The sequence below is a fragment of the Thunnus thynnus genome, chromosome 17, assembly GCF_963924715.1.
Source record: "Thunnus thynnus chromosome 17, fThuThy2.1, whole genome shotgun sequence".
NCBI lineage: Eukaryota > Metazoa > Chordata > Actinopteri > Scombriformes > Scombridae > Thunnus > Thunnus thynnus.
In genome coordinates, this window is record NC_089533.1 from 14032326 (window position 1) to 14104414 (window position 72089).

The 72089-nt window shown below is 40.1% G+C and overlaps 4 protein-coding genes across 6 annotated transcripts; 2 read left to right on the forward strand and 2 right to left on the reverse strand.

Moving 5' to 3' along the window:
- The first annotated feature begins 12287 nt into the window (after positions 1-12287).
- LOC137200898 (somatostatin receptor type 2-like) lies at positions 12288-16755 on the forward strand. The gene is made up of 2 exons (XM_067615597.1): positions 12288-12737; positions 14632-16755. The coding sequence occupies exon 2, from the start codon at positions 14677-14679 to the stop codon at positions 15787-15789; it is 1113 nt and encodes a 370-aa protein (XP_067471698.1). The 5' UTR covers positions 12288-12737; positions 14632-14676; the 3' UTR covers positions 15790-16755.
- Positions 16756-19318: 2563 nt separating this feature from the next.
- Positions 19319-46151, reverse strand: LOC137200897 (ubiquitin carboxyl-terminal hydrolase 22-like). Of its 3 annotated transcripts, none has more exons than XM_067615594.1 (14): positions 45658-46151; positions 44722-44754; positions 31890-32022; positions 30115-30228; positions 29908-30009; positions 28768-28934; positions 26878-27037; positions 26285-26390; positions 24912-25070; positions 23718-23844; positions 22864-22955; positions 22298-22360; positions 21716-21865; positions 19319-21325 (listed from the first exon to the last, which is right to left on the reverse strand). In XM_067615594.1, exons 1-14 carry the CDS (start codon positions 45775-45777, stop codon positions 21283-21285), a joined length of 1569 nt encoding a protein of 522 aa, XP_067471695.1. In that variant the 5' UTR covers positions 45778-46151; the 3' UTR covers positions 19319-21282. The 3 variants fall into 3 exon arrangements, with proteins under 3 accessions (XP_067471695.1, XP_067471697.1, XP_067471696.1); XM_067615596.1 differs by lacking the exon at positions 45658-46151 and adding an exon at positions 44846-45381; XM_067615595.1 differs by lacking the exon at positions 44722-44754 and having other exon boundaries at positions 45658-46149.
- Positions 46152-54608: 8457 nt separating this feature from the next.
- med9 (mediator complex subunit 9) lies at positions 54609-55481 on the forward strand. Its single transcript, XM_067570526.1, has 2 exons — positions 54609-54741; positions 54968-55481. Exons 1-2 carry the CDS (start codon positions 54662-54664, stop codon positions 55185-55187), a joined length of 300 nt encoding a protein of 99 aa, XP_067426627.1. The 5' UTR covers positions 54609-54661; the 3' UTR covers positions 55188-55481.
- Positions 55482-56430: 949 nt separating this feature from the next.
- On the reverse strand, positions 56431-57890 carry LOC137168078 (dexamethasone-induced Ras-related protein 1-like). The gene is made up of 2 exons (XM_067570525.1): positions 57511-57890; positions 56431-57391 (listed from the first exon to the last, which is right to left on the reverse strand). Exons 1-2 carry the CDS (start codon positions 57779-57781, stop codon positions 56868-56870), a joined length of 795 nt encoding a protein of 264 aa, XP_067426626.1. The 5' UTR covers positions 57782-57890; the 3' UTR covers positions 56431-56867.
- Between the last annotated feature and the right edge of the window lie 14199 nt (positions 57891-72089).

The window sequence follows — 72089 nt, forward strand, 5'->3', positions numbered from 1 at the left end:
ACAAAACCTCTAAAGTACCTGCTGTTATTGGCTGCTAAAAAGTAATGTTTACATGTGTATAAATAAACAGAATAGCATAAAGAGCAAAAAATGTGCCTGAAATCAAACATGCAGGTTCAGCCGCAGAAATAATGCTCTTCTTCTGTATACTGTATAAAGACTATGGCAGCAAAATACAACACAGCAACAACTTTTTTTTTTCTTTTTTTGCGCCAAAATTGCAGGAATTGGCAAAAATTGCAAGCTAAGGAAAAAATTGCTTTTTTTTTTTTGGCGGCCTAATTCTCATGATAAGACCACATTTCCCTGTCACTTCTTGTTTTGCTGTTTTTTCCTGTCCCATTTTTTCTGGCATGAGGTTTGTTTTGATGATGAGAGGAGAGGTTGAAGAGCCTTGCTATAAAGTTATTTTTGTTGATATAGCATGTTTTGTCTGGAAAGGCTTAATTTGTGCTGTAATGCCTTCAGCAGAACTCCTGTCATTGCAAGGTATGGACATTAAATTTACAATGATATATTGATGTCAAAATCTTCCTGCTAGCATCTTTAATGCTAAGAAATCATGGGAATTTTGCAAAATTGCAAGCCCCCACAAATATTGCAGAGAATCGTTGAATTTGCATTAATTATTGTGATCACAAGATCATGATTTCCTGGAGGGACTACTTTTAAGATTTCCATCAAATCTTTTCCTTACACAGAAAAATTCTGACCTATAGAAATAAGGTAGAAAGCAACAAGGTTATGACTTATATTGTTTGGCTGTAATGCTGGAGAATTACCATTATTATATACTGTAAGCAGCACTAATGTCTTCTGATTCAGGAAGTGTAATAGCAGCTAACTGTCAATTTAAAGGCGCACATTGGAAGTGTGATTTTATCTGAAAATGTATCATTCATGGAGTCAAACATCATGTTGTGCACAACATTAGCAGTCTGGTGCTTAATCATTTGTAGCTTTAATAATATTTAGCCCTCATGTATCAAGTTTTAATCTATCTCAGAGGCAGAAACAGAACTGAGGCAGTCAGTATTGTGTTATTCACTTCATTAGTTTTCCCATGATCCCAGGGCAATTTATAAATAAAATAATCTCACAATCATACATCTTCATTTTCAGCTGAGCAACAGTCATGTTTTTTTAATGTGGCACGATGCACAAATTTATTAGAGGAGAATCTGCAAAGTACAAACCAATTCATCACATCGCTGAACTTTGTATGGAACCCAGCAGGTATCAGGGGTAAAATCTTTTATAATATCTGAGACAGTAATTAATTTGTGACAGTATGATTGAAGCAGTTCCAGTTATTAGTAAGATTAAAACAAAACTTTAAGGCATTTGAGGTGACAAAGTGCAAGTAACTTTCCAACATTCACTATACGCTAAAATTGCAAAAGAATAGGCAACTAATAGTCTATTTTAGATGTGAAAGGATGGTAAGTGTTGGTATGAAGGTGCAGCGGCAATTTTCCATTCTTTAAGAGAAGCTCAGGATCTATACTGACAAGGGAAATAAAAACAAAAGCAACTGTGTGAAAGAAGAAAGCTTTGTTTATCCATAGTGAGTGTTGAATCAGGAACTCCTGCGAGGGGATGCTGCCAACTTGCTTGGCCATCTGTGACTCGCCAGAGACAGCCAAGCAAGGTGGTCAGTGCCACTGAATGCTTATTAAGGCAGAGCCCACCTGAGAAATCTGAGCCGACGCCTGCCTCCCTCCATGAACTACATTATCTATCATCTCTGGGCTCTGAAAAGAAGAGTGAAAACCAATTCTGGTTTCATGAGATTAGAAAGTCACACACAGTGACTACTATTCAGGTTGTACTTTCATGTGCAGATGTGAAGCAAACAAGTGTGCTGAAATAGATTATCCGAGGTATACCCATTATCAATTTATGATCATAATTGATTGAATAGTTATAACTCAATGTCAATTACTGTTCACAATTTGAAACACATTCACATGTCGTTGCTATGTTGATATCACACTTACAGGTATTCGTGTCATGTGTGTAAAAGGCTCTTGGTGGTGGGAGGCCTGAAATTAAAAAGATTAAATAAATGTGGCGTAAAAACTAACATATTTCTCTATTGCAGAAGTAAAAAGTAGTGTGAAATGGAAATACTCAAGTAGAGTACAAGTACCTAAAATGTGTACTTAAGTAAAGTACTTGCATTAGTTACTTCAGCAAGTCAGTTCCATTACTGCTGTTGTCTTAATGGAAATTTCACCTTGTTGGATGTGGATGTCCAATCAGTGATGATGGTAAATGAGGTCAATTGAAGCAATAAATTCCTCAGTGTGTGCTACATTGACTGAGAAAGGAGAGTTTTCCTGCTCGCAGAGACATGCCGGCAGTGCCTACATGCACCAGGATGCATTGCGCGCAAGCTTCTGACACCCAACCCCCAAACCCACTCTGGCTCGAATAAACACGTCTGAATATCCGAGTCTGCCAAAACACTGTAAAATGATCCTCATAACATCCTCTTAGGACTGGGCAATATATCAATATATAGACGAGATATAGTCTTAGATTTTGGATATCGTAATATTGCGATATGGCATTGGTGTCTTTTTCTGGTTTTAAATGCAGCATTACATGAAAATGATGTAATTTTCTAAACATACCAGACTGTTCTAGCTATTCTATTATTTGCCTTTACCCACTTGGTCATTATATCCACATGATTGATGATTTGTTTATCAAAAATCTCATTGTGTAAATATTTTGTGAATCAAGGTACTTGGTCAAAAATATTGTGATATTTGATTTTGTCCATATCGCCCAGCCCAATATCCTCTGCACTCATATTTTGGGATGTGATTTTCACTGTTAAAAACTTATCTAGATAACAATAGAAGCGAAGAAAACAATGACACATTGGGGTAGCCAGCACATCGCCTGGCTACCCAGAGGTGGAGACTAGAACTCCAAGCTGAAATAGCCTAGTAGTAGTAGTTCTTCCTTGCCTCCAACTACGTCATTGTAAATTAAATGACAGCGCTGGTGCGAGAAGAACAACAGATTTTGCAGCTGCGCCCCAGAGACTAAAAACAGCTTGTTGAAATAATTTTTCTATTTTATCTCAATATCTTTGCCTACACTGACATTTTACCAAAATAAACAAGATAGTTTAATATTTTTTCCATGGAATTCAGATCACAAATGAAAATATTATTGGTAATCTGATTTGTTATCTACTGCCTTTGCCAATATGAAATAAAACCCACTGTATATTCTTATATAAATAAAGACCTACCAGAATAGTGGTCAAGCTTTCGCTGTAGTTCCTCTGAGATCATATTTTTCTCTTTTAAATCATCTAGCAGTGACTTTACAGTTTGTTTCTGCCTTTTTCACAATCCTTGGCTTTTCTCAGCTGCCTCTGCAGCTCCTCAACTCTTTCTTGAGCCTCAGCTATCTTATATTTGACTTGATCATCAATGATGATCTCATGAAATATAACACTTGTTGGGTAATTGCTATACAAAAGTGCTGCGGATAAGAACTGCTTTGTTACACTTACCGAGGTTGATGTGTTCAGCACTTCAGGAGATTCAGACACAGGTATAGGATTAATGCTTACCTCACCAGCTTGTGTTGATGTCCTTGTCAATCTGGCTTTATTGGGCACCTTCAAATTAAGGAAGAAATCAATATTAGAGAAATCGTAAAGAGACGTTTACTTTCAATATCAGGTTTAGTGGTAATTCTAGTTATGCTAGCAAGAGATAATTTGTATGCTCATCATTCCAGTCAATGTCCACTATACTGTATATTAACACCATTTTCCAAAATGAACACCATAACCTTATGACTTGAAAATACACTAACCTTGTTCAGATGGTCACACATTCCTTCACACACACACACTTTGCCCAGTACTGTCAAAATCATCCGCCTTGAAAGTACCATTTGGCTCAAAATCCTTGCGTCTGACAGCTAGAGCCCCAGCTTTCCTTAGTCCAGGATCTTTGGGGAACCTCTGACAAAAACAAGGCCATCACAGATTTACTTCTGGCATGTAGCTGAATGGTGCAGCCAGTGCATTAAGCTAGCAGCATAAATATGGCTTACTAGATCTAGCATGTATGATCTCATGAGCACAAACACATTCCAACTGATAATTTTCTATTAAGTAAATTACACAAAGAATGAGGTCATTGTTAAGTAAATATCATGTTTACCCCTAGTCATGTAGTGCTTTAACAATTATTCAGTAACGTCATGTTTGCTTTAGGTAGCCATCGTCACGAGAGTGTCAGGTCATTTTCAGGATAGTCTGAAGCGATATTGCACGTTCACTAACTTACATAACAGTAAAATACAATAAAATTGCCACTTACTTGTGAAAAGTTATACTGCTATGCCTGTTTTGAATGCTTTGTCTGTTTGTAAAGCCAAATGCAGCACATGCCTGCAGCATTTTTCCAGGCGATCTACCCTCTCTGACTCTTGACTGCCCCAATATGGCAACCATGCAGATGCATGTCAAATTGCAAGAGCGGTTATCTGCGCTTCTATATCTATGGGTACATGCCTTAAACTCAAGATTTTTGGTGAGCACAGAGAAACTTTCCACCTTCGGCAGATTAATTTGACAACAGCCTTCTACTGTCACACGATGCACATAGGGTCCTACATCATTCTGCACAGTGAAGCTCCAACATCACAGTCAGGTGACAAGAAAAACACATTTCTGACTGAAGGGGGCCTTTAAAAACAGGAACACCAAGGCTCAAATGGCTAGTTATTCACTGAACAGAAAAAAAGTGTATGATGAGTTGTTTCAGTGTTACTTCATGATTAAAATCTTAATTCATACTCTATAGCCTAATAATTTTGAAAAATATTTTTTGCTGTTTTAATGATTAATTTCACTGGTTTTAAATTTCTAATGGCTTGTGTGTGTGTTTTCAGGGCTGAATTCACTCCCTAAAAAGCTTACTGTTTACCAGAAATACAAATGGTCTTGTCATGTATTAGCTATAACCAGCCATTAATCCTTGAAAGCAAATGTGAGTTGGACAATGTCACAGCTGTGACTATGAAGTTCATAAAACTCTCTCTGAAGCCTGGCATGAAAAGTGGATGAAAACTATTTAGAGGCCCTTTCAATCTATACCAAGAAGAAAAGTAAATGCTGAGTATTCTGAAAGAAAAAAAAATCTGGTTATGGACTAACGTTCAATACTCTATACTCTCACTCACCCTGAAGACATACTGGAATACAGACGTTCAGATGCCAACCCACATACATCTAAAAGGTTGTGAGCTAGCTGCCAAGCTCAGATACGGCACTGATCATGAAGTCTGAAAATAGTATTGAGCATTCAAAGGCTTCATTTGCATTTTAATTAGTATGTTCAACAGAAAATTACACAAAAATGAAAATTAATTTGACGGGGAGAATTGAAACTAAAAAAGAAAAACACAACATGCCAACCAAAATAGCAATAAGGAGTCCACAAGGAATGATTGCAAGTCACGTCTTTGGATGTTCTCTAATGTCTCATCTTGCTCATAAAGTATATGTTTTCAGTTTGATCTTTAATGCTTTGAGAATGAATGTGATGAAAGAGATTTACTCCCTGCAATTGTTACCAGAAGGGGATTAACAGAGTTTTGGATTGAAACTGAGAGCCCTAAGAAGTCTGGTGGCACAATCTGCAGCAAACACAATCAATCACACTTAACAGCCTTAAAACCAGCAGTCCTTTTTCTCCTCTGCACCATAAACAGCAAAAAAAAAAAAAGTGAGCAGCGGCTGCTTTGCATGCCAGATAATAGGTTGTGACAAGCCTCTGAGCACTCAGCTACAGCCAGGAACTGGCCAGCTGTCAGCTATTATATACAAACAGGTGACAGGACATTGAACAGTGTCTGTGTGGACGTGACACTGTTAAGTGTCTCTGTTGTAACATATTATGTTACTTTACTTCACAGACATAATTGCATTTACAATTTCTATAGTTGCAATACTATATTCAGAAAAATATTAAAACTACTCACTACCTGTCAATGTTTGATTGACAGGTTATTAATATTGCAAATAAGCCGGTCATCAGTTTAAACCACACAGGAAAGAAAGCACTTCCTCCAACACTCCTACTGCAGTATTATCTCAACATGACCCACAAATTCAATCACAAACTCATTTATAATCCAATTTTAGACAAAGCAGTACAACCATACAGATTAATGTGTAATTAATTTGGATTTAGCACGCTGATTTGTCAAATGTCATGGGTATATCTATTGTGGGAAATGTGGAATTAGTTAGTATTTATATTCTCTATCAAGACCTCTGATTTGCAGTCAATCTAAACTTAGAGTATCTCTCATCATCCATTTCTGAGAGGTGTACGTCTTGCCTTTCACACTCTGGAAACACGCCCTGCTACCTTGGACCGAAGCAAACGCTAGCTTACTGGGAACACCGAGTGGTGCACACTTGGGCTAATGTTATTTGGCTAAATTGTGCTAACAAGGCAAGTACTGTTATCAAGTAACATTAAACTTACCAAAATTTACCGAAAAGTCTTCATATCTTATTAGAGAGCCGAGATTTAGCGATTGAGACTATAAAGAGTATTTCTAGAGAGAAGCTGAGGCTTTTTGAATGGGAGTCAGTTGGAGCCAGGGATTTTTTGGAGCCAGCATCTAGTGGTCATCGGTACTTTAGCCTCAAGCCATGGTAGCTACTACACCCAACATTTCTATGTTTATATATATTCAAGCAGATTTCTGGCAACTACCAAATTATAAATATTCAGCAAAACTTTTTCACATGGCAAGAGACCTAGTTTCAAAAGTTACAGTTTGGCAGAAAAAACATAAGTTGAAACTGAACAACTGTCATAGCAGAAGTCAGTATTCACTGACAGATTCAGATGACACTCAACGAAAATAGTCACAGCTAAATCAACACAGGGTTGTCAAAAATTGTATGTCATGGGCCTCAAAAGTCTGTTGTTCATGGAAGTTTCATAAGAAATTAAACAGAGTAATTAATGTGAGAATCTAATACTGGTATAAATATTTATATAACTGTTAATAGCAATCAAGGAAAAGGTGTGGTAGGACAGTGTTTCAAGGGACAGTGGCAAATGTAGAGATGTACAGAACAAATCAATTTAGCATAGAGCTTGGTAAATATAAAGGAGGATATGTTACATTTCTGCCTGTCTTATTACTGGCTTTTTAAACAGAGCAATCAGGAAAACACAAATAGTGGTCAAAACAACATCCTCTAGGATCACCTGGACACCACAATTGTGTCTCCTAGGAGCTAGAGTTAGCCTTAACAGGCTTTATCACAGCAGCCAGACTCATTTTATGTAAATAAACAGCAATGTGTAAAGAGTACACATAGAGCAGACTGTACAGCTTGGCCAAGGTTTGTAACTGAGACTATTTTTCACAATCAAAGTGTAGCAACATGGTGGATTGTTGTTTTTATACTGAGGCCACAGAAAATATATTTCTACGTTTCCAATTTCTAAATCTGTGTGCAAAAACTGCAGATTAACATAGCAACATATGCTTTATATTGATTTATGATTATTAACTCTTAATGGTTACAGGAATCAAACTATGAGTTTTGAAAAATGGTTGAAGATTTTTAGGGTTAAGTGTCCCTATGAGGACGATAATACATTCAAAGGTGTCCTTATGAAGCCCCACTTTATCTCATATTGTCCTTTTGTTCCTACCAGGACACCTTATTGTGTATAATCATTTACATTACTATTGGCTCTATTTGTGCCCATTTCATTTTGGCTTTTACTGACCTTTCTTTATATGAGCACATTTGCAAGCGTAATAATAATAATAAAAACAACAATAATAATAACAATAATAATAATAATAATGATAATACAGCGTAATAGATGAAAAAAGAAAATTGAATTCAGTTCATGACAACAGTTAACTTTCAAAAGAAGTGAAGAGTCACGACGTCAGTAGCTTACTGTCGGTTTACCCTGCCAAGAAAAGATGAGAGATGAATTGAGATAATAACATTGCAGTTGATTGATTTTCCAGTCAATCAACCCCAAAAGTGTCATTACCATAAATTGGACGGACAAAATATATGAAGTGACTCACTCAGCAATCCAAGAAATATTACATGAAATGGACCGAATGAACCCTGACTAACAGACTTTCTGGAAAAGCAAATATAGCATCTTCAAAAGACAGGAGAATTAAGACAGGAAGCTAAGCCTTGTACATGGAAGAATATCACAGTTTAATGCACCTAGCTGACACTACACCTAAGAAGGTAATAAGCAACAATAATACAGGCTTTAGAGCAACTTCATCAGACCAATTATTACCAAATCCAACAATCGTACTCTTCTTTAAATCTGAAAATGAGTAAAGGTTTGCTTAAAGCCACTGCAGAACATACATGCACCTTTGTTCCGTGCTAACATATTGCAATAATACCTTTTAATACACCTAGAGAATGCATTTCTCTCATAGCATAATCATTACAAAAATGCCCAAGCGACAGTGGTATCTGTTGAATATTTTGCAGCTGCCTCAGGCAATTAATTGTTTGACAGTTTCCCCCTACTTCATGAATAATCAATACTTTCAATTCGGGGTCTGAACCAGAGAGGTGCTTGATCATGCCTCAGTAATGAGAAAGCAAATAAAGAAAGGGGCTTCAAGCTCTTTCCTGCTTTATATCACCAATATCAGTGAAGGAAATGCAGATCCTTCCAGGGAGCCATCAAGACAGTAGTGACAGTCAGTCAGTGACAGTATGTATTGGCTTGCTTGTCTCACTCTGGGAAAATACTGATAAACAATGCCACTTGACGGACCCTTTAGGTTTGTGTGTGTACCATTAAACCTTTATTTAAATCTTAAACAGCCCTGACAGTCAAAGACGGTAAATGAAAACACCATAGTAGTTAGAACGTCAAAGCAAAATTATTATATCACTTCAAATTACCCATATTGTATTTCACTAAGTCAAGTTAATGAGTCATTGATTGTTCGGTCTCATGGCAAGGTAACTGATAATAAATTACTGCTTTCCCTACACTTAGGCCCTAATCTGTTTAATTTCCTCCATGACCTTTTTCGCCAGCTCTATGCAAGGTTCATACCGGCATTAAGACTTCAAAAAGACTGAGAGAACCTACCACTGGCTGCCATTGTTTCTTACAATTGAGATGTGCTGGTTTTCAGGGTCTCATTTAATTACTTTTTAGGCAAAGAATAATGTGGAATCACTCAGCAGGCTCAGATAAGTACGCGTAATCATGGACATTGCAAAGTTTGCTTGTTTGACCACAAATCAGAGTGATGGGTTCAATACAACTGTCTTTCTGTGGACCGCCACATCTCCTCCGATACACATACAGTAACGCCAGGTAACACTAAATGCTTTTTTTTTTACTCTGATCTCAACCAAGCACCCACTCTCAACAATGACACAACACAGATAACAAGTTATCTGAGTGACATATGCTATTCCATCACTTTAGTCAAACCATTAAGGAACTATAGGTCAGGAAAAACTGTTTCTGTCAAAACACTGAGGCTGACCCTTCTATCTACAGATCAAGGCTTCACTTCCCAACACTGCATGAATCAACCCACTCCTCACTTGAATGAACTGGAGTGACAAAGGCTCTTTGGAAGGTGCTCAACAACAATTTTATAACTTGTAGTGATAAGCTGTGTGAAGGACCTTTTCACGTTTGAATCTAGCTCAGGAGTTTGCAGTGACAGCTAAGCAGTTGATGAGACTTCTAGCTTGAATGATTTGACATTCAGTCATCAGATAAGAATAGAAATAGGAAGGTCACTGCAACTGGATAAATAAACTGTGAGCAGAAGTGCCCACATACAAGCAGGCCTACAAGCTCAACTTACATGTGTGTATATCACTTATGAAACTACAGATGGCCTATGGCCCAGAAGCCATGATATGATTTTATAGAAGATGATTAGAACACTTCATATTGCAGGTCAAGGACCAGGTAGAGAAATGTCAGGGCAGCAGGACTTGTACATGTACAATGGCCTGCCTAAGCAGCTGTAAGGGAAGTTGAGCAGCGCTCTAATGGTGTGCCGTCATACTGACCAATGCCCCAAACATTTCCCTGTCAGTCTCTTGCTTGAAGGCTATTGTTTGGTTTTCTTATAACCACTTGAACATTGCCACAAGTACCACTTAGTGGACAGATGCTGCCAAGGCCTTAAGAATATTGTTGACAGAGACAAAATGCTGCAGTTTGTTTCTAAAAATGTGAGAAAACATTTATAATCATTTGACATACAATTATTGCTCAAAAACACACACTCACACTGACATTGGGGGATGCCAAATGCAACATAGCATGACAGTCCACACAAAAGGACTCACCACATGAAACTTCTCTTTTTGTCATTGTTGATTAATTCCATCCGTGCAACTTCAGATTTACATAATGAAAACAAAATAACATTGAGATTGAGAGATGATGAAATCTGACTAACCTCCACAGCAGATGTGAACTCACAGGACTGGATCCCTATCACAAGCTGAGGTGTTAGAAAAATATGGGCATCTGTGACATCACTTGCAAGTTTGTCAAGGGATGTTTTCGATTTAGGTTGATTACTCACCATCATAACCAGCTGCTTGCAGAAAATCAGGAAAAGCCAAATCTTGGGTGGAGCTGATGTGGGGAGAGTATACTAACCACCACAACTCAGTGTGATAGAAACGGAGAGCCCGAAGTCGAGGCAAGAATCCTTCCAAACTTTCTGCTTTAACACTTGTTGATTAAATATTAATTTAAAACATCACTTGCTCTGATGATATGAGTGCTTGTCTGCATCTTTGCGCTCCGTGCTGCCCTGTGATGGCTGGAAAGATCTACTAAAAGTGACAGTGGACTAAGGACTTGCAATGCAGCATCTGGCCAACATTAGCATCGGTGGGGCGCCATAAGCTTTGGAATCTAAAGGTGGAGAAAGCACCATTGACTGTATAAAATAATGGACAGAGCTGCCATGTTGTGGACTCGCGTTTCGAAGGCTCGAGTTTGGCATTTAGACCGTCGCCATCTTGGATTTTTGGAGCCAGAAGTGATGAAAAGTGACCATATTGGGACGAGAAGGTGGAGCTGCACTAACGTTAGCTGCTAGCTTGGTTAGCACGGTGCATTTGCAGTCTATGGTTATTTGTGATAATGCTAATGCTAATGCTAATTTTCGCTAGCAAAAAACAGGCCTAAAAGTAAAACCATTTAATCAAAATTAACTTTCTGGAAACACTAAATATCCGACTCCTTAGAAGGTCCTCAAGTACAACCAAACTCTGAACAAGACTCTTTAGGCGACCAAAATGTATAAATGAACTGTCATGACTTGGAAACACACTGAAATAGCGACGGCTACGCCATGTTTACGTTAGTAACCAACATTGTAGCCGGGTGGTGACTTGTCAATCACAACGTAGCCACGCCCTATATCGTCCCCTACTTCATCATCAAATTTAAATTAAATGGCACCATAATTTATAAAATGAACATCATACTGTTTTGCGGAAGACTTGAAACTAGCGATTGAGACCATCAACTCATTAGGAAAGTGTTTACTGAGGTAACAAATCAGGTGAGAATTAGGGTCATTTTCTCATAGACTTCTATACACTTATTTTTTGAGCCAGTGGAGTCGCCCTCTGATGGCCATTAGAAAGAATGCAGATTTAAGGCACTTCCACATTGGTTCATTTTTCAGACCTGGAACTACCCGCTTTGCAGACACACAATTTAATATTTGTTAAGTTGGAATATTAAAATCAGTGTGATAATTGTGTGAGAAATTCTATTCTCACGCTAGTTTTACTCACCAAGAGCTTTTAAATTATAACTGTAATGAATGGAGTGAGCGTGCGTAATGCTTGGCAAAGTGTGATGCCTTTTGACATCTAACATGATTAAAGACAACATAATTCTTAAGACCATTTTCTGGGTTTCACAACACAGTGTCAGTTTTATTCAACCATTACTGACACAGTGAGAAATGTCAGTAAAAATGTTGCCAAAATATGGAAAAGGCATTACGCCTGGATTATAGTTGAGGAAAGTTTTATGATGTGCTTAAAGGACCCACTATGTTTTCATTTTGTTAATGGGTTTCAATTTAAATCTACATATTTTTTAGTCTTGGTGCCCAATGAATTTTCCCCGTATCAAAATGTTGAATTTTACTATACAGCTTCCCCTGAATTTTATCGAGATCCCATTAACGTATATATGCTCTATTTAAATCATCTCCATCTGTATGCAGGACTGGATATCTGTATCACAGGAGGCTGCCTCTCTTTCGCCTAGAGGTGAGCCTCTCCAGCACCTCCTCGTCGGTGATTAATGTGTGTCCTTTAACATCTCCGCGTTCTCCAACTGGAGACGCACAGTGCGCGTCACAGCAGGAGCGCATCGGAGCTTTGTTCGCAGCCAGCAAGTGGCGTTTTTTTATTTTCTGTACGTGCCCGATCTTCATGTCATTTGCTCCTCGTGCGTAATGCAGGCTACATTATGGGATTATCAAAAGTAAAATTCACACCGCAGAGAGATTTTCCACTTCGATACCGCCTAGTCAAACTTGAGGGATATGCATGCATGGAGAAGATGAATCTACCATAAACACTGAAATACTTCCATTCTTACAGAAGTGGCGCATTTTGTCACCAGTGAGATTAAATCCAACTGTAGGTAAGATTTTCACTTTGTTGTTGACTTACATCCAGTGACATTTTGCGAACTGTCACATGAGATGCACATATGCCTGTAGATGAAATAGAATATCACCAGTGATCATTCCAGGTAAATTCAGTGTAACAAAAAAAAATTCAACCTGCTCAAAATGTTTATCACTAATGCAAATGTATTTGCAGTTCCTAATGTGTCAATGTTCTAGCATGCAATTTTGCCTTTGGTAAAATTAATATTTTCTTGCAACAAAGTCATTATTTCATACCACAAAACCAAAAACAGTATTCTCACCTGAGTCTGTCCAGAGTTTTCCAGCATTGTTAATTCAATTTCTGACTTTACATCCCTCTCATTTTCCAAAAGCTGGCTTTTCATGATTGACTATCAGCATGTATTAATTTATTCAGCTGAACGTCCATTTTCTACCTTTTAGCCGCTAAAAGCAAAGGTGAGAAGCAGAATTTGTGGCCTTGAGCAGTGGAGGAGAAAAACGCTACATGAAAAAACTTTGAGGCCACTTTATTAAAATATTATTTTACTAGCCAGTTCTGATGACATATCACTTTCACTTTTTCACTTTCTTTTGACTGTAGGTGCTGGCTCTGTTTTTATAGAGAGAATACTTGTTTTACAGTATTCTCAGAAGCTAAAATACAACAATTTGCTGTAGCAGCTCATAAAATAGTATTCACCATATTATAATAGGTGTGCAAGCACATGATAGAATATGTTTCATACTTGATTTGTGATAGATTCAATTTATCGTTTACCCAAGTGCTTTAGAGGACATAGTATTTTATTTTGGTGGTCGGTTGTGCTGTTTATATAGGAATAATTAATTATCATATGCTTGTTTATATTATGCAAGACAAACAAAACATGTTTCCCCCCAGTGTGTTTCCAACTGTTACATTATGCAATATTCTGTCCGTCCACCTGACTCAGACAGACACATTTACGAACACCCTTTACCAACAATTGGTCACCAAAAAAAATAAGACTCCAGGCAGTGTCCATCCTATCCTGCTGCCGTGGAGAAAATGATAAACTGGCATAATAAAACCTCTTATGTTATTGGCACCAAACTAAGTTGTCAGACCAGCTTTGCCTCCTGTGCATTGGCAGTGACAAGCACTTCAATATGACTGCAGCTAGGCTATTGGCAGTACAGTGATTCCCCTCGTTCAATTACTTAGGCTGGGATTAATTTACATCCCATGCCCACCCCCTAATAAATTGAAAAAAAATGTGTCAGCAAAGAATTCAGTATAACCTGTCACAGCTGATCATTTAGCAGCATGTGAAGGGCAACCCTTCCCCAGGGAGATCTTATGACTGTAAGGTGTGTAGTGATTTCCCTTGGTAGCAGTGCCTGGCCAAACAAACACACAATGAAGGTTTGGTCTCAGGTAGTAAGCACTGCCTATAAGCTTTTGGGGCACTATTCTTCACATATGCTATCAATCAGGTCTGTTCTCAGGGAAGAGGATTTAGACGCAAAATCCATAAAATCCTCCAGGCCATAAGGGTGATTGGAAAAGAACTCATGACGGGCATTATTGCACTTGTTGCTCATGAGAACAATGTTATTGCAAAATGTCATGTGATAGCCACTCGTTATATTCAAATTAATTGGGTCAATACTCTAACATCCGTCCTTAAGTGGTCTGAATAGAGGAAGGAAGAGAGATCACATTCAATATCTGATGAAGATGATGATCATGGTTCTCACTTTTCTTCTTCTAGAAGGCAAAAAATCAATATCAGAATCAATATCAAGGAGAATCGTTATTTTATTCTCTGTAAACTAGACTAATATATCAATATCGTGAAAATGATTTAGGTCATTTTTAAGTATTTTATACTGTTATTGACATGTTGTCTTCATGTGCAGGTGGGATGTCATAATCCATGTGAGACAGAAAGAGACTGAGGCATCATGGACTCCTGGATCTTTCCATCATCCCCTCCGAACCTGTCGGAGCACCTCATGTATGACAGCTTCATGCAGGGCAATGAGTCAGACATCCATGGGAACTACACAGACCATAGCTTCAACAGAACCAGCACGGTGGTCATCACCTGCATGTACTTTCTGGTTTGCACGGTGGGGCTCTGTGGAAACGCCCTCGTCATCTACGTCATCCTGCGCTACGCCAAGATGAAGACAGTCACCAACATCTACATCCTCAACCTGGCAGTGGCTGATGTGCTCTTCATGCTTGGCCTGCCATTCATCGCCATCCAGCTGGCGCTGGTCCATTGGCCATTTGGCCCAGTGCTCTGCAGGGTAGTGATGACCGTCGACTCCCTGAACCAGTTCACCTCCATCTTCTGTCTCATGGTCATGAGCATTGACCGCTACCTGGCTGTGGTGCATCCAATTAAGTCCACAAAGTGGCGCAAGCCTCGCATGGCCAAGACTATCAACCTGACAGTGTGGGGGGTGTCTCTGATGGTGAACCTGCCCATCGTTATCTACAGCGGCGTGATCACAAAGCACGATGGATGCTTCTGCACCATCGTGTGGCCTGAGCCTCAAGAGGCCTACTACACAGCCTTCATGTTCTACACTTTCATCCTGGGCTTCTTCCTGCCCCTCATGGTCATCTGCCTTTGCTACTTGTTCATCATCATCAAGGTGAAGTCCTCAGGCATCCGGGTGAGCTCCTCCAAGAGGAAGCGCTCAGAGAGAAAGGTGACTCGGATGGTATCCATCGTGGTGGCAGTGTTCGTCTTCTGCTGGCTGCCTTTCTACGTCTTCAACGTCACCTCAGTGACGGGCACCATCAGTACCACCCCCATCCTCAGGAGCACCTTCGCTTTTGTGGTGGTTCTAGGATATGCCAACAGCTGTGCCAACCCAATCCTCTATGCCTTCCTGTCAGAGAACTTCAAGAAGAGTTTCCAGAATGTTCTCTGTCTTAAGAAGGTGGGTGGGCTGGATGAGGTGGAGCGCAGTGACAGCCGACAAGATAAGTCTCGTATGATGAACGACCCCACAGAGACCCAAAGTACTCTGCTGAATGGTGACCTGCAGACCAGCATCTGAGGGGAAGGTGATAGTACAGCCATCTCTGTGCAACTGAAAACAGTCAGCCCTTTTCAATCACTAATCAGAAGGTATATTACTAAACATTAAACAAGGAGCTAAAAAAATAGACGTGTCACTTGTTAAGGAGAAAACACAGACAGACATGAAAAACATGTTGAACTGCACTGTCCCTTTATCCACCTCCATTCATTGTTGGGTTTCCCCAACCGTGAACAAATCCATTACAACATAATCAAAAGGTCAAATGTTTGCTCTGTGCTGTAAATGAAATGATAATGAAATCTGGACCTCAGTGTATTGACTCTGACGTGGTAGAACGGACACTAACGTCCACTTACCGGTCCCCTGGGTGACATGAATGTCACCTGGAGACCCAAGATTATATACATAGTTTACAGCAGAGGGCCTGTGCCAAGTTTCCATAGTTCTGTGTGAAAATATCACAACAAACCTGTGTGCTCGTATGCTGTAAAACAGCAACATGCTGTTGATAAAACTGGCATTTCTCTATTTTCTTTCTGGAGAATGTTTTGACTGTAGATATCTGTATAAAAAACGGACATACTGTCAGAGGATTTTATATTTAGAGTTATTCAGTTTGGCTGGCTTGTAAATAAGTAATGATTTTTTTTTCAGTTACATAATGTAATAAGTGTCAGTGCCATTGATTCTGTTGTACAGCAGTATGATTTAATGTGCAAGCAGTATGCAGTTTTACATTTGATACAAATGTATTCAAATGCAAATGTGAATAACAATGTTAAGTCAGCGACCAACCAAAAATGTAGGTCTGTGTTGCTTTTACCCTGCTTCATAATAGTTACATGCATAATTTATATTTTGTTAATGGTAATGGCTAGGTCGATAATCCAAGCCAGCCTCTAACCAACGTGCTGCTATCATGTATAGAATTGATTCTACTACAATTATGTACAGAATTACATAAATGTCACCGTATGCCTGTTTTTATTGCACTGAATTTCTGTTTACCATTATTTAGGTGTGTCATGTAATAATTGTTTGCAGTTAAAGTAACTGCTAATATCAAAAACGCCAGACTGCGTGATTCTAAATTATTCAATATAAAAGTTGAGTAGTGGCTCAGCGACATGTTTTTTATGTCATCTGAGAGTATAACACTTGCTCAGATGATATTTCACAAATTATTATTCTACTCGCCTCCCTAGGGCTGTGGTGTGTCACCTGTTGACTGACCACCATTTCCCTGTATTTGGCTGGGGTTATAAGAAGAGGGTGGGTCTGTTTTTAACTTAAGATGGGTTTAAAAATATAATAGAAAGCAAGTATCCGTGTCTTTTGGTTACTCCAGTATTTCTCTTCTTTCTCTGACTTTGAGAATAAGGGACTGTCTCTTCGTTTGTCCCTGGCAGCCTCTTACTGCGAGCTACTTTCCAAAATTTGTATGCTGACACTGACCCATCCTTCTCTTATAATCCTTGACATTTGGGAGGCCGCGTTTCAAGTGTGGTTTTTGTCTCCGGCTGTATGAGAGACGTGAATTTTGAGAAGGGCTAGAACACTTATCCTCGAGAGGCTCTGGTGTTCCTTTATCATCATCATCGCCACGCTGCTCCGGGAGTCAACAGTTCATCTTGCCATCCCGTGACTCCCTGTCTCATGCTGTTGTCAGATTACTATCTGTATGAGTTATTAAAGCTTTAACCTACATGTGCAGGCTCCCTCACACACACCAGAATCAGTGACAGGTTATGATTAATGTGCAAAGTATCAGCTGGCCAGTCTCTAACAAATTTATGTCACATAGTCAAATAAATATAATTAAATTCAACACACTCAAACAAGTTGATTGAAAACATGTTGTTTTAAATATTTGCATACAACTTCTTCATGTGTGAGTGCATGACGCACAAGAGTGCACACACACACACACACAAACACACACACACACACACACACACACACACTGTGAGCCCCCAGCCATAACTAATCAAATTCCATTTCCACTTTGTCTCCTCAGTGTTGCTGAATTTGTTATCTAAACTCTAACATCTTATTACCACTGAAAGACACAACGCACCTCTAGTGTCCTATATTTCCATAGCAACAGTGACCAAGAGTGTTCACCCCATGAAAGCCTTCATTAGCGTAAAAACAACAGAGAGATGACTCTGGACATGAATTATGAATGTAGGCATTTCACAGATGACTGAAAAAAAAAGGCTTCATTGAGACCACTGTCCACCATCCACCTGCAAAACCAAACATCTCCATTACATATGACCAGTATAAAGTGTATATTTTGTGTGGTATTTGTACCAAATGTGAGCCAGAGCAAAGCTTAATGTTTTATAGTAGCAGATATTACAGAGAATATGACATTGTTTACTGTTAGTTGATGCAGAGCATGCATATGTTGTATAAAACCATCCAGCTAGTGCAGAGTTGTTGCAAATAATTATCATATACTTTTCTTACAACAATGCTTAGAATTTGTTTTCAGCTTTTTTTTAATAGATGCATTTTTATGATTGCATTTCTGATTTTCTACTTGGTATTTGTTGCATTTGTGCTATAGTTTAGTGTCGTGTACTTAATTTTAATTGTTCAAATGCTATGTTTTATGTGCTTTGGGAAATTTTACCACCATTGTTAAGACTTTGACTGTTTCCATAGAAAGTTTGCATTATGTGTACTTGTCCAATTTCTGTTCTGCTCAGTTATACGGCTACACCAAGTTTGATGGCGCAAACAAGAATTGTGTAAAGTTGTGCTGAAACTAAATAAAGAATAAGTGACATGCAGTAAGTTTTATTTTGGTGCAATATTGCAGTGCCCCTCTCTGTGAGACATTTACAATAAGAAGACTAAATACTTGAATAAATAGCAAATTTACTTAATTCAAAATCTTTTTAATTAGTGGTAAAATATGTTCACATTAATTTAATGTTTGTATTTCCCACATCACAATTGTTTCTAAAATAATTACAAGTTATCACAAATCACAAATGAATGTAGAACAAGCTTGTCACATGTAATCTTGCAGGTATGTTTAATGTCTGCTAAACAGTTTACAAATGTGCATTTTATGACAAAATGTTTTCTTTGAGGCTTTTTAATTGGGGATTATAAACTCAGTTTCTTCACATTGATTTCAGTCTGTAAGGCGTTTGCATACCCGCATAGTGCACAATCATGAGTGCAGGCTTGATTTTTTTTTTCCAGACCTCATTGTGCTTCTTGGTTTGGCCACAGAGTGGCAGCATAATCAAATGTAAAACTACAGCTGATCTGTGCTCAGAAATACAAGTGAGTTTTAGTAGAAAATGTAAAGATGAGAGTACGTTTGCACATGTGTTTCACTGTGTTCAGTCCATCAACTCTTGGTAAATAGAAGGTCATGTCTCCTTCACTGTCCTTTTCTTGTTTTGCCATGAGAATACCTTTGACACAGGGACTGTGCAACAGACCCCTTTAAACACAACTTGTGGAATTGGTGCAGAAAAAAGTGTGAAAGGAAAATTAAGTAAAAGACAGCACATACACATTCCAGTTTTGTTCTGAGTTTAATTACTGAAACGGATAATGAAGCTCTCCTCTTCGTTTCAGCTGCGTCCCTGAATGTCCTTGGGTGGCCTTAACTGCTCCATGATACATCAAAACCATAGTGCGACCATTTCACAAGTTTGACTGTTCAGAAACCCACGTTGCCCTCTAGCCGAGGTTCTGCAGCAGACCAAAGGATATGCATGTTTGTTTTCAATTACAGAGCAGCTAAACAACCAGGGGTTGTGGTTTGTATGTGGCATTACTTTGTGATAGGTTAGGGCCCTCATCTTATACATGAGTGGATTTTTTTTTTATTCAGTTTTTTAATACATACACAATCAAGTGATATTCAAACAAAACAGACCACAACACCCTGATGTGTATGTGCATTATCTAAAGTCTGACTTGACAGCATACTGATTGAATAGAGCACTGGGTTTACTGCACTGCAGAGGCAAGACACACCACGAACCACAGCGGTCTACACCAGCCACACAGTTGCCATGGAGAAGATAACACTGATGGATTCAGAGCCAGGCTGTGGTCGCACAGTGCCCATATACGTGCAATGTGTTTTACCCTCTATATATCCCATACGATCACTTTCCCATCCCCAAACTACAGAACAAATATCATGATGGGCGGCAGGCCTTGAGGCATTACTGAGGGCAAATTTTCACATATTATAAAATTATTAGAGCCCAGTTGCATGCAGTGTTGTTAAATTGGGCTTTTTTTTTTTTTTCTTTTTTGCACAGAGCATTCGAGGTGTTCAATGAGCAGAGACCACAGCATTCTCACATAATACAGGACCTCAACTGGAGTTCATGTATTGAGTCTTCTCTTCAGACTGCCATACGAAACCCAAAGCTCACATTCAACATACAATTCATAAACAGCAAAGGTGAGCCAATTTAATTTTCACCATCATTATACCAACAATTCCACAAGAATGAAAGTATAATACGTCCAAAAACATCTCCAGTACCAGGACAGCGAGGGACATAATGACTGTACTGAAATTTTTTTTTTTTTAAAAAAAGACACTGAAAAGAACAGTAAACAAAATCTCAAAATTCAATGAGTTGCTAAAAAAAATAGATATTCCCTGCCCTCAACCAGACTTAAAAATAAAACAACACAGTAAATAATGGAACATGAGCACACTCAGGTCCAAATCTGTTTAGTTTCCATGGCAGCGCTTCCCCAGCAACTGGCAAAGGCAGCGTCTCTACACTCTCCCATGTTTTCTTTGCTCTTAAAAAATAGATGTATACTACTGTAGATTCATACAGTATTTCATAACTAAAATCACAAATGATAAGAATCATAACCATAGCTTTAAAAATGTTCTTGCAAAGTTCATAATACGTTGATTTTATTTTATTTTTTTGCGTTCAGTCCCGTATGCATATGACAACAAACTGTCTTCCATCAAGTTAAATGCTTGGTCAGTTGAAACGAGAGCACCATGGGAGAGAAATGGAGGGTGTGTGTGTGTGTGTGTGTATGTGTTTGTGTTTGTGTGTGCGTGTGGGGTGGGGGTGGGGGGGTCAGAATACTGTAATAAGAATCCAGATGTGCCCAATCGACATGACAGTCAGTCACGCTCAGACTCTGCCCCTGCAGCAGGAAGGGGTGAGAGAGTGAGGGGGTGGGGCCTCTTCCCTCTGCCCAAGCCTGGAACTGACGACGCCTGACTCTTCCTCCTTCTCTCCTCTTCATTCAGTTTTGTCAAGTAGATGCCAAGAAGTAGCTCAGTGCTTGTTTTTTTTTTTTTTTCTTTTGAAAGGTTGCATGATTTCACACGTCTTTTTTTTTTTTTTGTCCTCCAGAGCTGGAGGAGCAGACTGGTAGTCAAAGAGTTTCAGGTAGGTTTGTGTGTTTGTGTTTCATACTGTCCCCAGTCCCTTGACTCTCTCATTAGAAGCAGTGGTTCTTCATGGTCAGTGGTCACAAAGACTACTCATACTCAAGGAACTGTTTATGGTAGAATAAGAGATACCTGAGGGAAAAAAGAAACATTGGATTAGGGCAACTAACGATTATTTTCATTAGTGATTCATCTGTCAATTATTTTCTCGATTAATCTACGAGTTATTTGGTCCATGAAATGTCAGAAAATGGTGAAAAATGTCAACTGTTTCCCAAAGCCCAAGGTGACATCTTAAAATGTCTTGTATTGTCCACAACAGTCCACAATCCAAAGATATCCACTTTACTGTCATAAAAGACCAAAGAAACCAGAAAAGATTCACATTTGAGAAGCTGGAATCAGAGAATTTGGGCATTTTTTTTCCTTAAAAAAATAATTAATCACTGCAGCTCTACACTGGATTCTGGAGCTTGTATACTGTATAATGATTTGGAGTATTGCTACTGTTTCTTTTCTTACCCTTCACTATCAAGTACATCCTTAATGCTGGCCTTGGTGATTATGGCATCATCACATTTGAACCACTGGTCTTTGTGCTGGCGGATGAAGCTGGTGTAGTGGCCACTCTCTAATGTGCCTTGGTGGTTGACCACCGCAAACAAGGAATACCTGAAAATAAAAAGACATTCAAAAAGGTATGATGAGCAGGCCTTTTTTTTTTGCCTTTGTTCTGCTGTCTAACTTCACCTACTCCATTATCCTCACCATACACAGGCGCTTAAATCTCACAATTTTAGAGAGCTCTCTGTATAGTGCCTCTTGTCTTTAGCACAAACAACCTGTCAACCACATTAAGACAGTAAATTCTAAGTAAATGTCCTGGAAAATGAAAGCCATTGTAACTGCCATGGATGAAGAAAAGCAAGCAGCTTTTAATAGGCTTCAAATTGATTTAATTTGGGGAAGTCACAGCCCACTGCTTCAGATCATTAGCATGTGCTGCTGTGCTAGAGTAGAAATTTCTACTGTGATGTCAGTGCTGCTGGCGGTGGAGTGTTAATAAATCAGTTTGCTGTAATACATGTTTCCCAAGATACTCACTTATTGTCGTTGTTTAAAACATCAACCGTCTGTTGATACTGCCCGTTCATTCTGCTCTCTTTACTGTGGGAGACAGGGAAGGAAAAAAAAAAAAAAAGACATTAGCGTTCTTAAATCCTGTGTAAACATGCTGCGGGGTTAGAAATATCCACTAGGTGGCAGGGTTATCCCATCTATGAAAGCAGATATCTTTGTTGCCAGTAACTCTAATGATCTCACTATCTCTCTGAACAGCGCTGAATGGACGCTACAACCAGGGGTGGGGCAAGACCGCTGCTGCATGCTCCACTGACACTAATATATATTTATAGGGAACATTTCATGAAGCTGTTTTAGCATAAATGCAGACATGTGCAACAACTGTGAGTACACAGCGCACACATGTATAATATATCATATGTACATGTGTAAACATTAAAATATATTAAGCTAGTTAGAGAGGCTTACATGGGGTTTTTCTGTCTGGATGTTCACACTGGCAGTACAGCGTTTAAAATATGGGTAGAGAACTTGAGGGGCTGCTAGGTTAAAAAAAAAAAAAAAAAAAACTGCTATGGGAGTCTCACCTGGATGCCATGAAGGGCGTCATGTCCAACTCTAGAGGAAAGGAAACATATGTAGTGATCTTCCTCCGCAGTTTAGCAGAGTGCTCAAACCGCTGGAGATGGCCAGAGAGGGAGGATGAGAGAAGAGAGGGGGGAAGGGGCAGAGAAATGGCAAGAGAGAGAGAGAGGGAGAGAGAGTGTGTGTGGGGGGGGGGAGGGGAGAAGAAACATATTTAGAAATAACAAGCATCACCATTACAACATACAAAATATCACACAGCAAGTGAGAAGTGGAAATGCATGTTTTCTAACCTGGTTGTCACACATTTACACATTCATAGAAAGATAATAACAAGCTTGGATTGATCTAAGACGATCTTCTTGCAGCCTGTTCCTATGAATATCATAAATACATTATAGCCTCCAAATACTGTATGATAAATAAAACATGGACAATGGAGGACTGTACGAGTCATTAAAAATCACAGGTGTCCTGGGACACTGTGTGAGAGGGTTACACAGCAGGATGTAATGCACCAACAACTGAATCGAATTATGAACACACCTACGCACAAGCAATGTACCAGACAGCTAAGTCACTGCAAAATCTGAACTTTGCTTCCATCAGATGTAAGGCTGCATACACACAGGGCAAAATGTATCATATATTACTACATACATATATATTTATATATTGCAATATGGTATGGATGAAAGTACTAAAACACTACTGTATCTTCTAGTTTGTGTTAATGACTGATCTAAATTAGGTGTGTGAGTAAAGCTCATTGTTCCCTTAAATGATTACATTGTCAGACGGTGACAGATATTGTAACAAGTGATAATTGGCAGTATGTTGTCACTGGCTGACTTACTTTGAGATGGAAACATGCTACGATGGGGAGCTTCTTCATTGTCAGCTGTTTGGTGGACTCCTGGTAACTATGGCAACCGCCGCACTTGATTTTGGCACTGCTTCCTAGATGCTCTGGCCGTGTGAACCTGCAAGAGTGAGGAATGAAATAACAGAGAAGGGAGAGAATGTGTAAGAGCGGAGAACACGTGGGCCAAAAAAGAAAGAGGAGGAAAGCTATTATGGTTTCTTTGGTTATGTCACACATGTTCTTTGATTGTTCCTTTTGCACCCAGCCACACTTAGTTTAGTCATATGAGTCCAGGCGCGAGGTTAATGTGAAGATATCTGAAGGCCTGTGCCTGCAGAGTTTTGGTGCAGCCACTCTGTATGTCAGCACACACAACCCAGAGCCCTGCTGGTATTGCCAACGCCTCTGTCACCACGGCAACAGCAGCAACCAGTTCTGTACCTTTAAGAGACTTGCTGCAGCAACTAGGGGTGTGTGAGGAGCTGCAGTAGGAAAAAAAAGTCAGAGGGAAAGGAGGCGAGAGAAAGAGAGGGGGAGGATGAGACAAATGCGAGAGGTAGAGAGTGAGAGGGCACGGGGGAAAAGGAATTAGGTGGAGAGGGGAGGGAATGAAATAAGATAAGGAGAGGAGGAAAAGAAATTGCAAGAATGAAGAGGCAGAAGAGGAGATATGAGAGGTCACACCTGCTCTGCCAACCTGGTGATGGCAGAAGATGAGATCCCGTGATAACAGGGTTGTTGTGCCTGAGCAGACACCATATGTGACCCCTCGTACAAGTGAAGGAATGAATGAAATTTATTTGTCTGAGTGGAGACGTTTGATACCCATGAATTTAGAGAAAGCGAAGGAGGGATAAAGGGGGAAAAAAAAGCCTATTGAAAGAAAATAGTTAGGGAGTGGCAATACCGCCTCTCCTTTCCAAATCTAATGAATATGAATCATTTCAATCCACTAACAAAGCTTTTAGTGCTATTGTGCTTCAGCGCAGATGAGCATAGCTAGAAATAGTATGTCAAATGCATCTGACATGTGAGGGGGACATTTGCAAGGAACTCTTTTGATTAATACTACTACTATCTATTCAACAACCAGGATGACTACAAACTTAGTTTAAACATGTACAAAAAGAGTGACAGGCAATAAAAAGACGACCTGTCTGGTGTCATCTGAGACTGAAGCTGTACCTGCGTAGGCAGTCTGTGAGCGTGGTGGACCCTGTCAGGTGGCTCTCTCCGTTGACTGTGCTGCCATCCCCTCCAGGACTCAGGGGCCAGAAAGGCGTGGATGAGCCAGGCAAATCCAGACTGATATCCCAGAATGGATCTATCGTCGTGGAAACCCCACTGGAGGAAAAGGAGACGAGAGAGGGCATCCTTCAGTCCAAATTTTTTACATTCGATAAATAATGCGTGGTTGTATGTAGGTTTGTGTGTCACACGTTACAAGCCGTGGTGAAAGGATGATGACATAGAGGGCAATACGTAAGCTTGAATTCACACAGCCTCTGTAGATTCTGATCATGTTTTTTGTAAAAGGCTGCTGGGAGATTGAGTGTGTGCATGTGCATAATATCCACACTGTTCTTCCAGCTCCATTTGCAATTCAATGAAGTTACATCAGAGAAAATTGGCTTTACATAAGGAATTTGTATTATTACAACCCAGTGAGTGTAATGGACTGCAGCCCAGGCAAAATGGAGGCTCCACTGTAGAATACATGCATTATAAACAAATATACTGTATATGTACAGTGGATGTGCTCTACATCATCACTGTTGATTAGATGAGTCATGGTGCTGTAATACCCGGAGGTACCAGCAGGTGGCTGTTAAGGCAAGTGGTCACGCATTTATGGCGCTAAGAGGACCAACCCTGCAGTAACATGCTATCAATATGAAACCACTTTTGCTCAAAAAACCCTGGGGAGGGAACACATTTTCTGTTGCTCAAGGCCTTACCCATGGACGATCTGTAGTCAACATGAAAATCGTTTCATGATTGTGGAGTGGTTCAATTTATGGTCAGAATGATACACAACAATCAGCATCACATCAGCTGTGTTTCTTTTAACTGTGGAGGCAGGTAATGTTGCATGGAGCTGGGCCCGGCTTGCCTGCTAGACAGGGCGAGGTGCTTTGCAGTTCAGTGCAGCGTGTTAGTGTTAATGTGACAGGACAGCTCTAGGGGGCAGGCAGGCAACGCTTGAGTTGTGCTGCTGTCTAGACAACCCCCCTTACAGCGGCTCTGCAGGGACCAGGCCTTTAAATAAGAGCAGTGGAGAGGACACAACCAGTGCTTCGCCCACTCTGGGAGGACAGGTGGTGTCCGCAGCGATCAGCCCAGTGGTGAGAGGTGACTACGACGGCATCAGAGAACAACAGGGATAGATGGATGATGTATGAATGGGTAAATGTAGACGGTGAAGGAGGGGCAGCGTAGGAACTGATGCAGTGTTCTATCAGGATGAATCAACAGCAAACATCTCCGGTGGGACTGTGTTTCAGCGAACTCTCCCTTGCTGCTTTACACTTTTTTAAAGTCACACTAGACACACTTACTGGCAAACTTGACAAGTAACATCTGATTGCAGGCCCCCAGTGAAGATTTGGTCAATGATGCAGTTACAGTGGTTTGGATTGTTGGCCTTCTTCCCATTGTCATCTCCTGCAGAGCACAGAGAGCAGAAAGTATAAATACACACCGAGATAACACCGACAACCTCTTTAGCACCTCTGAAGGACTCTGTCTGTCTGTATTTCTCACTTCACCATTCCCCTGCTGCGAACCCTTTTTGGCACTTCAAAACTCTCTGCATTCTCTATAGCCAATCAGAGTGAGCCTTACTGCGGGGTCTGTGGGTGATTGAGCCTGTCATTGTACTGTAGCAGGGCATATTGACATTTCTCACACGGCTTGCTTGCCGTCCCTTTGGTACACACTATTGTGGGTGTCCTTCAGTATGTTTCCAGTGAAGTAAGGCGATGTGCACTGGTCTGACAGAAAATATTCAAGAACGCACATGCAAAAAAACAACATCTAGAGTAAACACGTTAAAGTCACTGTATTTAAGGACAGCATGCTATGATTTTTGTATCCTAAATGTGGTATTAATAATAGTGCGATTGGTCTCATGGAGTCAAGTGAAACTTACTGATGGTGTCCCCTTTGCAGTGCCTGTGTAGTACATCCAAGGCTGCGATGAGGAACTCGTGGGCGTCTTGCTGCTCGTAGCCTGCGAGGTGACGTGCATGAGTCCACACCAGGTGCAGCAGCCGGAAGGGAATGTGGGGCGAGCGGTGGCCCGAGTAGAACTGAGAGCAGGGAAGAAAGATGGGAGAGGTGGTGGGGATGAAGGGGAGAGGTAGTTAGCCTATTTTTCCAGGTATTACTAGGTGTAATATATTTTATCACCTCTTTGCCAGTTTCATAGCTACATTTCTCATCGCCATCTATAATTCATGGTGGAACCATAACAGAAATGCTCTGTCAGTCATGGTGATTATCTCTCTTAACGGCTCCTTTCTACAGGCCTTGTCAGATATGAATGAATTCCACCACGTCACCTAAAAGCATATCCATAGAGACGGGAGGTGTGAGGCACAAGGCAGAGAAGACAAAGTGGCTGCAAAACGGGAGCGTTTGTAGCAAAAAACATCCATCTGTAAAGCGTTGCAGAGTCTTTGGGTTGCCATGGGAATTAAGAGTGAGTGACAATCCAGGTCAGGGTCAAAATATGTGAGTAAGAAAGTAACACAACTAAGCAGAGTGCAAGAGTTGGCAGGGTGCAAACGCTACGATGAAGTTCCAACCAGAGCTCATTAATGACTGAGAGGGCTCTCATTTCTCGACACGTAGATGTCGCGCACACCTCGCTTTATTTTCCTCTGCTCTCTCTGAAGTCTGATTGAGCTGTGAGAGGGGAAAAACATGCCGCGCTGACGTCCCTTTTGAATCTTGCAATCTTACAGAGTCTGCTCCTTTTCAGCAGTTTGAAAGTGGTTGACAAACGAAAAGACGTGACAAGAAGAGGAGGAAACGAGGGAGGGGGGTGGGGGGGGTTGGAGGGGGGGTGGGGTGGGGGTGGAGAGAGAGTGGCTGATCAAAGCAGGCTGTGCCTCTTCTCACCTCCACATCTAAAAAGCTCTGAGCACAACACACGTGTGTGTGTGTGTGTGTGTGTGTGTATGCTTGTGTGCGCTTGAGTCACGCTTTTGATGACGATAAGGAGGTGTGTTGGAAGTAAGCAATGAAATTAGAGAGCTGGGGACAGAGTGTGGTGGTGGGAATGATAACTGTGTGTGTTGGGGAGTGTTTAAATAGATTAATTTCTATGGTATGACTGCCCCTGAATTTTCTGTTGCAGACGCAGTTGAATACTCAATCAATGTCTGCCTCCCTGGGTGATGGAGGTGAGCGATTACCTACTTTATGTGTTATGTAGCTGATCGGTTCAGCCAACTGAGACAGGGCAGAGCTGTGTGTGTGTGTGTGTGCGCGCGCTGTGAAGGGGGGGGAGGGGGGAGGCGGGTGATGACTCAAATCATTATAGCACCACTTGCCATCTGTGGGCCCATATATACCGGGAAGTGAGAGGGTGTAAGAAAAAAGCGAGGCAGTGTGGGAGCAGAGCAGGCAGCCATTACATAACAGTCAGGGCCAATGAGTTTGTCAGATGTAAAATGCCAAACTTTCATATCAAAGAGTTGGGATTAAAAGGCTATAAATGGCCACGCAACATAATTCAATAAAGGTGTAATTACTGAATTCTGCTCGTTCATTTGTATGTGGTTCTGTACATTCCTTTCAGGCAGGATTTTTTTTTTTCCCCTCCTCTCTGCCTCTCCCTTGCACTCGACAAAAGAGTGCAACAGTGACTCAGCCTTCTGCAGTGGGTTTCACTGCGAGAGAACATTCTGTGTTATATGGTTGTTAAAAACTCCCAATTTATGGCTCAGTTTTGACCAAAAGAATACACTTTCCTTTTTTTATTTTTCCCTTTGTAAACTTATAATCCCACACACATAAAAACTGTGTATCGTACCTCCTGAAAGAGCTGCGACATCTCACACACCAGACAGGAGTTTGATTGCATCTCGCACTTGTGTCTGTCGGAAAGAAAGAAGTCTCGCAGCAGCGGTGTGTGTGTTAGGGCCTGAACAATACAGTTCATGAAACATGTGTTGCCCAGGTTTATTAACCCTCGTAAACCTGCGGGAGAAGAAGAGAGAAAGAGAAGTATGAGAACAGCATGGAAATGAAGATTAAACATTACAGTGCGTCTGATTCATACTGCTGGCAATGTAGGGAATTTGAATCACCACTAAAGCCCTGATTATTCTCCATTTCTCTGGACTGGCTGAGTTATATCTGTGGCCAACTTGCTTATTACTTATCAACAAAATTGCAGTCTCGTTATGCCTGTATAGTTACTAGACATAAAACCCTCTGGCGTTTTCAGATTCATTTTTTTTGTATGCATGTGTGGCTGTAAAGTTAACAATATGGTGTTGGGTCCGGTGTGCCAGCAAAACTGTGTGTATCCTGGAGCAGACCCCGAAGCTGTGAATGGATTCATTTAGTGCAAGAAAGCTACAGTCTTCCAGTGATGGCCAGCAGAACAGGTGAGACACAGCGTGGTCTTGGGTGTAATCCAATTGAGCAAGGTTTGGTTCTGGAAGAGAGCGCTCAGTGAGGGCTTAAAGACTGTAGACTGGTCCTGGTGTGCACACAAAAACAAAGTCTACTGCCCAGCCCCAGCTCTTTAAAGATATAAGGGGGTGAAGGATGGCAAAAGACAGCATGCAGGGGGCAAAAAAAAAAAAGATAAAATCAGCAAAAATCCATGTACATAATCAGAGACACAAAGGAGATAGCGGGACGAAACCAAACAACAGATCACTGAGAGAACGGAACAGAGAGAAAACAAGTTCTGGAGAGACACAGAGACAAACTCAGGCCTGTTGTGGTGTGCATCTATCAGAGAGGGAACACTGTGTTCTGCCTCTCTGCGTGCGCTGCCTGTGGGGCTGCCCGGTCCTGTTGACCTTGGGTATCACACTTAAATGCATGAGTGACCCTAAGTACAGTTGCGCCATAGGCCCATGTACACACACAGAGAGTAACAGAGAATCCCCACAGCACACACACCAACTGTTTAGAAACAGTGCAGTCTATTGCCCACCTATGGTACAGTTCGTAGTGATTTTCCTCCGCTTTGGATTGTGTCGTAATAATTCTAGCTCCCTCTTGGTAGGCTCCCATGTTGTGTATTTCTCCCCTATGCCTGTGGATACAAAGAAACAAAAATGTGACATCACTGTAACAGCAATCGGCCTTGTATAAAAAAAAGCAACCTTAAGTTCAGTGATAGAAAAGCACAGTGCTATACCTTGTAATTTCCAGGCTTTCCTCTGTTCCTCTTTGGCAATCTGCTCCATGTCTTTGTCGTATATGTAGTCTTGACACACAAAACAATATATTCCACCGTATAATAAGTCTATCGCTGCAAGGGGGGGGAAAAGAAGGAGAAAGAGAGATTGCACCATAATTACAAATAGATTTTTTTTTCCAGCATAGTAATACACTTTGGGTTTTATTTTAATGTTCCACTTCGCCGGTAGAGCCAGCCTCAAGATAAGCGTTTCCTTTCTTCAACCTGCATTTTGGGCACTCACCGCAATATGTTTCCATCTCATTGCTAGAACTGAACAATTATAAGGAGATGTGAGGGGAGCGGTGATGGAATAGATGTATTTGTCTCCAACCCCCACCTGTGCTTTCAACTAACACACCATTCCTCTTCCATTCTCAAACTCCACGGCAACAATACCTCGGCTCTGTTGCCGTGACAACCTATTTTTAGCCTAACCGGACATTTTTCTGGTTTTGGTGCTACCCACACTGAGAAAGTGAGCTAACACTTTATGTAAAAGAAAAAAAAAAAAAAACCTCACTGATGTATATGATGCGGTCATGGTGGCATGATTTGTGTGTGTGTGTGTGTGTCAAACATGTGCTTGAAATGTGAGAACATACAGGAAATAAATAATGAGAAAGAAAAATCAACTAACCAATATGAAAAAAAAATATTAATCTTTCCAAGGTGTCTTTTTTTTAATGATAAACCAAGAGCATATTTGTTAACAGCTTCTCTCTTCTCTCAAGTGGTAGCAAGATAAAGAAGATATAGACCATGAGTACTGCACAAAACATGAGCAGGAATTCATAAATTTCGCTCACTTGAGTGAAGGACAAGAGCAAGGATGAGAGTTTAGTAGAGAGGGATAAGATGCTGACAAAAAAAAAAAAAAAAAAAAGAGTTAGTGTTATAAAAGTGTTATAAGATGTGAGAGGAGTCCTGACGAGTGAAGTTGTTAGGAAAAGGAGGAGAAAAAGATGTTAAAGTAGTCCCGAGGAGGGAGCTTTGCTATCTAGCAGTCTAGCAGACTAGGGAGTTTGGATTAATTTGATTAGAGGTGGAGAAGAACAGAGTGCCAATGTCAGAGAGGCTCCTGTGGAAAGCTCAAACCTAATTAACACTGTAGCCCTGCACTTGGGGTATGTGTGTGTAACCAAACTGTTGGAATGCATTAAATCAATTAAAGCCATTCAAGTCAGCTACCAAACCACCCAACTGTGTCCCCTGTTTCCATATTTAGCTGTCCTCGTCAGGATAACAAGACATCAAAATCTTGCTCATTAGCGCCATTACCTTATTTAGCATAATTAGCATGTGAGGTTGAAGCTGAGCTTTCTGGTAGCTGTGGATTAGCGATGTGTAGCCCTCCCTTGCTGCTGTATGAAGGGGAGTGTAGTAGCTTAAACCCATGACTTGACTGGCGCTCCCACCAGAATGGTAATGTGCTGCGGTTAGAGTGAGGCTCGGCTCCCTGTAAGCTCAGAGGAGGAAGGTGCCCAAAGTAATGCTGTAATCCTTCACTGATAATAGCTGATGCTGCACTTGGCCACAGGGGTGCATGTGAATGTGAAGACTGACATGATGGGACTGAGCATTGGATGTAAGAAGGGATAATATATCGATATTATCATTTTAGCTCTGTTGTGATTAGTGTGAAGTAACACTACAAAGCAATTACTTAATCAAACGTCTTCCTGAATGGTTTCTGACACAGTTGAGAGTGAGTGACCGAGTGCGTGGCTTACCTAGATTGTGTCTCTTGTTTTTTGCGTGCTCGTGGATGTGTTTCTTCGTAAAACAGCCGAAAAAGACGCAGTAGAGACAAGAGTGGAGTCGGTTCAGGTGGGCGCCACACATGTGACAGATACACGACTTGGCCTGGAAAGAGAGACACAAGGGAGGAAGGGGGATGGGTTCGGGACAAACGGAAGAGGAATTGAGAGCAGGGAAAGAGAGGATGGTCAGAAAATCCACTGCAGCAGGACAGAGCCCTGAGATGAGATGTAGAGTGGCGTAGGCAGACAGAGTGGAACTCCCTGCCAGCTAAAGTAGATTTCTATCTGCCAGTCAGTCACACAAACACTTCAGAGGACACGGTGCTTGAATAGGCCTGATATGAAGACAGACTAAAGATTACTGGGCCTGTTGACAAATCCAGTGCAGTTGAATAACATATTTCCACGCTGAATCTTTCACTCTCTAACACATGCAGGGCATGATGGGATTTAATGCTTGGCAGGCACACTGGAGAAGGCAAGCAGAAATCTGTCTGAAGCACACACTAACAGCGGCTGGAGTGTGTGCGATTGGTTTGACTACAGCACTCATTGGTTACCGGAGAAATTTTGCATTAGAATGTCTGACATATTCAACAAACCTGCAAAAATGAGCTCAACAGGGGCTAAACAGGAGCACAGATTCCCATCTTATACAAAATCAGATTATATTTTGATGGTTTCACTGTATGTAAAATTTTAAAAACAAGAAATGGAGGTACTGACGGGGGTTGCCCGTCCACCAAGTGTGGTAGACAAGTGGACAGGGTCGCAAATTGTGGAGAGGAATGTGATACAGATGCTGTGTGTGAGCATACATTAGTAAACACAACCCCAATCGCGTTCTAACAGGTTTCACAATAAAGTCATCCAATGACATTCGAGGTAATAGACACAGCAACGGAGGCCACGCAGACATACAGGCTTTATGTCTGCTGTGATGACAGAAAATTAAGTCTAAATCACGCTGGAGCTGTCTGAGGTGGCATTGTTGGTTCACTATGATGGACACTACGATAGCTTCAACAGCTGCTCCACTCCACGGGTGAAAACTAGAAATACTGCCTCGCGGTTGTATGCCTCCGCCAACCAGTGGAGTTGCAGTTTACATCCATTTCTGTCCAGTCTCATATAATATTTGTAGTGAGGACTTTGAAGGAATTTAATAAAAAAGGTATTAAGTCTATTTTCCTTGTATGTGTTCACATGTTTGGCCAATAAAGCTGATTCTGATAGAACACAAAGTTGTAGCCATGACAGTAGACAAAGCTTCAGATATGGATGTTGCTGCAAAGAAGCTACAAATTCTAAAACTCGGATGCTTCACACATATCTTCAACCGGGCAGCACAGAAAATCTATACAGTCACCACACCAAGGTGAGCACCCAAGATTAGTGTCACCAATTCAGTATCCGACCAAATATGGCATATGGTCACAATCTCCGCTTCTGTTCCTGAGTTATGGCGTTGCATAATGGCCAGAAAAGTGTGAACATTATGATGTCACAGTGAAGTTGACCTTTGACCTTTTGAACATAAAATGTCATCATTTTATCCTATTAGACATTTGTTTGAAACTTGGTCATAATTAGCGTATGAATTCTTGAGTTACAGCCAATAACCTTTTTTGTGTTTTGTAAGGTCACAGTAACCGTGAACCTTTGACCACCAAATTCTAATCAGCTCATCCTTGAGTCGTGCCAGATGTAATAAAATTCCCTCCAGGCGTTCCTGAGATATCACGTTCACGAGATTGGGAAGGACGTGAGGTCACAGTGACCTTGACCTTTGACCACCAAAATCTAATCAGTTCATCCTTGAGCCCCAGTGGAAGTTTGTGCCAAATATTAAGAAATTCCCTCAAGGCGTTCCTGAGATATTGCGTTCACAAGAATGGGACGGACGGACAGACAACCCGAAAACATAATGCCTCCACGCCATGGCTGTCACAGAGGCATTAAAAAAAAAAGCATCGAAGACGTAATAAGGTAGTTTATAAGGAATACTCCTGAATCCATTTCACATTCAGAACCTCTAAAAACCTCACAGCGAGAGGGTTCTGGGTTCAAATCTACTTGCCAGCTGGAGCCCTTCTGTGTGGAGTTTGCATGTTCTCCCCATGCCTGCATGGGTTCTCTTTGGGTACTACGGCTTCATCCCACAGATCAATAACATGCAGGTTAGGTTAATTGGTGACTCTAGATTGCTCATAGGTGTGAACATGAGTTTAAATGGCTGTCTCTATACTATATATTAGCCCTGTGATTGACTGGCGATCTGTCCAGGGTGTACCCCGTCTCGCCCAATGTCAGCTGGCTCCAGCTCCCCCACAACCCTCTCGAGGATAAGCGGTAAAGAAAATGGATGGAACCTCTAAAAATGTACAGCATGCAGAGTGTCAACTAAAACACCTTGGATCTGGTTACTTTAAAAACAAGCAGTACACCAGCGAATGCAAAACATTTCAGCCAAGCTGAAGTGCTTTGCCTTGAATCATTCTATTGGTGATGTGAAAGTACAACAGAAACCTGTCAGAAGGAGAAAATTGAATAATAACAGCAGAGGTGGAGAGAGAGGAAAGACAGTGCGATCTAATCAAAGCTTTTCAGGGTGCAGACCTGCCGCAATGAGTCGCCCACTCATAAAGAGGAGACAGAGAAAAGGGAGGCGTGTAGCAAAGGTGAAGAGAGATTAAATGAAAAGAAACTATTGGCTGCAGATATTTACCAGGTTTCAGTTTCTGGTACACTGTGTAAAAGTAGCTTGTAAGACAGACTCATACTCCTACACGCCTAACTTAAGCTATTGGACATGAACTCAATGACCCTGTACTGTATTGTCTGCCTATTGCCATCTTTTGACTAGAGATACAATAGTATAACCTGACACCATCTGAACGACATTAAAGCTTATTGTACCAGAGAAATAAGAGGTTCTGCAAGTCAGTTTCACTTCCCTCTCTCTGGATGACACATAACACACAACAGTCTGTGGAATGGGATGACAATAACAACTAAAAGTGATATCGCTTTATGTGGTATAATAAAGCAATGACTATCACGCTAGTTAAAGTTACTCATTTTGTGTTGATTTTGGCAGCCCCTGTGGACAAAAGCGGTAGTGTTTACCTGAATGAAGACTGCATTTCCCATGAGCACCACAGCCTCGTGTCATAAAGGTCTTGATCTGGCTAGTGGGTGCATTTGTTTTGGAAGCGAGTGAAAAATATTATTTATAATATTATTATATTAATGTTATTTTTAATACTTTGCAGGCTGCATAGTGATGAGGTAATCTATCTATTTGTGGCTATGTAAGATTAATAATTGTAATATGACAAAACAAACAACTTTGTTTTAGTACCATTCATACACCCAGGATACATGTAATGCTGCATTCACACCAAATCTGGCACCTTCCCGCAGCGTTGTGGGGAAGAGTGAGCGTTTATTTGTGCTTTAGAACGTTACTGCCACGAAACGATCAAAAAAATCTAAACCTTGAAAAAAAAAAATACATTAACTTGTAAACGATAACACTGCTTTCCACCATCTGGCATTTCTTGCTAGGGGAAACAACAAAACAGCCGATAATGTTTCTACTGCCTGAAGCTTAAGCTATTTGTATATATTTTTATATTTAAAAAAGGTACTTTACTAAGACTACCCTGAAGCAGCAATAAAAACAAATATCCATAAGATTCTACTTGTGTATTATTTTTCCTGTCAGATAATACAGACAGATTTTTAAACCCCCCCGCTTCCCCCTCCCGAAAAAAAGATGATAGGGACCTGTATATCTGCAGAACTGGGATGGCTCATCTGTGGGAGTGGGCGGAAACTGTTGGAAATTCTGCCCGATCGGGTGGGTGCAAGATTGAAATAACAGTCCCATGCAGATCTTCCAGAGCACCAGTGGACAGAATGTACATAAGTAATTTAATATTCAGTTGTTCATTTGCTAGTGTCTGGGTTCCCTGGGGATGGGCGTCGCATGAAACACCAGACACACGCTACTATGCACTGTCACAGAGATAGGCAGCAAAACTCACAGACAGGTCTGTGTTTTGGCTGAGCATTAGTAGGCGTGGGCTAGATTGTGATGACATTGCAGTACAGGGGATATGCAGGGTAGCAGACACTAAGCTCTGTTTTTATTCAAATTGGTCCATTAGCCAGGCAGCTCTGAAAGGGTGTGTGAGAGAAGGGGGCAGCATCAAAGCAGGGAGGAGGCTTTTCCATGTGGGGATAAATGGTTGGTGATGGACTGAGGGAAGAAACAAGAACAAACCAAGATCAAGACTGACATCTAGTAGAGTCTTTAAACTTGTAGGGTAGATCTTGTCTGATTGGCTAAGAGAAATAAAAGGCAGAGAGGAGATAAAAAAAAGGGATTGAGAGTGAAGCAGGACTTATGTTTTCAAAGTCTGCATGAAAACCTCTATGGCACTAGGAAAAGGTAAAACGACAAGCCCCACGTCATGTGGAAAGACAGTTGAGTCTGACTGAAATCCTAAATCTAAGCCTATCCTACCTAAGCAGTGATGCTGTTAATCCCCAACCCCTCCTCCTCCTCCTCCTCCTCTTCCTCTTCCTCTGCACCAGGATTCCAAGTCAAAAACAAGAAACCCTGCCAATGCCACGCCTTGCCCTCCTCCTCACCCTCACCAGCCTCAACGCCCCTTTTGCGGGCAGAAAATCCATCTCTGCTCCAGCCCCCCCTTCGGTTTCACTCCCTCTCACCATGGTTCACAGGCTGTCTATTCCTCAGTGTCAGCAGTCCTGCGTCTCTCTGCACCCAGGGCTTTTAATGTTCTATTAGATCAGCTATTGATCAGCCGCTGGCTCAGATGACTGGAACAAGTGTCAGACAGGTAGCAAGCTCACGTTCGCTCTGCGCTAGGCTGCATCTCCCATCTGGGATGCGCTCTAGGCAAGTTAGGATGGGCTCTGTGTCCAGGGGAATGGCCCATTAACGTACAAAGCTGCTGATTGATGGAAGAACAGATCTAGGCAGGCATTAGCTGGATGAATAGATCTCCAATACATCTTTAACTTGAAGATAAGATAGCATTACATGCTTTGTGTGTCTGATGAGTCTGTGAATGGCCTTCAGATAACAATGACCCAGGTCCAACAGCTATTAATCCTCCAGTGTTCTACATCAAGCTGCATAACACATATCCAAATAAAGTAACCATCCTTGCATCACACTCTCCATCTCCTTCTGCGTTTTTCTCAATCTGACTGCGTTATTCCTCTCTCAGCATTTAGGTTAATGCATTCATATATTCAAACAGAGCCAATAATGTGATGAGCTATAACTGAGGAGGAGAGAGAGAATGACGATGACAATTATGATGTGGACAAAGGTCTGGCTCTACTGAGCACGCTCCTGCTGCTGCAAAGAACAGACCGGGGAGGGGAGAGTCAATACAGTGTGGAGTGCTGCTATACGAGAGCAGTGACTCACCATGCCACCTCACACCTCAACACACACACGTACATATATGAACAAAAATTAACGACAGCTGACTGCACATGATAAATACGCATAGCAAATATACAAACTGACATAATTAGACATTTGCTATGTGTACTAAAACACACAGTCCTCTCTGATTCTATATTTAATATCCCCAATCCCAGGGAAGATGGGGAAGGAGACTGATAGTGATGCTCCAGAGCTGTGCTGCCGACTGACCCCGTGGGGCTGCAGCCTGTCAGTGCCTTGGCAGGATGATGTTGTTACCCCCGCCCGGCTGCCCCTCCTCCCCACTATCTCCACATGACAATGCCTGCCCTGCAATATGCAGTCTCACGAAGCAGCCCTGACACAATATGAATTTTACTCTATTCTTTTTTTCACTTCCGTCCTCCACCGGCTCATTGTAACCTCTGCTGACAATGACGTCTGTGTGGTCTTTGCGTGCGACTCTATTCCCACTTCATCCAAATGAATCCGGGTTCTGGGAGAGATGAGGGATTGTTGGGAGTGTGTAGTTTGGCCTCATACTGTCACGCTGCTATAAGGACATTATAGCTAAACCGTGAGCCCCAGCCTACGGAGTCTAGCCTGTTGCCAGCTACGGAAAAGAAATAAAAGTGAATAAAATGTGGACAGAGTGGAACTATGCTGAGATATTCACAGTGGAATAGCCTTGACGTCATGATAAAAAAAAAAAAAATGCTGTCCAATGCTTCTCATGGGTTTGTGAAAGTTATGTAGGTTGGTACGATAAGACAGGGTTTGCATCACATGTGAAAGGGTACAAAGGCGTGCATGTGTAAGTGTGATTAAGATCACTTGATTATGATGAGATGGTTGTGCTTGATTTTCAGAGATCAGAGGGTGTAGGTAAAAAAAAAATAGAGGCAGTAGAGGCATTTCGACTTGAGCAGCTTAGGTTTTGTATCACAGACAACCCACAAGTACAGTTTCAAATGATGGTCTGTACTATATTTTTGTGTTGTGCTAGTATTGTGGTGTGAAAGAATCTTTTTTTTTGCTAGACTGGCTGCCTCTGTCCATATACACATGGTCAGAGAAGGCCTAGATGAATACACACATTCACAGAAACGGGCCACACTGCCTCATAAAGGAATCAGAAGTAGTCGAAGAAAGCCCCATCACACAAGGGCACCGACCCGACACTTATCCAGTTCATACTGACTTATGCTGCAAAGAACACCAACAAGAAAAAACATTGACAAATATGTACGGAAAGAGGGCCCATCATGCAGACAGCAGTGTCTTTATGTTTATTTGCACAGATGGTTAACAGTCTAGCTCCAGCTTAACAAAAGACTGCGTGATCATTTGTCAACCCTTGCTGCTACCAGATGCCCGCAGCCACTCCGCTTCACCAGCAGAACACACGCACACTCACAGACATTCAAAAGGGACTGTTCATGTAACTGACACCCACAACGCTTCTGAATGGTCCCCCTGGACTCAAATCTCATCTGATCACAAGTTGGTTTCTCCTTTATCCCCATGCCACCAATCAGGGTCCACAGAGCCTTGAACAGGAACAAATTACCTCCAGGAAAATCTATAAGCACTACCTACAGAGCAGAGGCACAGTGGGGCTATTAGTGCACTACAGAATCTTTAAAAGTCAGTATATATAGGGCAGGTAATGAATTATCCTGCAAAGGTCTAATGCCACAATGTTCGCCCTTTTCACAAGCACAGAGAACCATTTACAGACAAAATGCCTAGCCCCAAAAAAGCTGTCACTTGGGTCCAAGGTTTTAACAATGGGGAATAATTGAGTGTCCACACTAGAAGAGATTGATTGCCTCTTGGTTTTGGGCTTGGTCAGCCCCTGGAGAGTGATTGACAGCTCATTAGCCAGATGGTGGTACTAAGGGAGGGCTGGACAGCAGCCTCATTGGCTGGCTCAGGCCATGACCAGCATGCTTTGTGGCAGTGATGTCGTTCCAGCGCCTGTTGGCCAGACAAATGAGAGGTATCGTCTTTAGTTGGAGAAGATATGGTCCATGGGAGGGAGAGATGGGAGAGGGAAATCAGTCAAAGTGAGCTTTCACAGAGATGAGCATCAAAATGCAAAGTCATGCTTCTGTCACACAAACAACCATACTTAAATCTAAGACCAAGTGAAAAACCCTTACTAGACCCATGACAGAGTACCTCAACACCTAATAAAAATAAGCTTACGTGGTCAATGCGCATATTGGACTATAACAAAAAACACAAAACATCTTTTTTGTAAACCTTGTTACTGCGTTTTCCATAAGTCTCCATTACTGCTATGAAGGCAAATGCCCAATTAACAAACCTCATGCAGCATCCCACCCCTCTCATTTTCCTTATGTGCTTACATCGTATCTACTTCACCAGGTTTCTTACCTAGTGGCAGATTGCTAAAGCATTGTAAGAGAACAAGCTTTCAGTAAGTGGCAGAAAAAAAAAAGTTTAGCATCTCTGATCTGAAAATACAGCAAGGATGAAAGCACTGTGGCACTACACTCCCAGCACAAGGAGTGCAAAGACATCAAGTAAATTACAGTGCCTTCATACTATTGAATAAGATGCTGAATGTCTATAGGAGCCTAGGTTCTCTTATTCTTCAACACAGGGATGCAGTTAGCATGCCAGAGGGACGCCACAAGGTGACACACCAGGCCCAAGCTTTCTCTGGGAGGAGGTTACAGACCTTTTGCCATTTATTTAGTCTGAGTCACTGAGCACAGCTACAGTGACTGACAGACTGAAAGCCACATTAGACAAGACTTGGGACTGACGGAGAGTGCACAGACATGGAAGAAATAGGCCTGGATGAGGGCCAGAAACCAAAGTCTGACATCACCAAACCCACTGAGTGTTGACTATGAGGCAGTGGGATGAGAGAAAAAAAGAAGAGGACGGGAAGAGGGGAGAATGAGAGGATTAGAGGCTTGGCTATGAATTTCTCAGGATCCCAAAAAGAAAAATCAAAAGCAAAAAAAGGCAGTGATATTTTAATAACACCGTTAAACAATGCAGTGAATTCTTTGTCTAGCTCTAAAACCGCCAACAACAACAATATCACAATTCTTAAAACAATAAATGCAATTTTTGCGCAGATTTAATGGGATGATCTAGAGGTAACAAGAACCGTGGGCTGAACTTGATTCGCAAATAGAAGAAAAGCAAAAGCGCGGAAAAGGAGGAAGAAAAAAGCGTGGGAGAGAGCGCAGAAGAGGAACAAGCGAGGGCTATGAAGAGGCTGGAGGAATAGGTCCTGATGCTACAAACGTATGCTGATGAGTCAGGGAGCAGGCCTGTGATGTGATGGAGACTGATCTGACAAAGAGATCTGCTCACAGCACAGGAATCAGCCGCTCTCTGGGATGGGCTGTGCCTCAGTGCATTGTGTGTGTGTGTGTGTGTATATGTGTGTTTGTGTGTGTAGTAAAAGAACAGAGGGGGAAGGGGGTAACAGAAGGAAGTAAATGTGTCATCCTTGAAAATATACCCATTTTCTACCTCTGAAATTCCCAGCAACATCTAGCGAATGATATCTCTCTCATCTTCCCAGATCATAAGCAGAAAGGGGGTTTTCACTTGCGGGATGGAGGGGGGGGTTATGGTTCCTCTGATCATATATGATTTATCAAAACTAGAGGGGGGGAAAAAAAAAAAAAGTTGAGTTCAGTCAGCTCTCTAATCACGACCTTTACCCCTTTAATCAAAGTGACAGCAGACTCTTCAAAGCATTTATCGCTGTAAAATTCTGCTAACCCCACCCACCCTGCTTTTCCTCTCATCGACACTCAACCTAAGATAATAGCTCTGGTTTAACTGCGTAGCGGATTCCTTCACGGTGGCAGTGTTTTAGTAGACATGCCAGTAAATTCCGTCCAATATGCTGGATGGAGGCGCGCACACAAAATAAATAACCATGACCTTCATGAATATTCACACTATCCCTCCACCATCATAGCCATTCACAAACTATAAATTATGAATATGGCTGGAGTTGGGAGGACAGGAAGAATGAATTTAACAGTTAAAAGCAAAGGCAGGTTTCTATCTGTGAGATCTGTTTACATCCTTCTGTGCAAGTCTGCTTGTATGGCGCTTGGCAATCTGATGGAACATAAATCTCAATTAAGAGAGAAAACATCTGAAATCTGTTTAGGCGAAAGGCGTAGTAATGCTCATGTCCCATTTGCATGCGTTCACTCACAAAACACACACAAACACAAAAAAGTACAGATAAAGAGACAGAGGTTGAAGTAAGACAGAAAGGGAAGTAGATCAGAACAATAGTTCCTCCTCTGCAGTTCTGAAACGGAGCCAGTTTCTGTTACATGAGACAAACTGACTACATGGGGTGTAGCCCCTCTGACTACATGGTATGGTCCATCACAACCTTTCTATTAACTGACACCTCAACCAGAACAGAATATAATAAAACACAGAAGAAATGGGTAGCATCATGGTATGGTATACTATATAGTTACACTATTGCATACTTGCTTATGCGTGCCATCTCCCTTATTTAATACACTGCTTAAGTTGCATTTCAGTTGTTTTCTCCATAGACTGTTTGTATCACATTCAATTATAAAAGTATTATTAGTGTTTGTGCACATTGTTATGGACAAATACATGAGACTAGAGGCCTACAGTAGTCACAACAAATCATATTTGTCACCAAGTTGAACCCATAATTTACAATTGACATTTGTGTGCCAGTTCCAAAGTATACATTCACACACAGTCTGTCTGTGTAAACCTACATGCCCATCCCAAGCTAATGGGATATTTCATCTAGGGCCAACATAACAAAATGAATTATTATACTAATGTCGCCTGATAAAGATGGTGCATCCTGAGCCACACTGGGCCGCAGTGTCGTCTCTAGCAACTCCTAACTCTTGCATTCATTCTGCCATTTGTTACCCATGTGGGCTTTAGATTGTGCATGCAGAGCAGGTGACAGATTTTCCACCAATGTTCCCGCACATCGCCTGGGAATTGATTTTAGCTTGAGGTAGAGAGGATGACAGCTTGCAGGGAGGCTGCTGGGGACAGACTACTGAAAAGGACAAAAAAAAAGGGGGGGGTAAAAAAGGGGAGGTGAAAAACAGCAATTCAGGATAAAAGGCATTGGCTAATGAGATCAAGTCTGAACACAATGTCAAGATGCATCTTTTATATCCCTCAGTCACTGAATGGCATGGTCTGTCAATTTCCCTCAATGCAGGTGCTAAATCTTTTACTACAGTCCTTGCTGTGTATTTGCTACTATTGTAGCTCCATAAAGGAGAAAATGCGGTAAGGAGAGCAACGATAAGCTCTTGTTTTATCAACCATGCGAACATTAACAGCATTAATGTCATCTATTCCAATAACCATTCCAACATAGCAGTGACAGATGAAGGATTTGTAAGTCTGTTTATTCCACAATGTTAGGAAACCAGGATGTAATAGTCAGCTAGCTCATAATTTAATGTTGAACAAAAATGAAGATTCCCTCACCTCAGGAGAATACACTGCCTGTGTACCACTGAAGCAGCACCACACCTGCTCTGCATGTCAGATTAGTTAGGTGGTAAAAAGTCTCAGTGAAGCGGGGGTGAAGCACAATAGACCTACTCAAATATAGCCATCCTGGACTACATTTAGGCAGTAGTGAAAACTCTTCGGTCAGAAGTCACATTTGTCTCCTTTCTCTCTGCATTAGTCACCTGTACTGTCAGGGTTGTACCATCTGAGACAAGAAGGGCAGAGCAGAACCACTATATACACACAGTAAGAGATGTTAGGCAACAAAATCATATACAAAAGGTTAAAGAATGGCACTTGCAAGCAAAACTGACTTTAAATGCTATTTGCCAAACAACCCCATTTGTCAACAACTGTGTTCGGAAATAAACAACATGTCCGCTTTCAAAGCATAGCTTATGGAAGAAATATGTCCATCGCGGCATTTCTAATATAAATGAACAAATACAGAGACTTTAAGGCCAAAATGTATCATATTAGATTCAGTAAAGGTATTACAATGATAGAAACAATACAAGGCCAGTTATCAGTTATGTAAGATTACTTCAAGATTCCAAGGCCACAGCTGTACTGCGATGAAGTGGCATATGAGCAGAATTAGGTGGTATTCATTTCTAAGGAGAAAAAAAAAAAACTGCACTGATAGATGACATAGACTGGAGGACAGAGCATAAAAATACAATACAATCTAGTCTGAAACCAACAATGACAGACTCAAAGAGTACAAAACCTACTCAAGACAGCACAACCTAAATGGTTATGATAGAAATATGTCCATGAATGTTATCTGACTTGAGGACTACGTAAATTAGGCTTAAAACCTGAAGGTCTGGATTTCCACATGGTAGAACAACAGCGAAGAGACACTTCACGATACTCATATATTTTTGCTGTTTCTGTCAAGTCATGACGAGTTTTTGTCAGAGGCAAATCTTAAGTGAAAAGTGGCTGTAGCTGATGACGTAATGGTTGTGGAAGAAATCGTCATGACAAACGTGACAGAGCTGCAAGGATGGCAGGAAGAGACAGTGAGGCTCTAAAACCTGGTATACAAAAATGTTCTCCAAAAATCTGACATGTTAGGTTTGCAAGAGCTAAATAATGTTGAGAAGAACACTGTGAATTGCTAAGAAGTGAGCTAAACAAAGGGCCTTTTTTTATTTCTGTGACAGACTGACAGAGTGGATGATTGCATTCATGTCTGGTAAGACTGTAAGACAGGAACCAGACAGTTGAAATTAACGTTCAATAATAACAATTGTTGCAGGGTCACCCGCTACACTGTCTGATAACCTTTTAAAACTGTAACACACATTTTCAGATGCTCACCTGCACTTTTTAAAAAAAAAAAAATTCTGATGTATTTCAGAGTGTTATGAGATGGTATTATTATGAACAAGGTGAGCACTGTTCTAGAAGCAAAGCATATCACTACAACACAGTATAAACAAAAGGGTCATCGACCATTCTGCACTAGCTATTTGCTTTAACATGCCTGCAATGTAACTGAGCTAGGCTGTTCTGCTTGTGGTCCACCCTCCCACTAGGTAATCTTACTAGCTGTAACAGTGCATCACAGCAGACACAAGGATCAGGCTGTTTCCTTCCACTACATACAGTAAAGTAGGTTTACATTTAATATTCAGTCCATTAGATGAAAAGGCTCTGAGGCGCACAGGTAGAGAGGAGCAAGAGGAGAGAAAGCAAGCCAGCTCTTATTAATCTGAACTACCAACAGCATGTCAATGCAAGATGAAAAGGGGATAAGCATCAACTCACCAGCTCTGTCCATCCCGCATCACTCTGAAGCACCTATTTTATCACAACAAAATAAAAATGTATGACACATATAAGAGACGCATGGATTTCTAGTGACAACAGTCAGTCAAGCAACCTAACTTACAAAATGCTGCTAATCCACTGTGAAAAATGAAGCTTCTAGGTTTTCATCAGAATGAACATCATAGCACCAAGAGAGAAAAAAAACAAGTTTAAGTTGACAAAAAGGAAAAGAAAGGGAGGGAAAGTGAGTGAAAACTGCAACACAGTCCAGTGATGACATCACATTGTAGAAAGCTATTCGGAGCTGTGTAGGCCGAGCAGGTGTGGTATGAGCCCAAAAAGAAATTGGCACTAAAGTCATGAGCTGACGTCCCAGCATCCAAACTTAGGAGTGAATGAGCACCGCAGAGAAAACACTAACCTGGGATGCCCGGGAGATAACCTGCTTATCTGTGGACCCGGTATGTGCGTGTGGAAAGACACAATGGGTCCATTTGGTGTGGTAATGTTAGCCCATGGCCACAACTCTCCTCAAATCTAAGTTTAGTCGTCCGGCTAACTGTTCAGCATCAACCAAACAAAACCGCTCGGCTTATCTAGATGGTTGGCTCACGATACAACATGAATAATCAATGCTTGAGCTTATAAAGAGAAATTAAGGGTTGCAAAGAGGCAACCATTCTCCGCAGTTCGCCAAGCAGAGTCTTGCTAGCTAACATACCGGTGATAACACTAGCTGGCTAACCTGTGTGCTAGCAACATTATTGCTGCAAGAGAGTGGTTTCATTAAGACCCTTTTTTTGTTAAGCCCGTTCAGTGATTGTGCTTCATGTGGGACATCATTTGCACTCCAGTTCTGTGTCAAGTCTGTGCCACATTAACATTACTTCACTTTTGTTTCTGAAGCTAACGTTGCAGTTCCTGTGTTTTTACCTTGCGTCTCCTGGTCTCAGCAGTACCACTCCAAACAAAGCATTGGTATATGACTCGAAGATTTTGTTTCCAATTATCCACCTTATAACCGTTCACATGGGAGCACCCGGCCGGACTCATGACAGACAAAACATTCAGTTTAGGTTTTTAGGTGACAATGAAAAGTCTCCTGGATGATTCACTTAGCTAGCTAGCTAGCACGAACTATCTTGTCCAGAAATGGTTTCCGTTTGGAAATGGGACAATCGATGTAGTATCCAAAAATGCTCCTCGGGCATCTGACAAACACGGTCTTTGATTAACTAGCAACAAATCTGTTCATGTAGTCATCTAAGAGAATTATCACTTCACTAAAATTTCTGTTCCCGCTGCTGTTTTGACAGTTGGCTTTTCCTTTAACGTTAGCTCCACTTCCACTCTCACGATTAGTTAGCTTTCTTTCTCTAGTTAGCCTGCTAACACTCAACTACTGCTTCACAATGCCCGCCCAGCGTACACCGTGATTTGCCAACACAAAAAGTTTACGTCACCACGTTGATATTGGAGCACGTTGGGTGCGCTTGTTTTGGAACCCAGGGTGTTCCGTATGAGTGGAATTTGGATTTTAACAATGCGTTGCATCGATGACGTTGTCCTGACAAAAAAACACCTCCCATTCAGGGTAGTCTGGAATATAAAACCGACCCAAAACTTTACAACAATGTTATTATGAATGGTGCAAAGCGGTGCTTTTTCTGTAGTAGCCGTCATTGCCGTCAGGAAGTCAGTTGTTACTGCCCTAACCTTATGTCAGTCATTGGTGTTTGTTATTTGTGAGAGATGCCCTTCCATTGTCTCATAGAAGTGTTTACTAGTCAATTATCACGTGCCATTTTATGGTTGCAATTTAGTAAGTATGTGACATCTAAAAAGTATAAACGAAATATTTTAATGTGAACAACAAAAATCGCATGTATTTATTTGAATTTATAATTAGTCAAAGTTCAACCGTTTCAGTATCAATTAAAGCCTACCACCTAGTGGTTATATCGTGTATGTGTGCAACCATTAATAAAAATGTTTGAGGCTTACACTGAAATGAAGCATGCAAATCTTAATTACTGAGAACTTCTATGATGATGTGAAAGCATGTGTGGATACAAAGCAGGTCAATGGGTCTGGGGGGTAAAGCAGATGTCTCTGACCATACAATAGGGGGCCTCATATTAATGTATTGAGGCCTCATCCTTGACTGACCTGAGAGCAAGATGTGGTGTTTAGAATACACTGAGAACAAGGGTGGATGTAACAAATCTAAATCTGTGAATAAATTATAGGAATTAGGTATAGGATATCAAAAACATTTTCCACTGGACGACAACAGGCTCATATCAACCGTTTAAAATGATACCAAGCTCAGAACGCCACTTACAGTAGAATTTATATCCACTCAGTTCAGTAACTATCACTCCTTTTGAAGATAAAAAAAAAAATCAAGTTTTGTACTAATTTACATGATGTTTTTGAAGAAATTTAGATTCTTATAAAATATAGTGTGTGTACTTACAGTAACTATAAGCATTGCACTGGAATGCAAACCATGTGCACACAATCATAATGTGGCATTGTCTTTTTTAAATTATTGACTATGTATTCAGGTGTGAATGTGAAATGATGGTTTCAGATTGGTCAGATTTGGCTTTTAGGTGAATTTGAACTAGTGGTAACAGCCTGAAATATATGTCACATATACATGTGACCGTGTCCTGAGGGATATCCTCATACTCATCCATGAGTGGTGGTGGGAAAAGTGGTGGGGGTTGTTCTAATAGACAAGATCTGTACCTGAGAAGAGTATAACCCACATACCTGAGAGCAAGGAGCTGGCCTGGATTTATTCTTATTTTTATCTCAGGTGTAGCCCCACTCACATTACAACACAACCTTCATACAAATAACCATTACATATGTTGAACAAAAGGTTGCTGTCCAGCTAACTTTGCCTTGTAGCATGATTTGCAGCTCTAATTTGGGGTTCAAGATTTAAAAAAAAAAAAAAAAAAAAAAAGAAGCTATTTCACCATGTTTGTGGATACATTCAAAATGTTACCTCCCTTGATCCTCCACGTGGGGGCAGTGCAGGCCTTTGTATTGACAGTTCAATTTAGCTCTCAGGTAGAAACCTTTCCATTATTTTTAGTCATGTATAAACATAATTGAACAATGATCACTATTATTACTACCCTTATTATTTGTATGACATCATTTTAAAAATAATTTCCTCTGATATTTTTATGCGTTTTGCAAGAGGTATTTATACACACTTCAGCTTCCACTTCTTGTTTTTACAATATTTTCCATTATGTGTATTTAAATATTTTTTTTCGGTGCAAATAATTGGACTCTTGGAATTCTGCTTCTAGCAAGGTATACACTGGATGGGTTTGGGTTGTTTGCATTGTTATTGGGTGCTTGGTATTAACAGGAAAGCAAAAATAAAATCATGATTAAGACAGTGAGTAGAGGATAATCTATATTAATGTCTATAATAGATTAAAAATCAAACTACATAAGGCCAAGTGACCAATAATATGAGAATTTTGTCACTTATCCATGCATTGCAGAGAGACTTGCAGAGAGACTGGCACAGCTCGTCAATGAGTCTCTAAGTTTAAGCTTCAGTCAGCTGCTGTCTTAACAGAAAAATTAATGTGTCTCAGATGATGCTGTTTATCATGGGCTAAATGGAGTAAAAACCTGTTCTTGTCTGTGACAGTTAGAGAGGTTTTAGGAACAGGCCCTCAGCGTATTGGTGGATATCTCACAAACAAGATCCTCTTAGCGAGGGAACAGCAAGTTCACATTTTGTCTATTTCCATGGAGCCAGTTCACGGTTGGGTATTAATCAACCCTAGTGTCAGGAAAATCTTCTCAAAATTACATAACTTATTTTTCATTTGCCGGACATGTAGGAATTTAAAAATAAAATGAAAATTACATAATAAATTACAAATGATGAATAATTGCCACATTTGCATAACCACTGGAGTTTTACTGTTGTGAATTATAGATTTAGCTTTTATAATAATACCGGTGTCTCTCGTCTGGAATGGAATTTTCCTTTCTCATAACACACAAGCCCGCACACTCACACAACAAATTAAGTGCTTACCCTGCAAACAGTCATAGCCTTTTGCCTGCAGTGCTTAATTGATTGATTTGAACAGGCAGTAACTACACTGTTTGTTCAAAGCTTGACTCCTTTGCATGAATCCTTTTCAGCAATAACACCAGCTGTAATGCAATTATGGCACCAAAGAGGCCTGTTAAAAACCAGGAGATTATCAAGGCTCCATGGAAGAGAGCCTTGGCTTTCTAGGAAATCTGAGTGCCCACACAGACACTGATGGGTATGAGCTAGTTCTATGGTAATAATCTAGTAGCAGCAGCCTGGGTAAAATGATTGATATGCAAACATTTCGTTTTGCATGACTTTATTCCATTCTATATCTATTAACTGTCCAAATGGATGGGAAAAGGTTGAAGGACAAGGATGTTAGTCACTGACAGTGCAAAGTGCAAGTCATGTATATGTACACTGAAGAGGAGTTCACTATCCGGGACAGTGAACCCTACACTGACTCATGATCCATCTTTCCCACACAGGATTTCATGACTGAATGACCCTAAATATGCTTGACTAAGAAGCATTGTTGATTCAATTAACTTAGAAATGAATTATTATTAGCAGTTGACTAGCCACTTTCTTTTTGGTATTCATGAAGTTGAAAGTTGTTGTTTTTTGGGGTTTTTTTCCCACAAAGCTTCTCTGGAATCCAGACTCACATGATGAGAAAATATTTCCTGTCAAATGAAACTTTCATTTTGCACAGGCAACCATACGATAACCGACCTTAATGTGTGCTTAGTATATTTAGCAGGTTTAACAAGAAAGGTTTGTCCCTTTGGAAAAAACATCAGATTGAATGATGTTCAGCTTCAGTGACTGACTGTGTTAGATCAGGTAGAAACTTTTCCATTATTTTTAGTCATGTATAAACATAATTGAACAATGATCATTATTATTACTACCCTTATTATATTATCTATAATAGATTAAAAATCAAACTACATAAAGCCAAGTGACCAATAATATGAGAATTTTGTCACTTATCCATGCATTGCAGAGAGACTTGCAGAGAGACTGGTACAGCTCGTCAATGAGTCTCTAAGTTTAAGCTTCAGTCAGCTGCTGTCTTAACAGAAAAATTAATGTGTCTCAGATGATGCTGTTTATCATGGGCTAAATGGAGTAAAAACCTGTTCTTGTCTGAGACAGTTAGAGAGGTTTTAGGAACAGGCCCTCAGCGTATTGGTGGATATCTCACAAACAAGATCCTCTTAGTGAGGGATCACCAAGTTCACATTTTGTCTATTTCCATGGAGCAGCTGACTAACTACTTTGTTTTTGGTATTCATAAAGTTGAAAGTTGTGTTTTTTTGGGATTTTTTCCCACAAAGCGTCTCTGGAATCCAGACTCACATGATGAGAAAATATTTCCTGTCAAGTGAAACTTTTGTTTTGCACAGGCAACCATACGATAACCGACCTTAATCTGTGCTTAGTATATTTAGCAGGTTTAACAAGAAAGGTTCGTCCCTTTGGAAAAACATCAGATTGAATGATGTTCAGCTTCAGTGACTGACTGTGTTAGATCATCTGTCATATGGAGAAGCATGCTAAGATTAGACGGCAGATGAGCAGGCAGGACATCTGCATCCTGCCACTTCTCCACCAGAGATACTAGCCTGGGAGGTGTCACATCTGTTAGAAGCTATCAGCGGCCCTTTCACGTCATCACAGAGGCTGAGTGGGGCAGAGCAAGCCACTAGGGGACTGCCTTGGAAGGGTTTAACTAAAAGTGGCCTGAAGTCACCCAGGCCTTAAGTTCCTTCAGAAGTCCCTTGTTAGTCATAAATTACATGTTTAGTCCTGGCTGCAGATGTGATATTTTCAAGAAACATGTTTCTCCTCTGGAGTTAATACATGAGAATTTCTGTTATATAGGAGCCAGAATAGCCTTTATCACTGATTTCTGCTTAACATGATACGTTATCTTTTATGCAGCATATGATGAAAACAGAGACAGTTGTGTTCATTGTGTTTCATGGAAATTTGCCTGATGTTTGCTGTTAAGAAGGATTCGACTTGTTTGAGCTGAATAATATTACTCAAGAACAATAATGCATGTTTTTTGGGGTAGACCTAAGCTTTCTCAAGAACCAAAGAACCAGTTCAGACAGTGACTGAATAATGTATACCAATGGCTCACCATGACACTGTGCAGAGGGAGATATACAGTACCAGTAGATTCAAAATGCATTTACTGGTACTTCAATATAAAAAAAAATTGAGGGGGATAAAAACTGTCTATCTCTAAAAAACTACAGTCAACCCTACAGAGGAAAACATGTATTTCTCTCATTCTCTACCTGTTGTTGTTGAGATGAGCTGAGTATGGAACTGCAGGAGAGCCAGGGAGTGTGGAAGTGTGCGTTGACTGAATGTAAATTAATAAATAAGATATTTTCATTACATTAGAGGCTCAGGAACTTCTGCATCTTTAATAGTTATAATATTCTGCTGACTGTGAGGAGATGTACAGGCCTTAAGATGAATAAGACTATGAGATAATCTTCACTTTCCATATATTTAAAGAAAAAAATGTACATTTATCAATATATTGTATTTGCTGACACTTTTAATAGCTTTGCCTTTTGTAAGACTTCTGTAAGCCCTCAGTGATTAACCTTTTCTAAAAAGTGGGGTTATTGATAACTTCACATACTGTATGTCACAAAAGCAAAAAAATCACTATCTCTGGGAAAAGGAAGAATTCATACACATTAGACTTTGAAGGTGAAGGTGAAGTATATATGTATGTTTCTTTTTTTTTCTTTAAATTAAGATATTATAAAGATAACAAATTTGACATGTTGATGTAAGACACGGCTCTTTACATGCCTTAAACAGCAAGTTACATTTAATAGATGAGGACACAATCAAAACAATGACCTCATTGATGCTTTTCATACTGCCATAATTATATATTTTAAATTGGCACAAAGTTCGTTCCGTTGACAATCCATTGCAATGGGAAGATATTGAACAAATTTGTCAGATAAATACACTCAAACGCATAAAATCATTAAAGGGCAAATATTAAATCATGGCATTAAAACTTAAACATTAAAATAACCATTACTTGTAATTCTTATATAAGATGATAATGTGAATGGATATCAAAAGATCAACAGCATCCTATTCGCACAAGATAATAAGATTTTTTCCTTATTTGTGAAATTGGTTGCTGGCTTTTCAAGGGTCGAAGGGACAATAAACAATCAATCAGAAAAAGGATATGTTTGTGTGGGTTGTGAAATGATTCATTTTTCAGAACTCATAAATGTGAGGTGTCATAGCCTTCCCCATTGACTCACATGGTAAACACTTGGGCTTCATAATGCCCTACAAACTCAAATCTGGGTCACATATGCTCTGCAAGTTTCAGCAGTATGTGATGCTCAAAGTCATACTAGAAATTAGAAGCACTAAATAATTGTTAAAATGTCTGAAAAGATCATCATCACTACAGCTCATGTCACTACAGCTACTCTTTAATTAGGTCTTCACTGTCTGTCTCACAGTGGTGGCCTCTCTGCCGTGGTGGCTAATGAGAATTTGTCTCTACAGTGTTTACCAGGTGTGGATGGTGTGAAGGGATCAATTGCTGAGTCTATCCTTATCCCTTTATAGAACATATAGCTGTGAAAATATACTGTAAATCAGCCTGGTTTAGAAGAGCAAGGAGATAAAAACAACTCCCTTTATGAGAAAAGACGATAAAATTTTGACAACTACATCAAGAGTCAACATAAAACAATCCTGATTTGTGCTTTTAAAAGGCAATACACCTCTGATTCTTTGCAGATGAATCAACTACTACACATCATGAACACAGTATGTAATCTGCTGATGCTGTTCATCATGGGTGTCTACATAATCCCTCCATTTGCAGGGGGACGATAAGCTACTAAATAAATACTACAGTGGTCATAACCAATATTAACTCACTCTCACAACTTATCAGTTGTCAAACATCAAGCAAGCCTATTGCAAAATCAGTTAAGTTGCCAGACTATTGAGGTGGGTGATTGAGGCCTGATAGCGCAGGAATATGGGTCAATGAAGGGGGGAAAAAAGATGGGTCAGACTGGGTTTGTATTTGCAGAGCCACAGTATTGCTCTATGTAACTCATGCCTATTTGTTGCTATTTGCATTATGTTGATACCCATTGCAAAGAGAGATAGGCTACTGCATGAGTGCATGTTAACAGCTACATTTGAGAGGCAGTAGTCTGTTGCGCAGAATATGTGGTAGATAGTAGACAGGAAGCAGTATTGCTTACAGCTGTCAATATGTTTTCCCCTATATGCCATTAGTCTAATTTCACATGTGTGCAAGAGGGAAGAATATCCAACTAGAAAAACATGACCTGAATACAACTCTTGACTGATATAGAATAGACATATATATTAGGACTCATTGCAGCCCATTAGACCATATTTGTGCCAATCACGCACACTATTGTTTACACAGGTTGCCACAGGTTCACTACATACACGCCACATGCTGTGGCACAATTGTAGACATAGGAGGTTGAATTTAGGAATAGATGCTTAAGGTTGCTAGGTAGTGGGATGTGAAGCATTAATTCCCAGCTATCACAGGTCAGGTTTGTTTGCTCTGTGTATTAATGGAGTGTCTGTGGCCTATTTTGTGGGAAATATAGGTTATCAGGGGTTCCATTTAAAAGGGAGTCCACGTGTCTTACATTAATCACAGGGTAATAAAACATGTTAAACGGGAAAAGAAGTTCATATAAGGCCTTGATGACAAAATAGGTCAGAGTTTAAGTATTTCCTCTGGTGTCCCATGATGGTTAGATATGACCTCTGAATTGTATAATTTGGCCAGAGGGGAGTAAACATGGTAGAGGGTGAAACTTGAGGCAATACAGTCATCTTTCCACCTAATTTTGTTGTGAGAGAAGTGAAATAAGAGTGAACTCTTCAGCAAGATTCTGAGATCTTCCTGGGATCACCACATTTTGACACAACTTTACAATAAAATACAATAAAATAAAATGAAAAGAAAATAAAGAATACAGCAGTACAGTTTCTTTAGTATTTTCCTGACAACTCAGCATCCAATTATCAAAAAATAGATACATAAATATATAAAATAAAAAAATTACAAGACTATAGTGTTTTATGATATTTTATCTGCTTTATTATCTATAACATTTATTTATGCATAAAAGAAAGTGTGATTGTGAAATTTTTCAACACGCTTTGAAACAGTGGTGTTGACATTCTGTCATGTTGTAATTCTCTAAATGTTTCTTATGAGCACATATAGCTAATGAAGCCTATTTGAAGCAGTGCCATTCAACGTTTACAGATATTTGTATAAAACAAATATACAACAATTTTACAGCACTTTGTGTATACAACTTGAGTCTGCAATCACCAACACACCAGGGGGACTAAAGGTTTTAAAAAATAATAATAATAATAATTTTAAAAAAACTTAAATAATATCTTATAAAGCTTAAAGTGGTTATACGTTTTAACAGCTTTTTTGTTTGTACATTCAGATATGGAAAAAAATGTATTGTTTGATATGGAAAGTCACCTGAGAAATGTATGGCTTTTTTCTTATTGCTAATTTGGGTTTGTGAATATGAAATTTGATCAAAATAGTAAGCAAATGAATTAAATAGAACTGCGAACAGAGATTGCTGTCATATTCACCGAATCCAAACAACACCTTTTTCCCCAAAGTCATAAAATGAGGGTAGATATGATCAGCAATCAATTAGTGGCCTATTTGAAGCGTGTCGGTGACGTCATCTTGTGGTGCATGACGTAAACTATCTGCGCCGCGAAGCAGGGAGCGTGATGGCGGTGGCTCAACCAAAGCTAGAGAAAGAGGGCGATGATTGCTCTCTGCTGCCTTTAGTCCACGATATTATCAAATGGTGAGATTACAGACTGGTTCATGTGTGTTACATGTTCATTCGCGGCGCTGTGGCAGCCGCTTTACATGTCGTAAACAGGTGAAGATACTGAGCGTGTTGTTAGCTGAAGCTAACATTAGCTATCGCAGCTACGTTAGAGTAACTAGAAAAGAGACGTTAAATGTCCAAAATAGCAATATACACGAATAACATATCATATATTCATCTTTGTCTCTATCTTTTTAAGCATGGACAAGGACAGCCAGGATGTCCACCAAGAACTGGCCAAGCTGAAGGCGAAGATCCAGGAGGCTCGGGAGCAGATCTCCAACATGCCCGGGATAGACAGCAGTCCGCCGGAGCAGCAGCAGCAGCTGGCCACGCTGCGGGAGCAGGTCCGCACCAAGAACCAGCTGCTGCAGAAATATAAAAGCCTGTGTATGTTCGACGTGCCAAAAGCATCGTGAAACTGCAGACTGGATTACTGCACCGACCGCAGGGAGCTCATAGACATTCAAGGTGCAGGAGGGACTTTTTGTTTACATCCTCAGCTGTGGAGCTTGGACGTTAAAAACAGGAATGATTTGTCTTCCTCCACTGCATTGCAAGGTGTTTTTGAACGTCAGACAATGTCCTTAATTTTTATTGTGTTTCAAATCTAGTTATGCATTATTTGTATAAATTGCAGTGTGTTTTTTCCAATGTTTCACTTTTCTCAACTTAAGCTATATTTTGTAATTAAATGAAGAATACACTGACAACTGATTGACTTGATGCTTTTTTTGTAACTTGCAGTAGTATGCATTGATTTAAGTCATTGGCCTTGATCATTAGTGAGGCTCTTTAATCCAGTAAGTCACAACTTCCATTTGTATGCAAAGCCATTATTCATTCTGTTTCTTACTATAGACTAAAGGAGGAACTGTGTTTATTCAGAATCCAGTGATTGAATGGTGGAAGAAATGTGCCCATACTCCGCACTAGCAGTAGAAGACTGGAATAATATTTTCAACTCAGTCTGAGGATAGCTGTGTTAAAACTATAGACATACAGTGTGTGAGATGTGTTGAGGGACTCTGAAGGGCTCTCAGTTACATATGTTGCAATTCTAACATGCAGTATGGTAGTTTTTCTGCTTGTGGATTGCTGGATAACCAATATAGTGAAATGTACTCTATTTCAGCATTCTGAACAAATGGAGGGCATTATCTAAGGACTGTTGCACAATAAGATGTGCAATGTTTAAGACACCATTAGCTCACTCAAAAAGTGTCTTTCCTGTTCCTTTAGTTGGATGTTTGAGCTTCGCTGTGCAGACTGATGTATGTGCAGAGTTTGACACTAGAAGGCTGTTTTCACATTCATCTGCTGAAGGTGGAAAGTTTCTCCTTGCTCACCTTCAGTTTAAGGGGTATACCTACAATCATGATTTGTTACATCAGAAGTTCGTGGCCAATCAAGGTCCAATATGAAACGTAAAAATGTGTGATATGGAAACACGTAGCCTCCAGTGCACTGACAATTGACTTTACACTCAGAAGGAGACATCTTGTGTCCAGCAGTGAAACTTTTGAAATGAACAATATTCAATATTCTTAGATTCTGGATTTTTCAGTGAGGGAGAAAGTGAAGATGTAATTTGAAATATTTTTTTTTTTGTGGGAAAATCATATCAGACACAATTTATTATCCCAAACAGAGGAGTCATGTCTGGAGGGGATCTTTACAAGGAAAGAGAAGAGGAAGACAGACTATGAATGTAACAAGTGTTTTTATTTTCTCTTTTATGTAAAAGTTGACATACAGTAGACATAATAAATACACATTCAGGATCAGATTTGTTCATAATGCCACATACATTCAAGTTCCACCAAGTTTGAAAAAAATTCCAAAATGTAAACAATTTTTTCTCAAGTGCCGCTTTTAGTAAGTTTTAGTAGCAGATTTTACAACATTTTCAGAGCATCTACTGCATTACTACACAGGGAGAGACTTAATGATCTCAGCCCCGTGTGTTCTGCACTGTTTGGATCTCAACGTATGTCGCCTGAGGCACTGAAGTCTACAGTGTATGCAGAACGGCTGGCCACCGCTTCATCTCTGGAAAGTCTCACAGAAAGTCTTTGCAGGCTGGCTGATAAAAAGTGTCAGCATATGACGCAGCCTTTCTCTTTCGCTTGGCTGCCTCCCACGGCTTTCTCTTTTATGTACATCAAGTCACTGTGCACGCTCGGTCTCCGCGCAAACGGCGCCACAATCCCATACGCGTTCCCGTCTTTGCATTTCTTGTTTCTGAAGGACTTTCTGTGCAGAACCTCGCAGTACTGCAGCGAAACTTTGCAGTGACGGTCGGGGCTCATTTCGTTGGGCAGCTTGGCCATAGTAAAAAGAGTCTGAAACATCTGGTCTACGTTGGTGTTCTTCTTTGCTGAGATTTCAAAGTACGCGCAGTGCTCGTCTCCACCAACCAGCTGCTCGATCTCGTCCTCCTGCACCTCACGATAAAAGTCACTGTCGCACTTGTTGCCGCAGATGACCAGCGGGACGTTCACGTTCTCCTTGGTTTTGTTTCGCAGGCAGGACTTGGTTTCAAATATCTGGCGTTTCAGGCGCCGAACCTCCTCGAAGGAGTCTCTGTTGTCTAGGCTGAATACCAAGATGAACACATCACCTGGAAAACACAAGGAGAGACACGTTCAATGCCAAGTACTAATAATATATTAGCAGTAGACAATGAACTCTGCAAATATCTGCATCATACACCAGAGGTGGTTTTAAAACTCAACTCACCGGTAAGAATTGAGAGTCTCCTCATTGCAGGGAAGGGATGGTTTCCAGATGTGTCCAAAATGTCCAACTGGTAAACGTCTCCCTTGATGCTGTAGAATTTCCTATGAAAGTCCTCAATAGTCGGTGTGTACTGGTCATCAAACCTCTCGTTCAGAAACCGAGAAATGATGGCTGTCTTCCCAACTTTAGTGGAGCCCAGAATCACCATCCTGTAGCAGTTCTTGGCCGGTATGTCGAACTCATTCTCTGACGGTGACATTTTCTTAATCATATTTGCAGCAGATGCACCCGATAAGGTATGGTGCTGTAAGCAGGAGGTGGGTTTTAAATCCTTTCTGTGATGTGAGGGGTCTAACCTCTCTCTGTCTCTGAAGCCAGAATGGAGCAGGCTGGGGGAATTTATAGGGGGAAGTTTGCCGCGCCTCCCCGATGCGTCATGCATCATCCTCCAGCTTGGGGAGCAGGAGCAGACCCGAAATTATAATGTTACTATGGCTGGTTTTGTGCGTCAGCTCTGTCCACCCCTCTTCAACAGAAAAACGGTGGAAATATGGGCTTGTTTTCAACATAACCCTTAATTGTCACTATGATATTTCCATGCGTAATTACCACCAATTAACTGTCTATGAAATGGCGATAATGTCATTTTAATTTTTAAAATCTTAAACAGGCTATATAATTTATCAGTTTGCGCACAACTGAGGCAGTGTGTGCATTATATTAAACCAAACCGTGCACTATCTCAAATTAATTTTTTATGTGCATGCACCTAATGAGCGTATACTCAGGGGGTTTTGTCGCTGAGGGAGCACAGGTACAGGTCAAGCAACAGTGAAATTACTTTCGATAATCATGCGTTTTCTCAAGCATCAGTAAACAGACGCTCCCCGAGGAAAAATCAGCTGGAATATGAGGTTAGGGAACGGAGAGGGACACAGCGGTTCCCATACGCATCATTTTAAAGGGGTCAAAGTGTGTTTTTTGCTTTTAGAGTCCTCATATCGAGTGTTTGGATTGGATCTGGATACATGTTTTCCTACATGCATGACTTTATCTGTCAGCCTATTCGGACTCTCTATATTTAATTGATATATTATGTGCATATTTATCATTATTGTAGTTTCATTATTTAATTAAAAAGATTGTTCATTTTCACTCCAACCTTATGACACAATCCACAGGAAAACTGAAGTCTCACAGAGGTTAATTGTAGGGTTCAAGAAGATTTTTAATGGATTTATCCACCTTCTAAAAATACAAACTCGTAATCTCTGCCAGGTATCACTGTCAGATCATCATAGATGCAAGCAATAATGTACAAACGTCACAATGAAAAGAAAGACACACAACTGAAGAACAGCTGGGTGTAACTGCTGCCTGGGAGCCATCCAATCCAATTTGTATTGACTTTCTCATATGTGTTAATCGAGGTACCCTACAGACTGTCTAAAGATAGAGCCCGGTGTTTGTGACTCAAACTCGGCTCATCCACTTTACCACCTTAACCACTTGTCACCTTTAAATTATCTTCTCACCTGGGGACCCATGGAGAGGGAGAAGATGACTTCTGAAAAAGAAAGTCTACTTGTGAATGATTCAGGTGTGGTGCTGTCAATTGTCAGTATCAGCATCAACTGTAATATTAACTGTAACATTTACTGTGTAAACAATATATATACTGCTGTTGTTTCATCATACATACTCTGTTTTTATGTACAATATCAGTCAAAAGTTTGGACACAACTTCCCATTCACTTGAATGAGAAAGTGTATCCAAACTTTTAACAGGTGAAAACAGACAAATGAAGAGAGATAGTACAATATAATACAAGAGATAATATCAATCAGTTTAACTTGTATCATCACTGGATTAAGTTGAAGTATTAGCATCTATATATTACACAATATCAACAACAGTTATAAGAAAAAACTTAGTTTCTGTCTTAGTATTTATTTACTGTGATTTCTGGTGCAACAAAACTCGCCAACACTGATGACCTTTTTTAGCACTCTGTAGGGCATCAGGGATGAAATCAGATAGGTGTACTTAAGCCTGGCTGTTCAAGGCTTGAGCGATGGGTTTGTGTAACCAGGGTGGAGTGGACCACTGCTACACCCTTGACTATTGGTCAGTAATTAAGCCAGTGTGTTCCCAGCGATGCGTATAACAGGACACGTGCAGAATGGCTCGTCCTACAACGCACTGCCATAACACTGCCTGCACAAAAACATAAATGTTCTCAGCTATAGGGGAACGCATCCTCACGTATCTCTGTGAGTTTTAGATCGTTGTTGTCAAGATCAATCAATTAATCAAAAGTACTTTTTTTATTATTGTTATGAGATAATTGAGGATTTTTCCTCATGTATTAGTTAAGTAGCTACAGCACAGATTGAAGCCACTCTGTACCTATGTGCCCAGAGAGGTTAATTTTTTTGGATTAAAATAGAAATTTGACACGTTATTCCATTTCTTGGTAACAACTCGCATAGAATAGGTCATGGTCAGATCTTATCCAGCAAATGGTTTTTTATTTGTTTGGTCAGAGGAAGAGAAACATCAACATTTTCTCTGTCAATTATCTTGAACCTCAGGGGCAAATACACAAACCCTGGCTGCTCACCTGTAAACCAGCTCATGGTCAGTTCTAGAAAACACACACACACAGGCATAATATCTTTGTCTGTGTGCATCCTCACTCTTGTCTCTAGTCTTGAACCGTGTTTGTGTCCCAGCCTGTTTGCCGCCTGTTCTGTTACATAGCTGGACCTCAACACATGCACTGTCCTGGCAACGGGGCCCTCAAGCAGAGTAAACACACCAGCTGCAGCCCACTCAGGTTATGGCCAATCATACACATTAGACTAATTTCCTTCTCAGCCATGTTTGCCTTCATCAATTAGTAAAGAGGACACCAAAGCCTGGAAAAAAAGGATACTGCTGCCCTCTGTCAGGACTCAACGCTTCACAGCTGATGTGAAAACAAAATTGTTTTTTGATTAAACCAGTGACTGACCCAGTGCCAATAAACTTGTATCTTAGATGTTGTCTCAGTTTTCTGTATAGGCACACCAAAGCACCAAAGTTTTATTGTCAAAGAACCAATCCAGTTAAAAAAAAGGTGAGACAGGAACGGGGATCGTCTCTTTATTTTTGTCAATAAAAATATCATAAAGGCTGATGACGCAACTGCGGCAGACTGTGGAGACGCAGTCTAGGAGATATGACCTGTCTTTTTGTTGAGAGAAGTTTCAGAGATTTTTATAATGTTTTTTGTGGTTTTACCTCATTTGCAGGTTTATGGATGAAACATTATGTGGCTGAAGCACGAAAAACACCAATGACATATTTGGTATTAAAGCACATGTGCTAGAAATCTGATCGGAGACAGAACTGTTACATTTTTTGCATCGTGTTATCACCCCCATTCCTTGTGTGTAACGTGCTTGATGCATCATCAGTTAGTGAGAAGTCTAATTAACAGTAAGCAAGAGCATATGAGCACGTGTGTGTGTGTACAAGTTAGCGACAATCCACATTGATTTACATGGCTTTAGGCTCCTGGGAATGCTTTTGGCAAAAGAGGCAGTGAAGCTCACAATTCCAGTGTATTTCCTGAATTTATTCCAAGACCAAAAACTACTGCAGAATTTCCTTGTTTTCCAGAGTAACTATTTATAAGTCATGAACAGGCCATGTGACTATGAGGCAGCGATAAATGTAGATGCTCCCTACAATACCCTCCACAATTCTTTGCTTCACTTAATACCGTAACTCTTATTCTAACACAGTCCATACTACACTATATACTATACAATACTATACTATACTATGCTATACTATTAATGGCATTTTCATTTTTTTCACTTTCTTCTGCAGAGATTTACAAAATTTCATACACAATACATTTGAAGAAGCCTTAAAAAGTTAAATATTGTTTTTTTAAAAATCCAATAATTGGTTTATTTGGCCTAAACTGTGATATGTTTTGAACACGTTTGTGCCATTCCAAAGCCCAAAAATTCCTAGAAAGGATATTGGAATTCTTTGAAATCCCATAGTGTGAGTCCGGGAACAAGCAGAGAATTACATCAAATATGTATTTGACGTAACTGATGGTAGGACTCAGTCTTGGACGTTAATTCAGTGTGTAGTTATTGTTTCATTGGAACTATTTTTAAATTTAGAGGCTTGTGCAGCCTTGAGGGAGGTTTTCACTCCCTGAGTGCTTTCTAGTTATAGTACATTTACTGTGCAGCATGAGTTTTTGCTTGGTGAGAACACAAGACAAGGTAATATGACACAGTCTCTGCCCTTACAGGATGTCTGCTACAAAACTCCAATCAATCATCCGTGTTTGGGAAACTTAATTCTCTACATGCGCCAGCTTGCAACTAAATAGATGCAAAAATGCAAAAAAGTCAACTTTACCACCCTGGATGGAGCCAAAGAGCCAGATACCTCATCTGTAACAACAAAGAATTTGTTCAAACAATCAGGTTTCTCTCTACAGAATCAATATTGTTTAGTTTAATTCAGTGAGATCAAATCTGCCAGTGTGGAAAGATAAATCTTGATGAATTCAGTCGTCTGGGTGCAGGAGAGGCCATCTGATCTTGTGTGTTGAAGGTTAAGAATGGGTCATGCTGTGTTTAGATGGCGTGAGACTCGGGGCTGTTGCGTGTCAGGCTAGGCCATCTTGCAAGGAAAGTGTTGAATGAAGCATGAGCCTGCGGTTTCCAATACAAAGGCTTCAGATTTCAGAGCCAATCAGAGTTCTGGCTTCAGTCCAGCTTTAGTCTGCTGACCACCTGTATGTTTTGATAAACCAACAATCTGTCAGCTCTGTTTTTATCTGTGACATGCAAGCTGATGTCGGCCCCTGGGCATGACGTAGAACATGAGGCTATGTGAAACAAACATCACTTTGTATGGTTTTATGCCAGCCGTGCACAAGTAGGGTGACACCTGTGTTTTTATTATTGTATGTGCCTGGCCTGTTTTAGTGATTTCATCTCCCTCTAGAGATGAAATTGTGGAAACAGAATATTCTGGAAACAAAACTGGAATATTTTGAATGTTTGATGCATCGATGCGATTTTAGACTTTTAAGAGATGAAGTCTGAACAGGTTGTACTTTCAGATGTCCAACCGCTGTCTCTGAGTGACCAAAATTGTGGCATTGGTTAATAACCTCTCATTGCACAGACTGTGGCTCAGAGGGTTCTCCTTGTCTGACCTGGGATTCATCTGGCCAAGTGGCTATTTACCTAATGAACTGTGAAAGATGAGATCGCACATACAAAAACATCTTATTATTATGTGGCCTGAAGACCTGAGCTTACCTCGCAATGTTGGGAGGATCAATCAGATCAATAAACATGCTTCTGTCTTGAAGCAAACTGAAGGACACGCAGGCAAAAAGTTGGGGATTTGGTGGCACCATTGAGCACTAACAAATTCAGGGAGTGTAGTTTTCATTATTTTAGTTCATAATATATCTTTAAACAAATCTTATTATTTAAGACAAGCAAGATAATAACTACCATAATAAGTTTTGATTTCTTAGATAAATCATGTGTTTTCTTTTTATTTCATCAAAATGAAACTTAACACAAATTTAAAGGGTCATAACTTAAATAACTTTTCATTAATTCTGTTCTTTTTCGTCATTTTTCTTTATTTATTTCTATGAATAAATGCAATTTATAGAAGGATTCAGAAAAATTAAGAATCCTTAAAAGCTTATAGTCTTGGAGAGTTCTGTGATAACAAATAAGGGTCAAATAAGACCTCTCACATAATACACAGTACATGTTGTTTTAAGGTAGTTGTTTGACCTTTAATTCAGAGCTGTATGTCATAGATAAGCTCATCTGTTTCCTTATGAGTCTGTAGACAAAGGAGCTCAGTGAAAAGCACTTTTGGAAAATTGGCGGTAGTTGATTTACTGTTTCCATGAGGCATTCTGCAGACTTGTGTCAGAGGTAATGGTTAGTTCCAAATCTGTGTTACTTCACTGAGCAGTGTAGCTGGTAAATGTGACCACCACTGAGTGATCTTATAAATGCTTAACCTTAGACGTCAGTGAGCTGCTGCCCTTTGCAGTTCTGTTTACGTAACTCTAATAGCTTCACGTAGAGAAAAAAAAAGAGAGAGAGAGAGAGAGAGGAGGTAAGAAATTAAAGAGAGTAAGTCTTTGGTGAGGATTGATATTTTTAATTCCACCTCACACACCTGCATGTACGCATATTTAATACTAAATATTAAAAACATCAGTTGCACCACCCTCCAGGCAGTTATTTCAACATTTAAACTCTCCCCCTGCCAGTTACCCTTCCCTCCTTCCAACAAATATTACATTAAAAAAATTACATAAAATGAAATGTCTAAGATAAAGAAGATAAATGATATTAAGACTCAAATATTCTTAGTAAAAAGTAGGACAGATATGGTTTGTATCAAGAAATCTATGTACAAATCTAAATTTCACGGCCTGTGAAAGTGCTGACTGCAGTGACGCCTAATTAACGCTGAATCAGCTGATAAGCAGGCCTCCAAAGGTGTGCGTCAAGGCTGCATTATACAGTTCCTCATGGTTGAATGCACACCTTGTTGTGATTAATCCTATTTATCATTTGCTACATGCAACATTACATTTACACAATATAAAACACACAAAAAGATAGATCATGATGAAATATTTAACCATGATAATAATTATATTTACAATATTACAAACAAAATCTGAATGAGTTAAAAATTGGTTTCAGATTTCACCTGATAAGTGATCTGCATATGCCCTAAATATTTGGAAGCAGGGCATGCACAATTCTTTTATTTTGCATTGCTATTTGTATAGTGGCCAGTATACAATAAATACAAGATAAGCTTTATTTGTCATAGTTTTCTTATTCATTGTTGCTCTTTCAAAATCCCCAGAGGTCTGGGATCCATCACATCTCTCTCATGCCTTTTTTTTGAAAAAAAAAAAAGCCTTTGATACTCAGAAGTGACACAGCATCAACCACAGCTAGACGTCTGGGTTTGCATATGATGTGTGAGATAAACTGAAAAGATTTTACTGACATTTCTTGCAAGAGGGAACATCTCTCCAGGTGCTGTGACTAAGGTCAACAAAGAAAGATTTCATAACACAAGATGAGCCACAGAAAATCATATGCACACACACACTGCACAGATGGCCTGTACTGCCCATTTTCTCCCTGTTTTTGTTTACATCTACGCTGTGTAACCAACACTCGTTCTGACTCAGTGTGATGCCAATCCCACCAACTGCTGGGAGGGTTAGCGCTCAGTGGCCAGCACGGACATTCCTACTGTTCAGCTAACAAGGGATATATGCACGTTCTTTTCAAATAATTACATAGGCAGCATGCACAGGCATGCTCACTACACCGGTACAGTGGCCTTCAAGTTGGACACATGATTCAGCCTTCATAATGAGCTCTGATCTGTGTATGTGTTTGTCTTTCTCCGTGTTGATTTGCTTAGACAATTTTTGATTTTGATTAGACATGTACAATAAACAGGAAGGTGCCTCGTGGATCCCAAAGCATACACAGATATAATTAGAAACACAAACACCTCACACACACCAACAGTGAAGGACATTTTTTCTAATCTGAAACATTTGGTGTACTGAAACAAGTGTGCTGTGCAGGCAGTAGAAGTAGCAACCTTCAAAAGGTTGCAGGTCAAATACTATGAAAGCCATAAATAAACCGTATCTGTTTCCTCAATAGAACAACAGTGTATCCACAGATTTTACAATGAGGAAAAATGTCACAGTATACAGATATGTCATACAAAGTTCCATCAAAACACAACAGGCAGAAATGCATACAGCAAGAAAAGGCACTCCATTCAGGGAAAGTAGACTAGAGTCTTAAGAGTTATAACAACAACACCATCCTGACCTTTACCAAATATTAGAAAAAAGCCTGACTGGTGTTTCCACTCCATTACTTTGTTTAAATCACTATTCTGTAAAAATCTTGTGTCATGGAAACTGATTGAAAAGCTTGAGCTATAAATAATCCTAGGACTGAAAAATCCACTGTATGTTAGCTTGATTTCTTAAGCCCCCTCAGGAGGTTTTGACCTTAGTGGGCTAATACAAAATTGATGGATAAAATACGCTGTCTCATCTAATTCTACTTTCACATAACTGTATGCTCCAGTGTTCATGTGATCAGCATGTCAAATTCATCATGCAAGGTTACAAGGACAAATACTCTAATTATGAAAGAGCTATGTATATGAATTAATAAAAAATAGTACATTACCAGAGGCTTTTGTACTTACTGTACATACTTCTCATGAGGGGAGCATTCATAAAGGTTTTGCTACATGAATGGCTTCAAAGTGTATTGAAAGGTTCAATATATATATATACATAGGGAATATATACAGGAATTGTGTTCAGGACAACTTGACATCACATGAAGAGGAGCCAATTGAACCGTTCAATATGCCTTGAGGCCATTCATGTAGCAAAATCTTATAACTCATATGACCTTTCACGTTTCATGTAACTTGATAGCAGTACATGTTAGTTTGCTGCTGCATGTGTCAAATCTTAGATAAAGTAAGTAATATACTACTGGAGACCAATTTCAGTTCAATTTGATTGGGATCTGCTGGAAAATCAAGGTTAGATAGCTATAAACCTTTTTTTCTCAAGAACTTCATCAACATTTCATCATTTAACAGAAGCATTTTCACTGTTGAAACAGTATCAGTGGCTGCTGTGGGAAGGTGAGTATGCTTGCAGTGAGACTTCCTCTCAGCTCTTGGTTGCTATCCAGCTAATTAGTCCACACCTAGCAAAGCTTGTCTCCTGCTGTTCACAGCCAGACTCTTCACCTTTGTACCTCCCTTTGTACCACCGGCAGTGCAAGGTCTCCGGTGAGGCAATACTGCTTCCTTATCCGATGCTGTCCTTTCCCCATCCAAATGGGGTCCTGCCAAATGTCATTCAATAAATCATTTTATATTCATGGTTTTTGGTTGCAATGCCCAATGACTAAACTGAAGTTTAGCTTAAGTTGGTGTAGACAAAAGCTCATATTTTCCATTAAGGCCAGTGTCAAATATACATAATGTCCCATAGTAATTGGTTCTTAGAATTCAGAGTAAATAATGGCTGGGACTGAAATTTGCAGGCTGCAAATTGGGACGCCTATGTACTGTATTCTATTTTTAAATGAAACTATGGTTATGTATTTTTCTTTGTTTTATTTTTTTAGTGTGTTATCTAAAATATGCTCACATTATTTTTTTTCATGTTTCAAAAGGAAAATAAAAAACATAAACTTCGGGGCTTAAAATTGTAAAATGCTTTGGTTTAAAAGTGCCATATAAATGCAACCATATACCAAATATATATGAAAAATTATAAGCCTCTTGTCTAGAACACAGTGACTACAAAAAGCAGGTTAATTATATTTTTCCTAAAGCCACCAGTCTCCAATGACTACTACTACTCTACTACTCTGCTACTATGGATTATTCCCTTGCCTCAATTTTGTGGCAAGAATTAGATTGCACTGATGTCACTGCTCAATAATGTTACGGCCCAAGTGCAGACAAACGGGAATAAGAAAGTTTTTGATGTCACTGTGAACAGATGGTGAGGTACTGGAACAGAAAGGGCAAACCTGCTCCGGCAACAGAATAACATTAACAATCTGGCGAACAAGGAGGGGTGAAAAGTTTTATATTTATAGCAAAGAGCTAACGACTGAACTAAGAATAGCTGTGCAGAAAGATGACTAATGGCCAGGTGAGTGGCAGAGGTGGGAAAACCAAACAGTAGGAGTTTGTGGACAGGTACCTGAGGGGGGGAGGGGGATGACTCAGATGTTATCCTAACAGATAATTTGATAAAGATAAGATTTATGAAGGGATATGCATAATGAGAACACAAGCTTAAAGCACCTGAAAACTGACGACTTAATATGCAACAATCAAAGTTAATGTCTGAAAAGAAAACACTTCTAGTATTATTATTAAGAGTTTAACCCTCAAATATTCTGCTAATCTGCTTCATTAGGTGTGGTTTAATCAGATTTGATTGTCTTTTTCAAACCGTAAAACTATTTTAGAGTCAACTTTAATGACTTGATTATGGAGATATTCTGCATACTGTCATGCTGCCCCATCATTAATTCAGCCGCTAAACCCCGTTTATCATAGTGCATTACGCTTTTTCACCAATGACAAATTTCACACTCATCATTGTTCTCTGTATCACAAGGTTGGATGGACTTCCTTACAGACAAGAGGAAATACTCATCTCATGATATTCGTCTTTAAAGCTCTACTGTTGAAGCTTCCTCACATCTCTTCTCTCATTTAAATCTTATAACTACAGTAAACTACCCAGGTACTACTTAACCTTAGATATCTCATATGTATGCACTAATCCTGGCAGAACTGGTTTCAGGTATTATGTACCTTTCAAATGGAATGAAACTCAAACTGGAGTCATTCATTCCCCTTGGAGATTTTAAAGCTGTATTATCTGATGTTTTTTATGACTCCTTTAACTGTTTTTTCTTAATTCTTTGTTGATGGTGACTGCCTAGCCTTAGTCATGTTGTTTTTGTTTGCTGATTGTGTGCTTGTCTGATTATGAATATTTCATGTTCTCAGGTCTCTCTTGAAAAAGAGATCTCAATCTCAATGAGACTACCTGATTAAATAAAGATTAGATTTAAAAAAAATGTCAGTGGCCTGGAAACATAAACAAACAACCCCACAATTGTTATCAAATTTTGATTAAAATCTTGCTGAAATCCTGATTCATTCACATGACTATGTGACATCACAGTGCCACTGCGCCATTGTTTGAAGCTGGACAGACCAGAAAGAAAATTTTGATATTGAATTTTTGACATTTCTGATGTTGATCTTCGTGTTGACTTCCTACCTAATGATCCTTGATATAATTTTCTAATTAAAACAACGCTTATATTCTGTTATTGTATTTACCCAACTTAGTAGGTGTCCAACCAAAAAAACATTGTTCAGAAACTAAATGTGCTGTTTAAAATCAAAATCAAATTTGCAACCCTGATTCCAAAATGTTTAGTGAATTAATTAAAGCTTGTAATCACTCAAAGAGGTGAATGTCAGAAAAGTAAAGATCAGATCATTTCTCAGAAAGAAATGAGAGTGTTAATTGAAGTGTTCTTATATGCCCTCAGTATAAGTTAGGTAATAGAAAGTAGAAAGTGTGCCTGGGTGAGCAGAAATGATGGAAATAGACTATTATGATGTTGCAAATATAATCACATGTACTTATCTGGGTTGACCACTGAACATTTTAAGAATCAGTTCACAGAGTTTAAATCATACATAGCCGACTGTTTCCACAAAATAGTCTGTCTGGATGAATTCAGGTAAAAGTTGATTATGAGTGCTTGTAAGTACACTGCAATCATAAAGGAGAACTTTCAACCATTTTTCCTGGAGACACAGGTCCCTTTATAACTGATTTTACTGATAAGTGATACCTTGCACTGTAATTTGAGGATTTCATCCAGTTTGGCACTGTAAGCTTGGAGACTATTAATCTAAAAGCTGCTTGTATCAAACATAGTTTTGCCTTCCTGGTAGTTGTTGAGTCCAATGGTGCTAATAATTTTAGCACTGTGTGCAGGATGCTTAAGGCAGCAAAGGTTAAGAGTGACTGGCAGTGAGCTAAGTGATAAGTAGACAAGATCATCCCTGCTTGTCTGCTTCGCTGCCCTTCTTCTTCCACCGAAATTTAGGGACAACTCAATGTAAACACCAATAAATGCACACATGCACACATGAAAACAAATTTAGAGAAAAAGTGGGAGGGACTGCAGTGGGGATACGGGTGCTTGAGTGGGTAGGGGGGTGTGGGGAGTCAAAATTAGCTGATATGCCATGAGGAAATGACCAAAATATTTAGCAGGAACCTATGTTCCTGCTAAATATGGCAGGCAGTAATGTCTGTAAGTTGTTGGACCATGTGACAACGCGAGGGAACACAAGGCTATGTCCTACAATCTGTGTGTCGCTGTCCAACTGGAACTCTTGGGCCCCTAACAGCCATTACCTACAGCGGCAGTACACAGTGTGCTGACTAAATGACAGAACGGGTCAATAATGGCTGCCTGTTAGCCAGTGCACCGTGCTAATTATGTATAATTGGTCCTAGCTGCTCTGAGTGCATTAGTGGCTCAGAGTCCACCATGACTCCAGGGATGAACCCGGTGGAGGAACTGATGTTCTGTAATGTGAGAATGGACGCAGAGGTGAACAGGTGCAAACATATATAAGCGATGTACATAACACACATACACATGCATGCGTGGATCTGTATGAACTCATACACACATGCAAATACTGAACTTTGGTGCACTCTTTTACCTGACTTCTCACCTGAATTCATGAGTCATCTGAGTTCACTCTGCGTCACGGCAGCTTTTTTGTTCAGACTATCTTTCATATCTTAATTTGACCAACCATGTTTATGGAGCATGATAGTGATCAACATCCCCCCTCAATGAATAACTCTGTGCACCCAGTGTTTCTCTGACCTCAAGGAACCTGGCTACTTAAGCCTTACCACGTACAAAGTGTACTGGTGTGTATCTGACTACACTGTTGGGAATACCTTGTTGTTGTTGCCAAGGAGAGGATTTAATTGCTTACACTTTAAAGAAAAATTAGCCGATGAAACCAGGGTTTCTCAACCATTTTAGTATCCAAAGTTCTCATAACCCCAGCAGATTAAAAACATCTTGGGGATGAGAGAGTAGAAATGAATAGATCTTGTTTTGATTCCTTTCATTCACCGTCTTGACAAGAAGCAGAATAGGACAAACAGACAAAGCGTGTGGTCTAGTCACGATTTTTTTTGTCCTTGTGGAGTATTGATTTTATATACAGTAAGACTGAATGAGTGTTTGGCAGGCTGAATAGCTCAGAGGCAGTGTGTGCCACTTTTAGAACACTTAATAATTCTGTTGGTGTTGTGTTCACATTTATAAATGCATGAGGCATTCAATAACTTTATTATTATTATTATATCAATATTTAATCAGGCAAAGTTCCTGAAGGCAGTCAGCATCTCCTTGGGTACCCAGATCATGGTGTCTTGAATGCTAAACCTCACGGTTGAAAGAACACAGTTGCTCGATTCTCACAAGCTTTCTCAGTAGCTCTTTAAAGAACTATACAGCAGACCATTGCCAGCCACTAGCAATAATTTTGTATCTCAAAGTAGACCATTTGACATCTGAATTGTGAAACAGAAGTTATGTGACAAAATCAGAAAGTTTAGCATATATTGCTAATTAGCACTAAATTGGCCACTTTCATGTTCACTTGCATCAAACTCCTCCTTAGCTGAACATCGATTGTACTTGCACAATACTCTGTCAAGTAATTTGTGAAGTGTAATATTGATTTCCTGGTGAAATAACATTTAAGGAATCAATCACTGAGATACAATAGTTCATCCTTTCTTTTGAATCGAGATGTTCTTGCATGGGAAAGAAAAACTTTCTTTAAACAATATGTTCTGCGAATTTACACAATGTACACCCTTTGTCACAAGCACACTGGATACAGAAGCTAACAAGAAGCCAGGCGATGTAACGCAGGTCAATTCTGAATAATTAAGTGTTCCCTTACTGCGTTGAGTGTGGCCACCTTGTTGACACTTTCACATGCAGTATGTATGCATGGTCAGGTGGTTCATTTTATGGTTAAGAGCACTGAGTATGTATAACATAAATGGACGGGAAGCTAAATGTATAAGGCAATGAATTGCCCTCCCACAGGCACTCTGGCCCCTGCCCATAAATGTAAAGGTTTAATATGTCAGATGTTATGTAATCTAACTGGAGAAGAGGTGGCCAGAACTACATTCAGCATTTTTGCGTGACATTGGCAACAGTTGGTTTCTGTTGCTTGGAAACACCAGGAAAAACATATTTGTGGATTAGGCGGAAGCAGTGAAACATAGAGAGTGACAGAGAGAGAGAGTGTTTGATGTTACACTTAAACAGGATTAGTGTGGCTATCTTGTAATGGTTAATCAAAACTAGCTGTGGCACGCCTCCATCTGCTTTCATTTTTCATAGATTTTCTCGGAGCCTTTGAAGATCAAAGAAGACCAGAGTCTGTGACATTCTGTTCGTCTGTTTATTAGTGGCATGGCGTAAAGAAGATTGCATAACCATTCAATACAAGAACAACCATTATACTGTAAAATTAAATAGCACTCCCAGCAAGAATATGAAAACATTTTTATTTTGAGCGTTGGCTGCACAGGTCAATATAGTTTCCCAGTGTGTGTGTTACTGTAGTCTCTCAGGAGAGTGTGGTGTATGTATGGACGCTTCAGTACAAACTGTACCTATATATATGTCCAAGTCAAAGTCAAGTTTATTGTCATCCCAACTCTACACAGCAAAGGTATACAGTGGGATGAAATTTCATTTCTCTCAAAAGACCTACAAATAGACATTTGGATTAAGAACACAACACATCAATATAAAATAGCAAAAGA

Coding starts and splice junctions, on each gene's coding strand:
- med9 (XM_067570526.1), top strand. CDS start 54,662: ATGGCGGTGGCTCAACCAAAGCTAGAGAAAGAGGGCGATGATTGCTCT. Junction 54,742..54,967: donor GTCCACGATATTATCAAATG/GTGAGATTACAG, acceptor TATCTTTTTAAG/CATGGACAAGGACAGCCAGG.
- LOC137200898 (XM_067615597.1), top strand. CDS start 14,677: ATGGACTCCTGGATCTTTCCATCATCCCCTCCGAACCTGTCGGAGCAC.
- LOC137200897 (XM_067615594.1), bottom strand. CDS start 45,777: ATGAGTCCGGCCGGGTGCTCCCATGTGAACGGTTATAAGGTGGATAAT. Junction 30,229..31,889: donor AAACAAGAGACACAATCTAG/GTAAGCCACGCA, acceptor CCCCCCTTGCAG/CGATAGACTTATTATACGGT. Junction 21,866..22,297: donor GTTTTAAACAACGACAATAA/GTGAGTATCTTG, acceptor TTTTATTTTCAG/GTATTCCTTGTTTGCGGTGG.
- LOC137168078 (XM_067570525.1), bottom strand. CDS start 57,781: ATGATTAAGAAAATGTCACCGTCAGAGAATGAGTTCGACATACCGGCC. Junction 57,392..57,510: donor GAGACTCTCAATTCTTACCG/GTGAGTTGAGTT, acceptor TGTGTTTTCCAG/GTGATGTGTTCATCTTGGTA.